We start from the raw sequence: 72,089 nt of genomic DNA on the forward strand, positions 1-72,089 counted from the left end.
TCAAAGGAAGCTTTTATCTGTGAATGTTAGATTTTTCCTCCATGCTCTTGAAATTGCATTACTTTTCTGTCTATTTTGATTTAGGTATTGCTTCAATACTACATTGAACGACAGTGCCTGCTGAAATGTACGAGGAGGATTCTCATGCATGCTTGTAAGTTTATAATGAATGATGAGTGATTTACTTATTTAGTTCTCAGTTGTAATCCCTTAGAGACTTATTTTCCTTTATTGGGCATCCTCAACTAGTGCTAGATATCTACAGCTGAACTTTAAATCCTACTTTCTAAAACTCATTATTTTTCTTTTTATACTGCTACTATTGATGCAGTATCTCTAGGAAATGTCGATATACGGAAGGAGGCACTAAACCTCATTTCTGATGGTTTAGAAGGAAAACTATTGTATGTTCTCCAAGAGCTTCTATCTTCTAGTCACCCTGACCAAATGGCATATTTACTAATTACTATGAAAAGATGTATTTCCTACATTCCTTATATTGTTTTGCAATATGATGATTAAAATGATACATAATGAAGCCTTGTAACATAAGCTTTAGGTGTTACTTTTTCAAACTTATATCTGTGTTTTGTGGATGCACTTTATTGATATTAGATGTACTTTAGTTATTGATATATTCCTTCAAATTAAAAACAGAACATAATAGCATTTTTGTGTCAATTATTCTAATGCACATGTTTGTGTGAAAAGCGACGTTTTGAAGATACTCTACAAATGATGACGTATAAAAGCCTATTAATTGTTCTAGTAGTGCAATATAACTATGTTGATCTGCTTGAAACTGTAGTTCTTGAATTTTAATTGAAAGGGGAACAAAAAGAAGCTCACATGTCTAATTTTGAAAGAGAAGTGTACAATTTTTTTTTTTTAAAAAAAACTGAGACAATATATACTGTTCCCCAGAAACAATTGATCATGTAGTTTTTGTCCATTAAAGAAGAGAAAGTTTGGAGGTTGATTTGATTATTATTTTTAGTATTATCATAATCAATCGGTATTAATATTGGCTTTTTCTAGGAGCTTTTATTTGGTTCAAATCATGGACCAAATTGAATTTTCTTTTCTTTTCTTTTTCCTTTCTTTTGTTTGGGAGAACAAGATTTCCCAACTTATTTTGTTTCTTTGTAATGTCTATTATAATGTTTATTATTCTGATATGGAATCAATAGGAACAAGGGCTGGTTAGTACTAACTTTTCAGTAACTCTCATTAAATAAATTGTCTCAATAGTTATATGTTATTTGATGAAACATGAGCATTGTTGCATTTGCAATTGCCAAGCTGCATGTGTTTTGGGTGTGTTTTGTTAGTACATTTTAATGGGCCACTTAGCAAATCTAGTTCTCATGCATGTTACAAGTAATAGAAAAGCTTGGTCTTCTAAACAATTCTAAGTTTGAATTGTTAAGGATTTACTAGTATAGTAGTCTTTCGTGATCATTTCCTTTTCAAGACTTAATCATTGGCTATAAATGACTCATAATTTTATAAGTGCTTGTATTTTTTTGTTTTCTTCTTTGTCTGACTCACGTACTCATAAATGCTCTATATGAATCTAATTATTGATAGTAAGGGTTTAGCTACAACAATGTATTCCTTGAGCACTTAAAATTTTTCCAAAATGGATTGATTATCACTTAAAATTCGAGGCTTGCTTAGATTTCATAATTACATGGTAATATTTTTTTAATATATATGTATCTTGACCATATTTTTTCTTCAATTCCTCTGAAATAAGGTAGCAGGTCAACTTGCATTTATTATGATTATGGAGCATTTATTCCCAATTTGGTCTCTCCTTGTGTAAGAGTTATAAATCTTTTTTATGTAATGAGATAAAAGGGTGCATTATTATATAAATTCATCATGCAAGTTAGTTGGGCAAAGCTTAAGTAAAGAAAAAAGAAAAAAGAGAATAAAGGTGGTAGCTAGGCATGTTTGCTTTGACAAGAAAATAAATTCAATTCCAGAAAGGGCATTCAACATATGATAGTTTGTTAAGTTGTTGGATAAAAATATTGATTTGTTACAAGCCACCATTTCTCTTTGAAATTTTGGTTTGCCCTGCATCGTACAAGATATTGTAACTTATAAATAATTTCTTTTATATAGCTTTTTTTTCCCTTTCAATTGTTGCATGTTAAAATGAATGGCCTGGGCTAAAAGAATGAAAAATAATTACATTTAAATTTATGTAATAATTGCATCCATGCTTTATTTGAGGAGTGTTGTCTCCTATCTTTATTTGAGGAGTCTTGTCTCCCTTTTCTTTAATTGAGGAGTCTTATCTCCATTATAATCTTTATTTAATATTTGTTATCTTTTATCTTGTAGTAGGTCCTTATGCATATATATAACTGTTGAAGCATATGTATGTTCTTTCCATTATCTTTTATTTTGTTTGATTGTGTTGTGCCATATGATTCTAGTTCAATAAAGTATCATGTTGCTACTATTTTGTTATTAGCATTCAGTAAGATTTTAGTTACAAATTTAGTGACTTAATTATCGTTCTTGATTATTTTTTTTGATGATTTTTTACTAGTTTATTAATGGTCTTGAAGTCTTGAAAACAATTGTTGGTGAAAAAAAAATAATGTTAGTGATAATAGTGATGACGATGTTATTGTTAATGGTCTAGGAGTTATGAAACAAAAGACTACAAAGTCCATGTCTTCTTTTTGTTAGCTTTTGGTATAAATACATGCTTCTACTTCTTATAACACTACACTAATAACCCCTTTTTATAATATAATACATGGGCATGATGGAATTGCGAGGATAAAATATAAGTGTTGTTTCTTCTTACTCGAATTTCTTATCTTTTTAACATTACAGTGATATTGAACCCAAGGCCCTCGAACTACTGTTGAAGCTGCACGCCGCCGCTAATCTGCCGTCGGTCTCCTCTGCTCTGGTTCCAGAGGTAGGTTTTCTTGCCTTATATCTCTTGTCTTTTGCTTCTTTGAAAAAGTTCTGGGTTAGATTTTGGAATGTTTGTTTGTATTGAGGTTCAAGGTAGTGTAAGGTAACTGTGGTCTATGTTACTCTTTAACTAATGGTCAATGCCCCATAAGTGTATGATAAAATGATGCAAAGAAACTGTATATACATTATGAGCTTGGACAGATAGAATATGCTCTATGAGCCCTTTTGTTTAATGAAGTATTCAAGATAGTTTTAGAGGGTGAGATATATATTTCTAGGCTAAGACAACAATTTCTTGTATGAGATGAGATATAATGAGCTTTGTAAGAAAGGAGAGGGGGAAAGTATATACCACTTATATACTTCCTCTATGTTTAATGACACAATAATTCCTACTATTTTTTCTCGGAGAGGCTTTCTTGTATAAATATATACATATATATATATATTTTGTGTATATATAGAGAAAGAGAGGTATACTTTTCTTCAATTGGAGAGAAGAGCTGTAGTTATTTTGTAATCAATTAAGGAATCTGTAGAAATTTTTGCGTTGGTAGTTCCTAAAAACTTACTTTCTATGCTATTTTAATTTGATATTCTAATGACTAGGATTAATATGGATAGTAAATTTGGCCTAGAAAATTGTAATGGGTCTATGACAGTGTTAGCAAGTTATGGCTTGTTTGAGGAGTAGTGCTTTTGTGGACCTGAAGCTTGTCTTTTTCAAACCCTTTTACTAAACATAGTCTTTGGGTGATCATGTACTCTCTGGGTTTTGAGTTTACTGGTAATGGTGATGTTTCTGTATAGCAATTTCATTTTCAACTTATGAGGTTCATGCATATCTATCTAATAATCTATTTGGTTTTAAGGGAAATTAAATTTAAAATTTGTACAACCAAAATAGCTTATAAATGAATGATTGTTTGTCTTTTAGTTTCAAAATCAAATCCCAGGCTGCATAAGAAATGTCTTCCAAGGTTCAGTAAAAGAAGAACATGATTATTGATCAAGTAGAGAGAAAAAGGGAGGAATTATAGATTTACTGGAGAGTTACTAAGTTGTAGCAAGAAGTTGAAAATTGGATCATATTGTTTGGAGTAGAAATACATGTGTTTTAGTGTTTTTTTTTTCATGTAAACAAAAAATCATGGATTCCCTGTACTTTTTAGCTTAAGAAATTTGCTTGTCATGTCTCATTTTCTGTTTCTTGTGAACCTTTGTTATTGACACCGAGTTAGATGCATTTTTTACTGACTCAGGTCAAAAGAACACTAGAATTAAGGCACAGTATTTAAGTTTAGACAATATTACAAAGAACTTGAGAAAGTTCTATGCACAAGCTTACTTGGGAAAATCACCAAAACAAGCTCCAAAGTATTGGCTTCATTTTCAAGTTTCTGTACTATCGCTTGGTTGGAATACTTACTTTGTCTCAAAGGCATATAGTACAGGTAATTGAGTTCAAACTTGCTAGTCAAATTATATTGAACATATAGTTGATTCTTATGAAGCTCACCATTAAGATACAATATCATACAGTATGCATAAAGAGTAATGCATTTTGGTGAATTGGATTGCTTACTTATTTATAGTAGTGTTTGAAACTAATTTGTTTGATGTGATCTGAACTAGTAAATGAAGTTGTTTCATGAGTTTCAAAAGCTTGATTCATGAATTGGATTGCTTACTTCTTCATGCAGAAAATGGGATCAATGGCAGATAAATTGGATCCATGTTGAACAATTGGATCCATGTTGAACAATCAGTAAGTTGCTTAAAATATCCGCTAAGTCGTTTATGTCAAGCATAAGTAGAGAAACGAGTATCAGGTTACTACTTGAGTATATTGTTAAATAAGTCCTTTAAATACAGTTTTTAAAAAGACGATGCTTCTTCCTGCCCTTCTTTATTATTAAAATTAATTCCCCTGCTCATGTATGTTGTTCGGTGTGATTATATACTGAATATCATTCCTTTTATTTTCTCCTATGTGAATTGATTTTGTTATTAATTTTTAAATTCTATACAAGTGTAACTTAAATAAGTATGTGAATATTTCAGCATGATCTAGAATATGATATTTTAGTCATAAATTTACGAATTTGATATTGTTGTTAGAAAGTTACTTAGTAGACTTTGTCTGTTTTCAGTTGGTGAACACAGGAAAGGAAAGGGAAAAAGTCAGCCTTCTTTTTACATGGGCGGTAAGCATCTCTTTTCCTAACATAATTGTGTATAATTACTCCTAGATGTTGAAATTCTTGATTTTAGGTATTCACTACAACAAAATAGTGGTTTTATGACTTTAATTGGGAGACATTGGAAGTCTACAATGTCTCCCAATTGGGGAGACGTTGCTGCTAGGGTCATTGTAGGTATATATCCCACGTCTCCCATTGGGAGAGGTGCCTCACTTCCCACGTCTCCCATTGGGAGAGGTGCCTCACTTCCCACGTCTCCCATTGGGAGAGGTGGAAAGTCAAACGTTGACTTTCCACCTCTCCCATTGGGAGACGTGGGAAGTGAGGCACCTCTCCCAATGGGAGACGTGGGATATATACCTACAATGACCCTAGCAGCAACGTCTCCCCAATTGGGAGACATTGTAGACTTCCAATGTCTACAATGTCTCCCAGTGGGAGACGTTGGATGTACTCCCCTGTACATCCAACGTCTTCCACTAGGAGACGTGCCACGTGTCCCATGTCTCCCAGTGGGAGACGTTGGATGTACCCATGAACACTTCCCCAGCCTATTTCCAACGTCTTCCACCATTTTTAATGTCTTCCAATTGTAGCCATTAATATAAACTTTCAATGTCTTACACCATTAGACATTTAAAACCCCTGATAAGTTTTAATGTCTTACACCATTGGTGTAAGACATTGTAGGGAGTCATTGTATATCAAATTTGTTGTAGTGATTGACTTACATGAAACTTATGTAAATTGTTCGTCATTTTGTTTGAGACAACTGTGACAAAGTTCAGAGTGGGGTTTTCCTGATTATCACATATATGGCTGTCATGAAACAGCTAATATCTAACAATATTTGAACTAAATGTATGCTCTGGTGTATTGAGCAAAACTCATATTGCAGTTCTGAGAGCAAAATATGGTTCTTTTGTTATTTCATTGTTGCTATTAGATGGCTGTCTTTACTTGTCCCTAACTGACAAAATAATATTTTTTCATCACTCTCTTTTTCAAAGGCAAAAAATGTCCAGTTAACAATAATTTCCGCAGCTAGTGTTATGGTGCTCTAAATTTGATTATTGTACCCTTCCTAAGACTATTTCATGGTTTGGAAAACTATCTATGGCTCTAAGGTTTTTTTTCTTAAAAAATTAGATGTTAAAGGAGATAGCTTCTGACTAGACAATCTCTAGAAAAAGGTTGAGATATGACTTTACTTGTCCATTCAGGCCATTTTTGCCAAGTACTTCTGATTTCTGTTTTCCATGGTTGGACTATGTGCTCTTTCTTCTGTATTGCTCATATTTTGATGCTTCTCTGAATTTTCATAATGCGTTTTCTAACCAGGAAGGCAATGTTGCCAACTAGAGGGAACATCTAATTCTTCTCCTTGCCAATATTCACATTCAGAAAGCTAATAAGCAGTCTATCTTGAAGGTATTCTGATTGTTAATTAAGGTTGTAAAGCTTTGCCTTGTGGTGTTTATTCGATATTGGCTGCTTCCTAGTTGTTTTTAGTTTTATGGTTTTGCCTTGTGGTGTTTATTCCATAAGCCTTGTGGCGTGATTGGTTTGAATAGATGCTTTGAAATATACACAAGTTATCTAATCTCTGCCTCTATTTTGGGCAGTGAATGCTTTTTCTTATGAGACTAAATTTTTTTTGTTGTATTTTAAGTTGTGGATAACAATTGGTTTTTATTTTTTAAGATAACAATTTGTTTTTGTGCTATGGATCATTAGATCTATTTTATTAACATAAGGATGTAATATTTGCTTCTACATTTACTATCATTCTAGTCATAGAAATTTAGTATAGTTTAGTTACAAGTAATTTAGTTGCTGCTATTGACAATTTGTGGTATCTAAAAGATGGAATACATACTGTAGTCTTGAAAAAAAATTCAGAAAATGGTAAGAGCTATGTGGGTTTTACAGTTTTATTTTTGTATGATACTTCAAGCACTGATCTGTAGACTTGTCTCAGTTTTTGATGGATCCTACTCCATTTTCTAGGATCTTGCAGGCAAAGGACACCAAGTGAATTAGATAGAGAGGTTAAGAACTTGAGGGTGGCATTTACTGACCTGTTTTTGAAGCATAACACTTTCAAAGAAACTGCAAAGCCATCGAGATATTGATGCAAAGAATGGAAGAATGTATTTCACTAATTTTTGTATACATTTCTTGTTTTGTATATAGTGATAAAGGAATTTGAATTGGGCATAAATTATGTTGTAATATGATTTCTTAAGCCTAGACTAGTAGACTAAATATTGTAATTATATTTGAGTAATTAATAAAAATTTATTTACGTTACCTTATTTGGCTTCAACTTTCATATTTGTTTTCCTAGTTTTGTGTAAGTAAAAAAAGATTATGTTTTTCTAAGCTAATATAACACATGTGTTATACTGAAGTGCAGTATAACACAAATAATGTGTTATACTAAAGTGTAGTATAACACAAAAAATGTGTTATACTAAAGTGTAGTATAACACAAAAAAAGTGTTATATAATCGACTATAAATAACATAATTCAACACCTATCTATATATTAAAATAACACAGAAATTGTGTTATCGTTGACAATACAATAACACATCTGTATAACACTGATAAAGTGTTATGTAAAGTACCCTGACCTACGATAACATAGTCGGTCTTAACACATCAGAAAGTGTTATCGTATGTTTTGATAACACATTTTCGGTGTTATTAAAAGCATTTTTTCTTGTAGTGCATGATTCCATCAAGATGGCTCCGTATGAGGCTTTGTACAGAATGAAATGCCGATCACCGATTCATTGGCAGGAGACCGTTGAAAGAAAGTTTCTCGGATCGGATGAGGCTGATAAGATTACCGAGTACATCCGACAGATAAGGCAACGCTTGCAAACTTCGGTTGATCGACAACGCAAATATGCCAACCGACGCAAGAGACCCCTGGTGTTTGAGGTTGGCTATAATTTGTTGTTGAAGGTAGCTCCGCTACGAGGGGCTATGCGATTCGGGAAGAAAGGAAAGCTTAGCCCAAGGTTCGTTGGACCTATCAAAATCATAGAGAGGATCGGGGAAGTAGCTTATCGTTTAGCTCTTCCGCCCGCCCTGTCTAAAGTGCATGACGTGTTTCATGTATCCTTATTGAGAAAATACATGCGTGACCCCTCGCATGTAATCAGCTATGAGAAGCTAAGCGTGGATCCTCAACTTGTCTATGAGGAAAAACCGGTTATGATACTCGACCGAAAGGAAAAACTGTTGAGGAACAAGACGGTGTCGTTCGTAAAGGTACATTGGTGTAACCATGGCATTGAAGAGGCAACCTGGGAAATCGAAGACAAGATGAGGGAGTTGTATCCTCATTTGTTTTAAGTTTCGAGGACGAAACCTTTATAAATTGTAGGTATTGTAACGTCCTGCGTTTTCGGGTACCTTTAAACGACTCGGGTCGGGATTTTTCCCCCGGGTTAAGAATATTATATTAAATAATATTATATTTGTTTGGAAATTATTCCATGAGTTATTGCTGGCCAAATTATGAATTTTGTGATTTAAAAGTCAAGATAAGACTTTCGGTCCTGGACCGACACAAAAACCCTGATCGGGTAAAAATCTCGGAAAATAAAATGAAAAACTATGGCAAATATATTTTGGGCATAAAATACATTCATAAAATTTAAAGTTTGGTCAAAAATAATAAACTTAAAAGAAAATGGAAATTTTAGGGCATTTTATATTAAATGCCTAATTTTACCGAAATGGGGAATTTTATTCCATCAATAGACCTTATGTTAAATTTTATTGTGTGATTAATTAAATTAAATGTGAGAGATATTTAATTTAATTATTTAGTGTTAAGTTTTGTGTTTAAAACTTAAAAAGAGTGAAAAGGGTATAAAAAGTCAATTTGGACTTTTCTTCTTAGGAAATAATTATTAACCTTTATAAAAAAAAATGAAATGATCACATATATAACAATGGGTGGCCGACCATATGATGTTTTGAAATCTCATTTATTAACTAATTGAGTTTAAATCTCATTTATTTAAAAGTTTGGGATAATGTCAAGTGGGCATGTGGGCGTAAAGCACTTAAGTGTTTTTAGGAATTTTAGAGTGTGATAAACTCTTCAAACCCTCCCCAACCGACCACACCACTCTCTCTCATTCACTCATCTGATTTTTGAAGACCTCTCAAAGTGTTCTCTCCATTTTCAACCCCAAGAACACCAAGGAAACTTGGAAGCTAAGTCTTGGTCTAGGAAGGGTTTTCCCTAAGGTAAAGTTTCATTTATCTAGACTTTTGTAAAGTTTTAAGCAGAGAGTTTCAGATAGCTAATTAACTATGTTGTTGGGGGAATTTGGTTAGGGATTTTGAAAGGTTTTGAAGGAGCCAAAGCTAATAGGAAGGTCCAAACCTTAAGCAAGAACACCAAAGTGGTAAAAAGTTTACTGTTGATGATTTTTGTTGTAGGGTTTTTAGTTTTAAGCATTATTTTGTATATTTTTGTTATGGTAGTTGTTTTATAATTTTTATGATACTTGTGTATTGATTTTTGAAAATAGGAACCAAAACCCCCAAGGGTTTTGTAGGAAACCCTAAAACAAAACATGTTTTGAGCTGTGACTTCCAAGGGGTCAAGCAGCCATTGTATATTTATTTTGTAAAATTAAATTGTACTGTGATGTTGTTGAGATTGAGTACATAAAATTTAGCTTTTGAAACACTAAAAAATGTTTAGAAATGAGTATGTTATGCTATTTCAAAGTATAGGTAAAAAACTGTTTTTTCGTATTCTTACTTTCGGAACCAAGTTTGGACAGCCACTGTATAGGGCAAATGAATCCAGTTTTTTCTAAACTTTTGTGGAAATATTGTTGGAATAACCTAGTATTCCACTGTAAAATTTGGTAAGAATATATTGAACGGTTTGAAAGTTATCTGTCAAATTTTGGAAAAAAAATAAGGTCATTTTTACCTCATTGTTGGAAAATGATCTTATTAATAAAAAATGCTCATTTTGACCTAAGATTTTACAAAGACCTAAATGGCATAACAAAACTAGAATTGGGAAATTTTGGTAACAATTGGGTAAGTAAATTTCAAGTTATGAACTAACGAAGTATATAGTTAAAAATGTGAAAAATAGGATATTCACACTTCATGTAAAAATGAGATTTTGGAAGATAAGGTAAAAAGTAAAATTTAGCTTATTTCAAGATATAAATTGGTAAGTCTTGAAATCATATTTTCACTCAAATTACCACTTTGAGTTTAATGTGAATTATTTTTATTCAAGAGTTTTTATTCTTTTTAAAAATAAAATATTTAATTTATTAATAGTTAATAAATTATAAGAGGGTTTAAAACCCTATATTTTGATAAAATAATTAAATGAATTATTTTTGTAGTAAGTACAATGGATTAATTGATTTTGGAAAATTAACTAGTCAAGATGGGAAATTTTTAACGGTTTTCCTAATTAAGACAAATTAGGAAAATTTTCTTAAAACGACTTTTAGAGATTAAAAGCTTAAGAAAAATAAAAGGGAAAAAATTAAGAGTTTAATTTCTTAAAAAATAATTAAGGAATTTATTAGTATTTTCTGGATATAATACCGGCTAAATCTTACATATTTTAACCTACTAGTCGAAAGGGCGGGTTAATAATAGCAATACCTTGAAAGAATAAGATTTTTAGCAGATTGTGGAAAAATATCATTGTGATACCCGAGCCTAGGTATCAAGACCTTATAATAGGTCTCCCCGAGACTTAGGGTTTAGTCTCAAATATTTTGTATGAATTTCCTTAATAGGTTTAAAACCAAATAAGGATCATAAATCCTTACAAATGATTTTTATTAAAATGACCAAACTGCCCAAAATAATAATAATGAATTATGAGTGCCATAATTAATCCGAGTATACAGTATGGATAACTACAGTATTGGCTAAGCGTAACTGGACTGAACGTTGGAGGGTGAAAACCTGCTGAGCGCTAAGGACTCCAAGTAAGTCAACTTATATTGTATGGATGCAACATGAAACGATTATTGTCTTGTATGTTAGTATAGGGATACATGCACATATATAGACTGTCATAGAAAGTTGCTTAGAGACATTAGTCTAGTGAGTGCTGATTTAGAAAATATGAACGGTAGATATCCTTCATATCCTAGACGGTTGATCCTCGTCACACTGCTTGATTTTATTATGTCCGGCTCATTACCTCGACGAGTGGCCAAGAGGTGAGGATTAGTTGGTTAAACCTAGGGTCGCCAAAATAAATGGGACCTAGGGGCCCTCATGCTTACTTAATCATTGAACGGTTAGAACCCGAGCAAGTGCTCTGATAAGTTATTCCTAGATAGCAGCCGTGAATATTGGCGATTCAGTGACAGTGCCTACAGATACTAGGGGTTGCCAAGATTGAGTGAGGCTGAACACCCTAGGGGCAACTGCTCACCAGCACCACTGATTAACATATAAGTCTCCGTAAAACTGTGTAAATTGGATTACACTCTTGGTAAGTAGCGATTCCCTAGGTAACATGATAGTTACCCTTGATGAGAATATTTATTAGCTAGATCTTAGTTTGGAGACTCGGTCCTCTTTTACAGATTAACAATTATGTTGGAGGACGCGTTACGCCTGAATTGTTGGAAATTGTCGAGCGTTGGTCTCGAATTATATTGTGATATAATATATCTGCTTGCTCTGAGATTTTCTGAGTGCGGGGATATATTTGTTGATAAGATATAGTTGTGATATAATATATCTGCTTGCTTTGGGATTTTTCTGAGTGCAGGGATATAATTGTTGATAAGATATAGTTGTGATATAATATATCTGCTTGTTCTGGGATTTTCTTAGTACAGGATTTTATCTAGTTATGAATATAATTTATCATTGGTTATCAGGTATGACCATAAGTTTGACAGGACGCTTTAGCGTTCTTGAAATTGATTGTGTAGGGTCTGGATGGGTCCGGAACCCTCATTCTCTAGATGCTTTTGTTTGAAAGTTGATCTTACTAAGCGTTTTCGCTTACCTAGTTGTTTCATGTTGTAGGTAAGAGCAAGGGCAAGGCAGAGCAGTGAGTGTTGGAGTCTTCCTTGCAAATGTACATGTGGACCGACCTTTTGGGAAGCCGCTTTATTTTTGGAAATGTTGTGTAATTTTCCTAAACTAGGCTCACTCTACTCTTTATAAAACATGTTTGAAACTAAATGTTAAGTATGGCCATACGACTTTTTAAAAAGTTTTTTTTATGGGTTTTTGAGACATTTTGTTAAATGAAAACATTTATATTTCCGCATTATCGAGTCTTGAAAATCTGGGTCGTTACAATATGAAAGGGGTCAATAAATTTCTTAAATTTAGTTTTGATTATGCCAAAGTTCTAAACTATATTTGTTGTCCTTGTATGAACTTTAAATTTTCTTTTTAATTAATGATATTTCTTGGTATGATTTTGTACCAGGAACTATTATTAGACGAAGAAAAGAGATGATCATTATTGTTTATGAATCCGAATAAGGTTTCAACTTCCATGACTCGTGCAGATAGTCGTGCTCAAGCTTTGTTTCAGATGATGTTATACTGCACGTCTAAAAAACACAATTGGATAGTTATGCCTTATAATGCCCCACATTACTATGGTTGCTTTTTAGAATGACGACTGACCCTACAAACCAATACGAGTCTTTCCAGCGTGTTTTGACCTCACTCGCACGCTTCCTGGGAAAAATTCCCAGGGGGTCACCCATCTTGAGATTACTCCAAGTCAAGCACGCTTAACTTTGGAGTTCCCTAGTGATGGGCTACCGAAAGGAAGATGCATCTTGTTGATATAGGCAGTACCCATCAATCCATTTAAGCTCTTTTCAACGATGTAGTCCCATACCTACACAGTCTTAGAATCATCATACTTGACCTTCCTCAGGCGGTGTGGGATTGCAAACCTTTACCCGGTCTTTCCCCTTACGAATCACGAGATTCTGACTGTCACAATCACCCCTCCTTACGGGCCTGACGTCCCCATCGGCCACACTTCCTGCTGGGTCAAGGCTCTGCTACCATTTGTAACGCCCCACGTCACTATGATTGTTTCCTAAAATGACGACTGGCCCTACAAACCAACACGTGTCTTTCCAGCGTGCTTTGTCCTCACTCGCACGCTTCTCCCAGGAGGTCACCCATCTTGAGATTACTCCAGGTCAAGCACACTTAACTTTGGAATTCTCAAGTGATGGGCTACCGAAAAGAAAATGCATCTTGTTAATATAGGTAGTACCCATCAATCCATTTAAGTCATCTTCAATTGTGTAGTCTCATACCTTCACAGTCTTAGAATTATGTGATGATGTGGCACACTCATATGGTAAATATTAATACACATGGGGACTATTTTGACATGTAATCGGCCACATCATCATTTATTCTCATAAAATATTTATAAAATTAAATAAAATTGGAGGAAAAAATAAGAACCAAGTGCTAAATTTATTCCCTCCAATAAATATCACTACAAAAAACCTTACTTTTTCCGGCGCAAAAATTTGCGCCGGCAAAAGTCATATAGTTTTTCCCGACACAGATTTGTGCCGGCAAAGGTCCACGACGTACCCCCGTCGCTAATTTCACTTTTGCTGACGCAAAATGTAATGCGCCGGCAAATTTTTTTGTCACATTGTTGTGGAAAACACTTTTAGCGGTGCAAAAATGCGCCGGCAAAATTTTACTCTTTTAGTGGTGCGTTTTTGCGCCAGGAAAGGTGTATATATGCAGTGAGGGTTGAGACTTTTGCCGACGTAATTTCGCGCTGGTAAAAGTAATTTTTAAATAATTTTTTTGATTATATTAATAATTTTATTTTCTATATATTAATATTAATTAATAAATTTCGATTTTAATCTATTAATAATTATTTAATTTTTAGTAATATTATTTAATTAGAAATAAAATTAAAATTAAAATTTTATAAATAAATAAAAAAAATTACAACTATTAATATTTATTGTCTCCACCAAACACGAAAATATAAAAGTAGTTTAGTAAAATAAATGTCTAATAAGATAAACTTTAAATAAATAAATAAAAAGTTCTACAAATGAGTATTGCCCGCCTCATCATCCCCGCCCCCGTCAGCATCATCATCCTCGTCCGAATCCTGTTCTGGTAAGTCAACAGTAAAACCAGGAGCCATTTCACCAACCTGCTTCAACAAAGCACTGAGCAGGAGATCTTGACGCCGTTGACGACTCTCAAGTTTAGTATTATGCTTTTTTTAGGTTCTGATTTTCTAGCATAATGTCCTCAGTTCGCTGCAAAATGCTGTCCACTTCAGGTGGCAATTGCCCGGACATTTGAGAAGTTGACGAAGAAGCTGCCCTCTTTGCGCCAATTGCCTTCAACCTAGGCAACCCCCCAAACCCTTTCTTATAACGTGAGCGGGGTCCAAGGACATCCGTGACAATATCCATATCAGGCGGCACTACAACAAAAAAGGCCATTTGCGTCAGTTTATAACTGCCACAATTGATTTTTTGCGTCAGTTTGATATGTGACGCAATTGCCCATGACACAAACCAGAGTGTCATTTGCGTCAGTGGGGCACTGCCACAAACTGGCATTTGTGGCAGTGCCCCACTGACGCAAATGCCACTCTGGTTTGCGTCAGTGGGGCACTGCCACAAATGTTAAAAATGAGTATTTTTTGCGTCAGTTGGGCACTGTCACATAAAGTATTAACCAGGGAAATTGCAAATGTTTATGCCAATTTCCCTGGCCTATTTTGATAAAAAATAATCAGCACCAGAAACAAAAAAACAGCAGCAGAAACAGAAAAACAACAGTATAATTTTTTTAAAACATTTATCTAGAGTTAACATTTGTGATCAAAACTATAAAAGTAATTCAGATATCAAAGTTAATATATATACTCTTGTGTGTTCTAAATTTCTAAGTATTAAACCTACTTAAACTAAAATTTCCTCACCAACTTGCTCAAATTACTAAATCTTACAAAAAATTGGGCAGCATTTCTCTTATTTCTATCATATTTCCCAAAATTTAAATAAACATATATTCATCACATAAATACAACAAATCAAGTAATCAATCAAACATGCACAATTACAACCTTATATCACTGCAGCACACAGTCTCAGATCCTATCTCCACTATTTTATAATTCGTATATTCTACTAAGTTCAATATCTTAATTATACATTAAGGTTTAAAATATTACCTCTAATATAAAATCCTCCAAAAGCGTGATCTCACCAACAAAGTTGTCAACAAAATACCTACTCAAATATAACAATAAACAAAAAAATAATAAAAAAGTTAACAAAATATAAAGAAAAATATATTAAAGCTATATTGTAACTAAATAAACAATAACGTGCTTAAAGAAAACAAATAATTAGTTATATGTACTCATTTATATACTTAAACCCGAAATAAATTTTTTTTTTTTAAAAAAAGTTAACAAATCACATAAAGAAAAATTGACTATAAATATCCTAACTAAATCAATAATAAAATATAACTTAAAAAAACAAACAATTTTAATATATACATATTTAACCAATTAAACCCAAAATTTAAAAATAAATTTAAAAAGTTAACAAAATATAAACAAAAATTTACTAATAATAATCAAACTAAACAATTAATAAAATGAAAGTTATACAAAATATATCCGTTAATATATATATACACTCATTTATATAAGTAAATTCGAAATTAAATTAAATTTTAAAAAAAAGTTAATAAAAATAAAATAAATTATAATAAAAAAATTCTAAAAAAATCAAATATTAAAATGCAAAGTTTAAACCTAAAACAATTACATAATCATTAATATAAAACTATCCAAAAATTAAAAAATCTGAAATTATGTCAATTTATAAAAAAAAAAATCAGAAAAATTAAATTTAAATCACAAAAATTAATAAAATTGCACTTACTTGTGGTAATTGAGCAATGTGGGTTCTTGATGTAGAAAACCCCAAAAAATCAAGAAAGTTTATGGGTTTTCAAACTACAATCTTCAAAAATACAAAATCTATACAAAAAATTCAAAAAAAACTATATATAAGTTACATAAACATATATAAATCACTATTTTTACATTAAAATTGAAAAAAAAAATGATAAAAACGTACCTAGGTGAGCAAATGTGGAAGGAGGCGCCGCTGGTTTCTCTAGTTTATCAAGCATTTTCGTTTATGAACATTAGGTAAATGGGTCTGTCCACGGGACGATGAGGGTTTATTTAGGTTATTCGGGCCGTTTGCGTCAGTGCCCCACTGACGGTAACAGTCGTTTGCGTCAGTGGGGCACTGACACAAACGCTCCATAGTGAAACACGCGTTTCACTTAGGCGTTTGCGTCAGTGCCCCACTGACGCAAACGAGACGTTACCGTCAGTGCCCCACTGACGCTGTTAACGACCTGTTTGCGTCAGTGGGGCACTGACGCAAACGGCCCCATTAAACAGCGTCAGTGTATGTTATGACGCAATTGCCCCATCATTTGTGGCAGTGCCTAACTGTCACAAATGCTAATTTTTGGTCAACAGCGTCAGTCAACTGCGTTGACTGACGCGTTTGACTGACACAATTGCCTTTTTTTGTAGTAGTGCGGGAACTGACCGTCGACATTATCGCCGACACAAGAAGCAGCAGATGATACAGGGGTCGTACTCTGCAATGCTCGACGCTCGGTCATCTCAGTCTGCACAATAAAAAGCACGTATCTCGAATTCCAATATAATATTATTTGAAAACCTAACTTATAAATTTGTAATATAACAACATATAAAATATAACTTTATTATCTATCTGCCAACATCCTATCATTAATGACTGCAGACCAGTGATTGAAAAAGAATGTAATTAATTTTGTTGCTGTATCAAGGAGCAAGTGGGCTAAAGTAAATTTGGTCATGAAAATCCATATCTGAATCAAAATCATAAAGATGTTGTTGATATATACGGTAAGTGCAGTTAATTTCATTAATGGGGAATTTACGTCTCCAAACATATACATCAACTATATTTGCATGTGTTTTTATTCAGATATGGATTTTCATGACCAAATTTACTTTAGTCAACAAGCTCCCTGATACGGGGACAACATTAGTTACATTCTTTTTTTTATCTTAGTCCACAATCATTAATCATAAAAATATTGGCACATAGATTGTAAAGATTTAATTGTTAAAAATTTAATTAATAATTAATAAATAATTACTAATTGACAACAACCAATTAATAATTAATATTTATTAATTATTTACTAAACTTTTTTAAAGTTAAATGATCATAAATTAGTTAAGGTTATGCAACTTACATGTTTTGTCGCCGCTACATCACTAATCCACTTATCCTTCTTCTTGTGGAGGTGCTCGAATGTGTCGATCATGTCGGGAGCTCACCAGTAGATGGGTCCATCTAAAAAAACAAATTATTTAAACATTCTGACATTTATAATATTTTCGTAAATGTAAGGATATAGGTTATTATAATTTACGTGATCATAAACATGGGCAACGATGGATTTGGAACCGTGTCCTCCTGGTATGGTCATTTTTGCTCGAGCTTCTTTATTTTTCTTCGATATACGCTTCAAACAGAAAATAGTACTAATTAATCTAGAGTGTAATTTTATAATTAAAAATTAATGTAAAATCTACGACATACCTGGTGAGAATGAGAAGCCCAAAAATCACATAGAATTGCCCAATCAGAAGAAGTAATCGACCCAAAAGGTTTTGACTTCGCTCTCTCATTGTCCACCTCTCCTCCAACCTCTACCCAATGTTTCTTCATCGTGTGGCGCCAATTAGTCAGATGTTTTTGCATTTGTCTTACCATGACATCATTGATTACTGGATTGTCTTGTGGATAAATGAATTTGTCTAAAATCACAATTAAATTTAGAATTTGTTAAAATATTATGAAGATGGACAAAATATTTAATAGTGAGTTATTAAAGGTTTAAAAATGCTTACAAATAGCCTATTTCGAATAACTTGAATATCAACTGGTTTTACTTGTTCCCAAGCTAGTGTAGTTGGGGGTACGGTGTTATGCAAATAACGAGCCATGGAATTGTTGAACCACTTGCCGTACGTTTGAATAACTTTTCCAGTTTGTGCATCAAACTCTACTTTCAAATGACTAACTTTTTTGGTGGCCAGCTCCTTCTCGATATTGGCACCGTAATAAGCTCCCATGCCCCTCTTGGAGCCACCACCTGTGTCATTACTTGGTTCGACCATTCTACATTAAAATATTCATTAATTAACTAATTCAAATTATGTATGTCTGTTGTTTTTTGTTATAAAATTAACATTTATTCATTATGGTATTTCCAATCCTACCCTATTCCAACCTTGTGGATCCCTTGGAGATAGTAAGCAGACATGTGCGAATACCCATTTTTTCAAGATGTTTCTCAAACATCTTGAAAAAATGAGTACCAGTACATGAATACATTGACTATCCCCAAGGCATCCAATAGGTGCATGTGTACCTATATCTGATACTATCATTAGTAATGATAATAAATAATGTTTTCATTGAATTAAATAAAAAGTTACATATATTTGTTCAAATTACATATCACTGTCCTCATCATCACTAACTACAACATCATTACGGACACCACTGTCACTATCACTATCGACTAGAACATTTTCGTCATCCTCATCGTCTTCATACTCGGCCAACATGTCGTCTTCAAATTTAACTTCATCATTGACAACAAATCATCTGAACCTTCGCCAACAAAATCATTGACGTTGTACACTTCAGTGGCATTGACATCAACCCGATCATACTGAAGATTATCAAAAATTGGAAGTTATACCCACAATTGAAATGAAGAAGAATTAACTTCTTGCAATATTGGTATATCATTTGTGGTCTCAGTATCATCAACCTTAGAATTTGAGAAATCCCTTACATTCCTCGGAATGTATTCATTAACGAGCCTCCAATCATCCCCATTTTTCACATCTCGAAGATAATACACCAACTTCGCTTGAGATGCGAGATCGAAAGGATCATCTTTATAACATTCTTCCTTCACATAAACGCTCGTAAAATTGGATTCCACTTTAATTCTACTTGTATTGAACCATCTACACTTGAATAGGACAACACTATAACCCATCAAGTAGGACAATTCAATTACTTCTTCCAAAACTCCATAGTAGTTCACTCCTTCCTCACTTTGGCACCATTACACCACAATTTTGTGTTTTAAGCTTCATATCACGACCACGAGTCACAAATTTTACACCATTCACTATTATCCCTAGATATGAGAACACTGAGGAAAATAATTGACTAATATACATACTCTTTCTTTGAACCACTGAGGAAAATTAGCTTCTTGTTGAACTTCAAGATTCGAGCCCCCCCGTCTTCTTAATTCATCCATATGCTCACTACAAACGGACAACAATGTTATGATTTTTGTCTTTACTCGGTATATTAACCAAAAAAATTTATTGAAAAAAGACTAGAAAACACACCTAAGGTACTCCTTAATTTCGGCACAATTGTTCAAGATATACCACTCAGCCTTTTGCTTTAACTGCGGATTGAGGAGCATACTTGATTTCTTACCAAATGGACGACCAACAGCCTTATAAATAGAATATTCCCGATTTGGTTGGGATTCAACGCGATCATCATTCCTCTCAGGTCGATTAAATCAAGTCTCAACCCCCCAGAGGTACATTGAGCAAAAGGTTAAGGCCTCGTTGACCACGTAAGCTTCTGCGATTGAACCTTCCAAACGTGCACGATTTCTTACATACTGTTTATAAACTGCCATCGAACGTTCAATGGGATACATCCACCTAAAGTGCACGAGACCGCCAATAATTGCCTCTTTCGGAAGATGCAAAACCAAATGCACCATAATGTCAAAAAATGTTGGAGGAAATATCATTTCCAACTTGCATAAAATGGTGATAATGTCTGTCTCCATCTTCTCAAGGTCTTTCACAGTCAAAGTCCATGAACAAAGTTTTTTGAAAAAACCGCACAACTCAATAATTGGCTTCCGAACTTCAGGAACCAAAAACGACCTAATTGCGGCGGGCAACAACTGCTGAAACAACACGTGGCAATCATGTGATTTCAGCCCAGTTATCTTGCCATCATTGACATTGACATTCTTCAAAAGGTTTGCAGCAAAACCGTCCGGGAATTCAACTGACTTCACAAATTCACAGAAAACTCGACGCTTTGGGACATTGAGGGTGTAACTGGCGTGCGATTTCTTCCACTTGTTTCCCTCTTTGCGGAGGTGGAGTTTTTCCCTAATTTTCATGTCTGCTAGATTAAGTCTTGCCTTGTCAGTGTCTTTAGATTTTCCCTCTAAGTTCAACAAAGTTCCCAAGACACTGTCGCAAACATTCTTCTCAATGTGCATTACATCCAAGTTATGCCTCAGCAATAATTCCTTCCAATAATCAAGCTCGAAAAATATGCTCTCCTTCGACCAATTAAGTTCAATCAGAGCCCTTTTTCGTTTCACACCACCAAATTCTTTGTGTTTCCCAGGATGTCTAATCTGCAAATTCTCTAATTGCTTCAACACATCATCACCGGAGTAATCTTTCGGTGGTGGCCTGAGTTCCTTGTTACCATCGAATAGTGCTCGTTTGCTCCTCCATTCATGATCCATATCAAGAAACCTCCTAAGGCCAATGTATTTAATTTTACTTCTAATCTCTACAGAGGGAGTTTCTTCATTGCATGTGGGGCACGCCTTGTACCCTTTTGTGCTCCACCCAGACATCATAGCATAAGCTGGGTAGACGTTAATGGTCCACAAGATTGCTGCACGCATATTGAACAAGGTACTATTGTATGCATCTCGTGTCTCGACACCATTCACCCATAACTCCTTCAACTTGTCAAGCAAAGGTCTCATATAGACATCGATATCTTTTCCAGGTGAAGAAGGATCTAGAATTAGAATAGACAACATTAATGACTGTGGTTTCATGCACTTCCACGGCGGCAAGTTGTATGGGACAAGTATCACAGGCCACATGCTGTAAGAGTTGCTCATGTTCCCAAAAGGATTGAAACCATCTGTAGCCAACCCAAGCCTAACATTTCGAGGTTCGGCTGCGAAAGATGGGTGCAACTCATCAAGGTGCTTCCACGCCTTACTGTCAGCGGGGTGCCTCATCACACCATCTTCCTTTGGCCTTTTAGAATAGTGCCATCTCATATCCTCTGCAGTATATCTAGAACTGTACAACCTTTTTAATCTCGACGTCAAAAGAAAGTACCGCATGACCTTATGGGCCACTTTCTTCCCGTTCCCACGATTATCTTGCCAGCGACACTCACCACAAACCGGACAGAATTCCAAATTTGCATTCTCCTTCCAAAACAGTGCACAGTCATGCTTGCAAGCATCGATGGACTCATATCCCAATCCAATACTTCACAACTTTGCCTTCGCCTCATAGTTAGACTTAGGTAAAATTGTTCCGTCAGGCATAGCGTCAACTAACAATTCCAGCAAACCATCAAAGTAATGATTGTTGCACTTGTTAATAACTTTAAGATGCATTAGCTTCACCAAGAAGTTCAATGCGGAATACTTTCGGCAACCCGGGTACAGTTCACTTGACATCTCCTTAAATAAATTGTCATACTTGTCGCGATGTTGAGGATCATCTTGGGGAGGATCATTATAGTTTCCAGCGGGAACGTCATCTTTAGCGTAAACATCCTCCAGGATATCCGCTATATCATCTCTATCATGATCTTGTACCACAGTTGGTGGCAACGGCAGCGCCTCTCCATGGTAATGCCACACTTTGTAGGACTGTATGATGCCATTGTTGAATAAATGCATCGAAATTGCATTTATAGGCTAGAACATAACATTCCCACATTTCTTGCACGGATAGCGAACCAAACCCCGATCGTTCAACTGATTTTTGGTGATATCGAAGAACTCCTTAACACCATTTATATACTCCAGAGACCAACGATTCCTCGCACTCATCTAGCTTCTGTCGCTCGCCATCTTTAAGCGAAATAATTAAGAAAATATTAATAATTGTCTTAAAATGAGGGAAATGATAGTCAAAGTATTTCATGACTGTTTGTCTCCCTAATTATCACTAACTGATAATAATATCCTATCTCTGGCAAAAATAATTATTTATAGGGATATTTGCGGCTAAAATACTCAAACTTACAACTTACTAACACTTAAATGACACGTGGCACCACATGATTGGTACACATTATTATTATTATAAATAATTTTTCATAAAAAATATCATTTTATATTTTTCATTTTTTAAAAAAAATCAAATTTATTGTTTTTCAATTTAAAAGTAACAAAAAATAATTTTTTCTCATTTTTTTTTAAAAAAAAATATCAAATTTGTTGCTTTTAATCAATTATTTAAGATCAAGTAAAAAAAAATATTTAATCTTAAATTCTTGCTTGGATTTTAAACAAAATTACTTAATCTTTAATTGAAAAAAAGTAGACAAAATGATAAATAGGAAGATTCTAATAATAATAATAATAATAATAATAATAATAATAATAATAATAATAATAATAATAATAATAATAAATTAAAAAATTTGAGGATATTAACAATAAAAATTTTAAATTTAAAAAAAATGTATTTTTCATACTTAATCTTAAATTGAAAAAACATTTGAATTTTTTTTTTTAAAAATGTAAATTTTATTTTTTGTTAAATTGAAAATTATTTTAAGAATAATAACAATGTGGACCAATCATGTAGTGACACATGTCCTTTGACCAGTCAACTTTAACATTTACTTATTTATTACTTTTATTTTAAAATTAATTTAATTATACATTAATTTCATTTTGTAATTTTTTATTAAATTCTTCAATTTGTATTGGATTATTCACTTAATCAATAATAATTTTATTATATTTATATTTTACTTAATTATATTTTATTAAATCATTTATATTTTTAACTTTTTCAATTACAATACATCTAATATTAATGTTAAAATTAATTATTAATTATTAATTATTATGATTGGTAATTTTATTTTATTTAAATTATAGTTAAAAATTATTTTTTTTGATGAATTTTTAATTATACTTAAATTTTTATTTAATTAATTATTAAACTTTTATTAATTTTACTAACCCTAAAAAAATTTGGGCAGCATAACGACTATATTTCAAACTATCCCAAAAATTGAAAAACCTACAAATTAAACACATATATAACCAGAATATTCCCAGATTATACAAAAAATATATATACATTAACAAATGTTTAACCACAAAAAAACATATACCCAAACTGATTTTTTTATTAATACAAAAAAATTATTAAATACATATTTACAAACATATCACATTTAATATAAAACAATTTAAAAATATAAACATACATTATTAATCTTAATTTTTTTAAGTTCATACTTTAACTAATATATATATATATATATCACAAAATACAATATAATAAATATTAACAAGCAAAAATAAACAAATACATATAAAGCATTCAAATAAAAAAAATACATATTCAAATCTGTTTTTTTTATTTTACAAAAATAAATGATAAATACAAAAAACATATATTATAAAAATATCTTTAAAATAGTTGTTATTAAGATAAACAAATAAATATAAATCATTAAAATAAAAATTAATGTTAATGGCTATAATTTTTGTAATTAATGTTAATTTTCCTAAGACTAACGAAATTTGGCCAGCATAACAGCTATATTTTAAACTATCCCAAAATTTTATAAAACATGCAAACTACACACAATATACAGAATATTCCTAGAGCAATATACAAAATATTCTTATAGCATGCACAACATAAACCAAGATTAATAACATATATCAAATCTTTTTATATCAGTAACATCAAAACAATTTATTTATTAAATATTTATAAACAAATAATATTTAATATAAAAAAATATAATATATATTTTTTTAATATACATAATCTAATATATTTTTTAATATACATATTAAGCATTAAAATTAAAAAATATACATACTCAAATCATTTTTTTTAATAAATACTAAAACCATATATTTTTTTCATTATTAATCTCATTTTTCTAAAACTACACAGATTTATTTGTTTTTTTTTAACAAAAAAATATAATTATAATACTAAATATCACACACATACATATATATTAATCAATTTTCTAAAAAAAATTAACATTAAATAAACATATGTATACACACATTTACATATATACATATAAACATATATACATAAACAAACATATATACGTATATAAAAAAATAGACATATAGATATAAATATATATATACACGGATATATAAATATATATACATATATATAAACTGATATATATAAACAGTATATAACCGATATAAATATATATATAAACCGAAATATGTATATATAAACATATATAAATATATACATAAACTAACATTTGGAGTTGTTCCACCGAGGGATTGGAGCTGTAACACCTATTTATAGAGAGAGAATAACAAAAAAAAATACAATTACAAAACGAAATATAGAGAAAAAAATCTAAAAATGTTAAAAAATTTCCCATTTGATTTACTAACCTTGAGAGAGAAGCTTCACTATATGAGCTGAGCCACGGTGGGATTATGGCTCACGGGGTGGTCGGTTCCATTAACACAGAGGAGAGAGAGAGAAGCTTTTTTCTGAAAAAAAAAACTGAAATGGGGAAGAAGGGCTCACGGCGGGTCTAATATCGTTATGACTTTTGTCGGTGCATTTCGTTGCGCCGGCAAAAGTATTTAATAAACCCTAGCACAAAACGGTGTCGTTTTACTTAGTCCAACTTTTGTCGGCGCAACGAAACGCACCGGCAAAGGTCTACCAACCTACTTTATCGAAAACGTGCAAAAATTAAAAATACACGTTTGACTTTTGCCGGCATGTTAGGTGAAATGCGTCGGCAAAAGTCTATGGTATTTTTTTTAAAAAACTGATGGTACTTTTGCTAGCGCAATTAGGGGTTGCGCCGGCAAAGGTAATCTTTACCGGCGCAACCCCGAATTGCGCCGGCAAAAATTATTTCTTTGAAAACTGATGGTACTTTTGCCGGCACAATTAGGGGTTGCACCGACAAAGGTAATCTTTACCGGCCCAACCCCGAATTGCGCCGGCAAAAGTTCTTGCTTTTGCCGGTGCAATTCACTAAATGCGCCGGTGAAAGTTGTGTTTTGCGCCAGCAAAAAGCTTGTTTCTTGTAGTGTATTTAGACAAAAGTCTATATCTACCAATTTTATTGGTCGTAAATAATATATCTAATTTATTATGATATTGACCTAATATATACCTCCCAATAATCTCTACCAAAATATATGAGTGGGTAAAAATGACTTTCACTAATATATGTAGGTAATAAATACATAGGTAAATGCCCAATTTATTGTAGTGTTTAGGTCGTTGGTTTGGGTTTGGAGGAAAAGTATCAAAGAGTTGATCCCGTCTCCTAATAAAAAATGTACTTTTATTACTATGTTTTGAAAAATACAATAAATTAGTTATATAATGTTTTTTAAAACTTTTATGTTGGTAAAGAAAACATATTTTATACTTAAATTAGATAAATAACTTTAATATATTAGAAAAATACAATATTTTGAATAATTTATTATAAATTTACCGTAGTTTGAAATTTTTATTAGAAAAATATCAACGTACTTCCGAACTAAACAAAGTAAGTAAGACATAATATATATTTTTTCATTTAACTTTAGTACCAGCTTTATATAAAAGTAGCTAGTAAAACTAGCATTATAAGCTATAAAACATAGTATACTATATTTGCATTAAAGACCAACAAATTTTGAGGGTGAAAGTTTGTGTCATAGCTCTACCAGGAAGAGTTAGACTATACAAAGTAAAATGACTTATTATTTGAGTTTTAAAATCTTCTATTTTATGCCTACACTCTTCATTAATAAACAAGAAGAGGAATTATACCATTATTGAATTTCTAATATATATAGTTTATGTGTCATATAATGAAAACAAAGAGTATTAATGAATCTTATAATAATATAGTTTTGTTCGGAACAATTTTTTAATGATATTATAATGTTATTTATTCGTAATATAAAGCATTTGTAATCTATATATAGATGAATGGTAGTGGTAGATGTTGGATTTAGAAGAAGGAAAAAAAAGGCATAATATAGTATAAAATATATAGTTCACGAGAAGCATGAGAAGAAGACCAAAGAATACATGCATTTTAGTGCCAACTGCATAGAGCCGTCGAGTTTTTAGTCCTTGGTCCCACAAAATAATGTTTTGTAATCATTAGTGGATGCCTAATAATAATGTATTGGAAGACAATGATCGAGAGATACTTCTTATATATTTATTATTCTTTGTGTTGCCCCCCATTACCATATTTCTAAGGCCAAAATTCATTCAAACCTTTATATTTAACATATTTCAAAGCTCACAATCATAATTGTTTGGAAATCAAAATAAATGCCACATTTTCAAAATCTCACATAAATGATTAATTAAACCAAACACAAGATGTCTATAAAAAGGACGCACTTGTTTTGTTTGTAAATATATTAGAGTAAGGTACTGCCAGATATAGTTGCTCAGAATCAAAGTGGGTTTGTCCAAGGTCGATACATTGCATACAACATTATGGTTTGTCAAGATTTGGTGAGGCATTATGGGAGAGGGAAAGGCAAACCGAAATGCATGATTAAATTAGATTTGAGGAAGGCTTATGATACTATAGAATGAGATTTTATTGAAGAAATGTTAAAAGCATTTGGCTTTCCGAGTGATTTTATTCAGTTGGTTATGATATGTGTGAGAACTCCAAGGTTCAGCCTAATGTTTAATGGTTCTTTATAGGACTTTTTTGAAGCTAAAAGAGGCTTGAGACAAGGAGACCCAATGTCACCCCTGTTATTTGTGCTTGGGATGGAATATTTATCCCGAATTCTAATGAAAATAGGTAAGAAGGAGGAGTTTAAGTTCCATGACAGATGTGAGAAACTCCAGCTAAATCACCTATGCTTTGCGGATGACGTTCTACTTTTTTGTCATGGTGATTTCAAATCCAGATACCGCCTGCTACAAGGTTTGAAGCTCTTTTCTCAATCTTCAGGCTTGCATCCTAGTGTGGAAAAAACATCAATCTATTGTGCTAATATGAATGAATATGAAGTACAGCGAGTGATCCAAGTTTCAGGCTTTCAGAGAAGTTCCCTTCCCTTTACTTACTTGGGTATTCCTGTCTGTGCAAAGAAAATACCAGCTGTGGAATGTGAGGTGATTCTTGAAAGGATGGTACAACGAATTCGAGTTTGGAGTTCAAGGAACCTTTCTTATGCTGGAAGGGCTACTTTGGTGAACTCGGTTTTTATGGCTATACATTCATATTGGGCGCAAATCATGATCATTCCTAAGAAGATCTTACATAGAGTTAATATAATATGTAGGAACTACTTATGGAAAGGTATGGTTGACTCAACTAGTTCAGGTCAGGTAGCATGGGATGATATGTGTCGTCCTAAGAGTGAAGGGGGCTTGGGATTCAGGCGGATTACCAAGTGGAATGAGGCAGCTATTAGCAAGTACGTTTGGGCAGTGGCTTCGAAACAAGATACACTATGGGTACAATGGGTACATGCGGTCTACATAGGTGATGGGGATTGATGGGACTATACGGCCCCCAAGTACTAGTAGTTGGTACTTGCGTCAGATTGTTCGGGTAAAAGAAGCATACAAGCAACTCAACTTGCTCCAATTGATCTCTTTGGGAAAATACAAAATTAAAGAAGGGTACACTCTCCTTTGCTCATCTCATTCGAAAGTCCATTGGAGAATGGAGGTGTGGAATAGACTTGCCATTCCGAAGCATAGATTTATTCTATGGCTCTCCGTCCTTGATCGATTACAGGTGAAAGAGAGGCTTCACAGGTTCAAGATAGCCCAAGATGACCAATGTGCAATGTGTGGAATGAGTAAGGAAACTAGAGATCATTTATTCTTTGATTGTCATTTAAGTAATCTCAGTTTTCTTAGCATAAAAGAATGGCTAGACTGGAAGGTGTCTACAACAACAATTCCAAAATTGTTAAGAAGGATTGCTCGGGCAAAGCTCTCCCCTTTTAGGAAACAGGTTCTGGCAGCGGCTCTTGCAGCTACAGTATACCAAATCTGGCATTGCCGGAATGTTGCAATATGGAATTAGAGGGTTTGTACGGTGTTGGTACTCACAAAAAGAATACAAAGTGATGTGAAAAATAGAATACAAGGTGTAATGCCAAAGAAAGTAAAATTGATAGATAGAGAATGGTTTGAAAACTTGTAATTGAACTTTTCAGGCCTAATTTTTTGAAGTTGTATAGGTTGTAATTTGTTTGATTGTTGGGCAATACACGGATTTGATTTACCCAAAAAAAAAAATATTAGAGTAATAATAAGGGTACACAAAAATTATACACACTAGACATCAATCTTAATAACATAATTCAAAACAATGTAATTGTTACTTAAAAATATTAAGGGATATTTGCGGCGAAAATAGTTAAGTATTGCACTTTATAACAATTAAATAAATAATTCTTTTATTTTATGGCTAAAATACATTCCGTTAACATTCTTGGCAACCGTAGGTATCAAGCCGTTAAGTGTCAAGTAATTACATATGTGACAGCCTCTAATTGGTCCAAGTAAATCATTTTTTTATTTAAAAATATTATTTAAACATTTAAAATATATTAAAAATTCAACTTTAAATAATTAAATGTTTTTTTTTTTAAAATCAGTTTGAAAATTGAAATAAAATATTAAAACAAAATCAAATAAAATAAAATTTTGATTTGAAACTTAAACTAAATAAAAGTTACACGGATTAAAAATAAAACAAAAAATTATTTAGAAATCAAAACCCCTAACAACTCTCTTTTTCTTCTGATCCTTCTTTCGTTGTTTTTCTTCTTCTTTTTCTTTTCACATAACGACATTACTAGGACATGCCTCTGTCCACCTTCTTCTTCTTCCTCTTCTTCTTCTTTCTCTCATCTCTTCTTGCTTTCTTTTTCGCAAGTGGAGTAAAGGATTTTGAGCTGATTTAGGCTGTGAACAAGTGAATCTAAGGCTGAGCTCAGACGACAACCTCTACACTCGACTGGCTTCCCAACGTGGATGTGAATTGGGCTTTGCCATAACTCGAACATTGAGGTTGCTGGCTTCGTTGAGATCTAGGGTTAGGTTTGGGGGAGGACGAAGAGAATGCAGACTGGGTTTTGGGGACGGAGGGGTAATGATGTCAACTAGTTTGCTTTGGAGCTAAGGCTTTCTTCATATCTAGGTAATGTTTGTTTGATTTTGTAATGTTATTTGTATAGATTTTGAGATTGGTTTTTATTATGAGATTTGTTTTGTTCATTTAAAAAGTCTGATATCTGTATGGATTTTGAGATTAGTTTTGATTATAAGATTGGAGTAAAATGTTAATTTTTTTTATTATTTGGGAATATAGATTTTGTAATTGTTTTAAAATTTGGGTTAGCTTGAATCTATAGGATTACTTGAATGAGTTTAAAATTTGCTTGAAATCTCCGAATTCGTTGAAAAGTGAGCTTAAAGATGAACTTAATGCAATCTTTATCTTTTTACTTTATTATTGTTTTGTTGTTTAATAAATAAACTATCTATTATGAATTTTAAATAATTTTTATTTAATTTTTTTCATACTTAAGTGAATTTTATTTATAAATAAAAATAAAAGATATGAACCAATCAGAGGCTATCACGTAGACGTCTACGTAGCACTTAACAAAAAACTTAATGACGAGTACCTAAGTTGCAACAAAATGAAAATTGTGACGGATTGTATATTAAGCAAAAAAAAAATGTATTTAAGTATTATAAAGTGTAAAAATTAAGTATTTTTGTTGAAAATTTCCCAAATATTAACGACAAATTAATTATACCTCATTAAATATACTTACTTAGTTTGTATAAGATGTTGGGAATAATCTAACTAATAATAAAATAATGATTAAAAAAATAAATACTTGAAATGAATGGTAGCTTGTTGGTGTAGTGTTATTTAGACTTTTGATGTTCGGTTCATTTGACTGAATTTTCAGTAATAGTAATAATACTTAACAACTTATGATACTCGGTTCGGTTTATGAAGTGGGAGTTTAAATTTTTAAAATTTACTTGACATCATAGAAAAGTATATAAAGGGGAAATTTTTGAGGTGAAGTTATTATTATTAAGGAACTGAAATTTCGTTTTTAGTAATTACCAAATTAATTAAATCATGAATTAATTAAAATACGGAATGGTAATTAACTGTTTACACAGAGAGCAGTTATGTCGGGACAGAATCCGAATTTGTCACGACAAAAACTGAACACAATAAATAGACAGTGCAAAAAATAAAGAACACACCGAATTTTTACAAGGTTCAAAAACTCTTTCGGATAACCTACTCCTTGGGGCCACGCCCAGAGAATAAACCAATTAGCAAAGAAACAATGTGTACAAAAGCATTGATTTAAACAATGTAAGACTCCCTCTTAAACTATTGCTGCAATCTTGTTGTACTCTTCTCTACGAATTTGATTTGATGAAACCCTGATTCTCTTGAACTCCCTTCAAAAAAAAGTGAGTGCACACTTCCTCCCGAAGTGAGACTTAGAATCCTCTCCCGAAGATCCTTATGAACACGTTCACAATAGACACTATCTGTTTACAATGGACTAGATAGATATCCACAAGTACACTCAGCACTCTCACAAAGATTAAGGTGAACAAACTTAATCTCTACAAATAAACGCACTCTTCAAAATAACGTAATGTTTACAAATATTCAAAATGGAAGAGGTGAAAATTCCAAAGGCCTTGGCAAGATATTTATAGGCAGGGAAATTGTCCAAGGCCATCATTTTCTGGTATCTTTGAAATCAATTTGTGAATTCCTTTGATTTAGGAAATCAGCCAGCCAAATGCATTCTATGTCGACAGAAAAGAAAATTGATGAGTCAGCAACGTAGTCAGTCTCATCTGGCAAAACGAACATGGTCATTTCTTTTGACCATGTTCATTTTCGACACCAACTTAATTCCTTAATAGACATAATCCCACATAATCCCTGAAAATAATCTCAAGATATTTGCACAATATATTTTTACCAAAAATTGATTATTTGTGATAAATAAGGCAACAAATATATTCACATTTAAAGATATTTTCACATTACAAAATCAGCTGAAAATATTGCTAATTAATCCGAAAATCAACATGGAGATATGCTACTAATATTCTTTAAACATTTTAAAATATTTTGTCTAAATTAAAGATTAGCTAAAAAAGGATTTTACAATCTCCCCATTTGGCAACTTGATAGACAAAAATATTTTAAGAGTTTATTTTGAAAGAACTTGCAAAGACAAAACAGGTTAGAGCAAATAGTAATGGAATTACTCCCCCTGCGAAAAACATCTCAAATGTAATAAGATAAACCGATCAAAATGAACCTTCTTACTCCCCCTTGTTGTCTAGCAATAAGCCAAAGGAGTAACAAAAATAAAAACAAAAGAAAAGACAATAAAACATCGTTCTTTTACAATTTATTGAAACCAAAAAGAAGCAAAACAAAATAAAACCAAATGGACTCATTTGGAAGGACTCGCTGCAAAGTGAGACATCATGGTCGAAAGACAACTCTTGAGACTAAACACTTTTGTTTGAACAGATTCCAGAGTGGCCTTGACACCAACGATTTCAGTAGTAACAGAATCGGCATCGCCAGCCTTAAGAGCAATCCCTTTAGTTGCCTTTACGGGTGATGGTTCCTTCTTGAGTTTGTAGTCTGCACCGGTAGTGGTAGGAGTCAATATTTCATATTCCAATCGAAGAGACTTTTGAGAATCAAGTAACTTGTAGATCAAATGAGGAAACACCAAATATTGGCCTTTCTTTTTGGCTTTTCCTAAGGCAGTGATGTGATCCAAAATGAGAGTGGCGAGATCAACTTGGAGACCACTCCCGACTTTGTACAGAAAGAAAGATGTGTCAAAAGTAATGGTGGAGGTATGAGTAGTGGGAATCCAGTTGGTGGTGGCAAATTTGTGAAGCACAGCATAGTAATGAGTAAGGTCCGTCACTTTGAGTACCGAGTGAGGTTCCCAAACCATATTCTGTCCCACCAATTCAGATAACACCATATCTTTGTTGAATTCCACAGCAACATTGTCAACAGTAGGGGGAAAATGGAGAACCTTGGCAATTTCAGCAGCACTAAACAAATACCAATGCCCCCGAACATAAACTTGACCAAACATAAAAGACTTGCTATCAAACAGATCATCATTGAGATTAGCATAGAATTCTTGAACAACACGAGGAACAAAACCATCCAACCCAATTAAAGAACCTAACCACCCCCGATCCTCAATATTCTTAATGACCCCAAACACTCTATGGGCAGAAAAAGAAAAAAATTTCTCACAGATAAGATCACGATGCACATAATGCTTCATATTTTTCTCATTGTCATTGAAACAGAATTTCAAAGAGAGAGCCTGAAGAACCTGGAGAGACTTTGGGACCCATAGGAGACGTGGTGCGAATCTCTGGAATTTTCACAGATTTCTTGCCCTTTGGAGAAACAGGAGGGTCCTCTGATGGGTCAAACTCTTCTTCTGAGGAAACATTTTCATCAAGAGAAGGATCTTCTTCAAGGGGATCTTCATCAGAGGGATCACAATCTGAAGAGGGGCCAGATTCAGAAGAGGAACAAGGAGGAGGAATTTTCTATACCTTCGATCGAAACTTGGAACGTGGAGTGGAACCCACGAGAGACGAGGCCTTTGGCATGGAATCGGAAGGATTAGACCCTTTGGAACGTGGAGATTTTCGAGAAGATGAGACCTGGAACCATCATTTGCTCTTTTCATGGGTGCAAGCACATCAGGGGACTGTGAGGAATCAAAATGGGTTTTGGTAGTATCACGGTCGTGATCAGAGACATCATCTGATGGGGAAGCTCGACCCCTTTTAGAGGACCTAGGGACAGAGGTGAGCAGAGCCGTTGATGAAGGAGGTCCAGACGGAACTTTGGGGGCTTCTAGGTCCGGAATGACCACGACTTTGCTCGTGGTGATGGAACCGTCAATGAGGCTGGGTTAAGACAAGGTACTCTTCAGAGCCTTTTTCTTGGTGAGGGATGGAGATGCAGTCAACGAGCCAGCCACTGCCTTGACAGACCTAGAGCCACTTCCTCTGGTTCTCACCATGGTTGCACGAGAATGAGAGAAAACTGTCAAGGAAAAAAGAAGGAACCAGAAAAAAGTGAAGGATGGAGACGGTTGAGATATTGGGCCCAAGGATATCCGAACATAAAGAAAAGGAAAGATAGGGATTTGATCTTTTATTCCTTTATTTGAGAATTAAATGGAATAAACACTTTTGAAAAGTACATACTAATATCCCAACAATAACTACCAACAATAGTGCACGACACAAAATTGGGAAACAAGCCAAAAAAAGGAAACTTTTGATCTTAATAAAATATCAGATAAAGACAAAAGCAAACATGATACAACATACCCTTTTTGACACACTCAAATTCAATTTCCCTCAAAATGAAGTACATATATTTTTTTTTTTATTAAGTAATATATATAACCAAATGTACCAAAGAAACAATATCTCATTTTTTATTAGTGCTCAAAGTCTTCGTGCCCTTGCATGTGGAGAAAGAAACAATCATTATTTCAAAACAAATGTTTACTATAAGGTTTAGAAAATATATTTAATATAAATCATGCTTTTATTTTTCAAAATAAAATATCACAAAACATTTACTCCTCTCACAAAAAAATATTTTACTCAAATCAATCAGTGTGTATGAGACTTACAAATTTTGTCCAACAGTATATCTTAAGCATTTGTGTGTGATTGTGAAAGCAGAGATCATTGACCTATATGGCAATTTTAGCCTTTTTTAGGAACATTGCCCTATGTGGCAAGTTTTAGCCTTTTTCTCAATGAGTACCCAAATTAGACGCTTTCACACTACACTGAAGGCTGTATTTAACAGTGGTAGAGTATCTTCTACATAATTGTTAGTTACATAGTTCCAACTTACTCAAAGTTAGCAATTTACACAACAGTGTAGGTAGCTCTATTCTAAGATGGAGCTTGAAATACTTTTCAAGGATCAAATGCTCATACACAAAAAAATACAGATTGATTTGAAAGAATATTAATTGGAGGGACTATTTGTTTTGAGTTTTATTTTACAAAAAATGAGCATGAAATATATTAACTATAATTTCTAACCCGAAGTAAAAATATATTTTGACATAATGATTGAGACTTTTTCAGTGAGCAAGGACAAGAAGACATCACACAACTTTTTCAAGCACAGGGATAAGGTACAACACAAAACAAATTAATTGGGACAAACTGTAATGACCCAACTACTCTAGACTTTGGACCATTAACGAAAACTATACATAGACCCTAATCTTTAATAGAACTTACAAGTGAAAAAGATCATACTTTATTGAAAACTTGTAAAAACCAATGTTAAAACTTACATAAACTCAAAGCAGGATATGGGATCCCATTGTTTTAAAAAGAAAACATATCTTAATTGAAATGAAAAGAGATTACATAAATAGGTGCGGAAAAATTACACATAAACCATAAATAAAAGACTACATCCTCGAAATCGAACTCTCGACTCCTTGAATCCAATCATCACCGATACAAATTCTCCCAAGCATCCATGAACCTTACCCGCCACTATAGCTATTTTCCTGCACATATAAACAAAAGGGAATGAGCCTAATGCCCAGCAAGGAAAATCTACCACATAGTTCATATACATAAATTTCATAAGAAACATAAAAACATAACATAACACTTATATCATACACATACTATAATGGCCATTATTACTTGGGGTCCCATAGACTAAACAAGCCATATGCCCATTAGATTAGTGGGGTCCTACTAGCTAAGCAGGTCATATGCCCATAATCTATTTGGGGTCTTGTTAGTCATATGGGTCATATGCCCAAGCCTACATACATACATATCATAACACATTTCATAACATAAAAACATAAGATAACACATATAAAACATATAACATATGAATTCTATCCTATTTTCCTTACCAAAATACCGGGATAAGAGGACAGAGGTGGGACTTTGGAACACTCCTAAGAACCATTTGAAAAAAAAGAGTGAGTATAGAGAATAAGAGAAATGAAAGGAATGGAAGGACTAAACCATTGAGAAAATACTTACCAAAAACTTATGTGTGAGTTCTTAGATTGCCTAACCAAAATAAGAATAAGGTTAGAATAAGTAGAAGACTATGAGAACTTTCAAAGAAAAAGTACAGAAACGAACTAGAGTTTGGGTTACCTTGAAGACTTGTAAGACCAATCTAAACCTCGAACCGAAATACTATAAATCCTTACTTTCCCAAGTGTTTGATAAGCTTATGATGATCAAGCTTATGATTTCCCCACCCAAGTGTTTACACTCTCACACTGACCTAGCAACTTGAAGCCTCTGAACTTAGAGCAAAAGATGAATAATGGATGGGTACTAGGTCCTATTTATAGAGTTTAGGAATGAAAGGATCTTAATTTTACTTGAATAAAAATAATGGCTTTTTAGGTGAAAATAATTTGAATTGTTATTTAGCAGAGGCTGAAGACTCGTTCAAAAAGGTGCTGGACTTATCAAGAGGTTGAAGGGCTGAATGGAAAACGATTTCAAAACTTTTCAAAATAAGCTGAAGGAGGCGATATATCGCCCCCTATAGGCGATATATCGCCTGGACCATTATGCCCGAGGCAAACGTGCATCGTTTCGTGTTTTCCGTATCTACGTGCTGCGATATATCGCCCCCTATAGCTGCGATATATCGGCATTCACTGATTATTTAAACACGAAATTACACATTTTTAGCTTAATTCAAATTGAGTAAACAACCTTGACTAAGCCCTCAAACGTATTCAAAGCTGCTGACTGACCTTAGAGCATTCAAACTTTACCCTTATTAAATTTAATCCTCAAAATACTTAATCCTTAATCACCCATACATTACATGTGCTTAAAATCCTATTGGTTCTTATCTAAACCTTATAGTATAATAAATATTATCCTTAATATCAGTCATATTAATCAAACCTTAGGTTAAAATTAATATTCTTAAACTATAGGTTAAACTTAGAAAATCTACAAGTACTACTATGAGTGTCCAAATAAATCCCGGTCTGAACCATAAATCCACAGTTATAAAGATAATACTATAAATACTATAATACTACTATCTAACTAGCTAAGTAAAGTTCTTGGACTCTACACAAACCCCCAAGGATTTCCTGAGGGAATCAAACCTGACTGTATCAAGGGCTTTTGTAAAAATATCTGCAATCTGTTTGTCAGTCTCAATATATTCTAAGATAAAAGTTTTATTTTCAACGAGTTCCCTAATAAAATGATGACGAATGTCAATGTGTTTAGTGCGAGAGTGTTGAACAGGATTTTTTGAGATATTAATAGCACTAGTGTTATCATAGAAAATAGTCAAGGTTTTAAGATCAAACCCATAATCTATCATCATTTGTTTCATCCACAATAATTGCGTACAACAGCTTCTTGCAGCTGTGTACTCGACCTCAGCAGTTGATAGGGAGATTGAATTTTGTTTCTTGCTATGCCAAGAAACCAGATTGTTTCCCAGATAAAAACATCCACCACTTGTACTTTTTCGGTCATCTGCATTGCCTGCCCAATCAGCATCACTAAAACAAACAAGGTTAGAGTTTGTTTCCTTTGAGTACCAAATTCCATATTCCTGAGTACTATTTACATAACGAATGATTTGCTTTACAGCTGTCACATGTGATTCCATAGGATCCCCTTGATATCAAGCACATACCCCTACACTGTAGCTTATATCAGGACGACTGGCTGTGAGATACAGAAGACTTCCAATCATGCTTCTGTACAGAGTTGGATCTACTTTAACACCATTTTCATCCTTGGTTAGTTTGACTGTGGTTCCCATTGGTGTTTTGGCGTGTTTAGCAGACTCCATCCAAAATTTCTTGACCAGATTTTTTGCATATGTACTTTGAGAAATGAAGGTTCCATCTTTTGACTGTTTGACTTGCAGACCTAGAAAATAGGTTAACTCACCTACCATGCTCATTTCAAACTCATCTGTCATTTGTTTGACAAATTCCTGCACTAAAGTGTTAGAAGTAGAGCCAAAAACAATATCATCAACATAGATTTGAGCAATAACAATATCAGAATCAACATTTTTAATGAAAAGAGTTTCATCGACTCCTCCTCTTTTGTACCCATTCAAAACAAGGAATTGAGTCAATCTTTCATACCAAGCTCTAGGAGCCTTTTTTAGACCATAGAGAGCTTTTTCAAGTTGAAAAACATGATTAGGATTATGTGGATCTTCAAATCCTTTTGGTTGTTCAACAAATGCTTCCTCATTCAAAATTCAATTCAAAAATGCACATTTAACATCCATTTGAAATAATTGAATCCAACAACACATGCAACAACCAATAGCAATCTTATTGACTCAAGTCTTGCGACAGGGGCAAAAGTTTCATCGAAATCAACTCCTTCAATTTGAGTATACCCCTGAGCAACTAGCCTAGCTTTATTTCTTATTATTGTACCAAATTCATCGGTTTTATTTTTGAAGATCCATTTGGTACCAATAACATTTGTATGATTTGGTCTAGGAACAAGAGTCCATACCTCATTTATTGTGAATTGTTCCAACTCTTCTTGATTGCTTTTATCCATGACTCATCATTCAAGGCTTCTTTCACATTTTTTGGTTCAAAGCTGGATGTAAAGCAAACGAATTGAACCAAATTCACATACCTTTTTCTTGTTACCATGCTTTCTTAAATATCACCAAGAATGAGATCTGAAGGATGATTCTTTTTAATTCTGGCAGAAGGTTCTCTCTGTATTGAATCTGTGATGATTTCTTTCCCTTCCTTTGTTGATCGATCAGATGATGTTGGAACAGATTCAGCTTTTGTTGCAACAGATTCGGTATGAGAGGGCACAACATCACCTGTTTTCACTACAGGAGATTCTGTCTGAGAGGTTTCGGCAATAAACCTATCAATTTCTTCTTCATTGGAATATTCAGAAAAATCTTTTAAATCATCAACAACAACATTGGATGATTCCATAACAGTTTGAATTCTCATGTTATCAACACGATAAGCTCTACTAGTCATAGAATATCCAAGAAACACTCCTATATCACTTTTTGAATCAAATTTTCCAATATTCTCACGATCTCTAAGAATATAGCATATGCATCCAAAAACATGAAAATAACTTACATTGGGCTTTTTACCTTTCCAAATTTCGTAGGGAGTTTTGAAAGTACCTGGCCTAAGAAATACTCGATTGATTGTGTAGCAAGCAGTGAATATTGCTTCTGCCCACAATCGTTTGGAGAGTTTCTTACTGTTTAGCATTACTCTGGCCATCTCCTGCAAGGTTCTATTTTTCCTCTCAACAACCCCATTTTGTTAAGGAGTCTTGGGAACTGAGAACTCATGGGAAATCCCTAGAGATTTACAGAAATCATCATAAATAGTATTCTCAAATTCTTTAACATGATCACTTCTAATTCTCACAATCTTACGTATATTGCAATCTTTTTCAACTCTTAATTTAATGCACAGATTTTTTAAGGCATCAAGCATGTCTGATTTTTCTTTTAAGAAGTCAACCTAAGTAAAACGAGAAAAATCATCAACACACACAAAGATATACCTTTTTCCATTAATACTTTCAACTTGAATGGGACCCATGAGATCCATGTGCAAAAGTTCAAGAACTTTTGAAGTATTGATTCCCGTGACACTTGTGTGGGAGTTTTTTAATTGTTTCCCTAACTGACAAGGTTCACATTTACCTGCAGATTCTCTACCCAATTTGGGTAACCCACGAACTAACCCTGCACTTGCAATCTTTTTAAATTTTTGAAATTTATATGACCTAGTTTCTCATGCCATAAGTCAGTGGTATTACCTATAGCCGAGTGACATGTGAGAGTTGGCGAAAGAGTATAGCAATTATCAATGGATCTATATCCTTTCAATACACTCACGCCATTTTGATCAATAACATTGCAATCATCACGAGAAAAATGTACTGTGAAGCCTTGATCACAAATTTGACTTATACTAATTAAATTAGCCTTAAGGCCTTCAACAAGTAAAACATTTCTCAATTTTGGTAATCCATCAAGACTTAGAGTGCCTTTTCCAACAATATTACCTGACATACCATCACCAAAGGTTACTGCACCACATTTCATAGATTTAAAATTGATGAGTGTATTTGCATCACCTGTCATATGTCTAGAACATCCACTATCAAAATACCAAGAATTAGAGGCACGAGATTTATGACAAGTAAAAGCAGCAAGACAATTTTTTCTTGCTTTTTCAACCCAAACACTTTTTGAAGGTTTTCTTACAACATGTTTTGTTTTACTATAATGATTTAAATAATTGTTTTTGAAATAATTCATCATAGTAAAACATCTGGGCCGGATGTGCCCTTTCACTCCAGAAAAATGACATATTGGAATGAACCGATCTATGTTGGTTCTTTTAAGAAAATTGGTCTGTTTAACGGATGTGGAAACATATTTGGTTTTTGTCGAATCAACTGTCTGAGATGTACCTGCAGAGACGTTAGCGGATGCAACAGAATGTATGCCATATTTCACAAAAATCGTTTTGCCTTTTGATTTAAAACCATCAGATCCTAATCCAGAAAAATGACCACCTTTTGTCCTGCACCAATAACATCATCCAAAATCTTGGAATTTGGATTAAGCATTTTAACACCTTTAACCATGTGGTTAATTTCATTTGATAATCTCTTAATTTCACAATCTTTTGCAATAATTTTTTCCTCAAGATTCTTCACAGTGTTTACAAGATCATCATTCTTTCACTGTAAGAATTTATTATTGCTTTCCATTAAGCGATTATTAGAACAAACCTTTAACCATTGATCATACATATCTTTATATGATTCTTTTAGGGAATCCTCGTCTAGATCAGACTCACTGGATTCACATTCAGAATTATCTTCCTAAATTGTGTTGTTCAGACAAACAACCCTTTTATTATCCTGCAAACTCAATGTTAATCCAGAAACAACAGAGGTTAAAGCAAGATTTAAGTTATCTTCCTCATCACTACTTTCAGAGTCCTGATCACTCCAAGTAGCTACCATTACCTTTTTATTTTTCTTCAGCGTGTTGGCACATTCAAATTGAATATGACCAAATCCTTCACATTCCCTGCATTGCACGCCTCTTTTATTGTTATTGTCAAAAGGTCTAGAAAATTGATTACCTTTGGAAAATTTGAACGAGGATTTTTTGTTACCAATCTTTTTCATGTATTTTTGAAAAAATTTGGTCAGCAGAGCCATTTCATCTTCACCATCATTTTCATCTGAATCTTTTATTTTTGATGATTTGAGAGCAACTGATTTTTCTTTGGGAGCACTTGGATTTTCCTTTTGGTGAATTTGTTGATTGAGTTCAAACGTTCGCAATGAACCCATCAATTCCTCTACTGTCATTGTGTCGAGATCTTTTGCTTCTTCAATTGATGTGAGCTTTGTTTGAAACCTGTCAGGAAGCACTCTAACAATTTTTCGAACTAACACGTTATTTTCCAATTTTTCTCCCAAGGCAAAATATTCATTAGCTATATCAGACAATCTTTCATAGAATTCTATGAGAGACTCAGTCTCTGTCATTCTAAGATTTTCAAATCTAGTAGTTAACATAACAAGCCTAGAACATTTTACATCAACAGTTCCTTCAAATTGAGTTTAAATGATTTCCCAAGATTCTTTGGCAGATTCACACGAAGATGTTAATTTTATGTATCCTTCGCCAACGCCATTAAAGATAGCATGCAAGGCTTTGTTGTTATAACTAGACAATTTATCTTCAACATCGGTCCAGTTAATTTTAGATTTTACCTTTGTGACATCATCGGATTCAGATGGAGGTGTCCAACCGGTTAAGATTGATCTCCATGCCTTTTCTTCTTGAGATTTAATAAAGGCTCTCATCCTAACCTTCCAATAAGGATAGTTGGAATCATTCAATAAAGGAGGACGAGTTATAGATCCACCTTCTGTAAAGAAAGACATTTCACAAGGCACAAAACAAACGGAAAGAAACAAGATCGCACTAAGAGTTTAGTGACCTACTCTGATACCAATCGAAATTCCATTTTTAGTAATTACCAAATTAATTAAACCATGAATTAATTAAAATGCGGAATGGTAATTAAATTTTTACACAGATAGCAGTTCTGTCGGGACAGAATTCGAACTCGTCACGACAGAAACTGAACACAATAAATAGACAGTGCAAAAAATAAAGAACACACCGAATTTTTACAAGGTTCAGAAACCCTTTCAAATAACTTACTCCTTGGGGCCACACCCAGGGAATAAACCAATTAGCAAAGAAACAATGTGTACAAAAGCATTGACTTAAACAATGTAAGACTCCCTCTTAAACTATTGCCGCAATCTTATTGTACTCTTCTCTACGAATCTGATTTGATGAAACGCTGATTCTCTTGAACTCCCTTCAAAGAATAGCAAGTGCACACTTCCTCCCGAAGTGAGACTTAGATAGAATCCTCTCCCGAAGATCCTTATGAACACGTTCACAATAGGCACTATCTGTTTATAATGGACTAGATAGATATCCACAAGTACACTCAGCACTCTCACAAAGATTAAGGTGAACAAACTTAATCTCTACAAATAAACACACTCTTCAAAATAACGTAATGTTTACAAATATTCAAAATGGAAAAGGTGAAAATTCCAAAGTCCTTGGCAAGATATTTATAGGCAGGGAAATTGTCCAAGGCCATCATTTTCTGGTATCTTTGAAATCAATTTGCGAATTCCTTTGATTTAGGAAATCAGCCAGCCAGATGCATTCTATGTCGACAGAAAAGGAAACTGATGAGTTAGCAACGTAGTCGGTCTCATCTGGCAGAACGAATATGGTCATTTCTTTTGACCATGTTCATTTTCGACACTAACTTAATTCCAGAATAGACATAATCCTACATAATCCCTTAAAATAATCTCAAGATATTTGCACAATATATTTTTACCAAAAATTGATTATTTGTGATAAATAAGGCAACAAATATATTCACATTTAAAGATATTTTCACATTACAAAATAAGCTGAAAATATTGCTAATTAATCCGAAAATCAACATGGAGATATGCTTATAATATTCTTTAAACATTTTAAAATATTTTGTCTAAATTAAAGATTAGCAAAAAAGGGATTTTACAGGAACAATTAGATATTCTACAATATTATAATTATTCAAGTTGTATTTTATTCACGTTGTTTTTTAAAGTTGTATTTTAATAGGTCAATAATCTTAGTTTGTTTCCTTATTATTAGCTTAACTATAGCCAGTAGTTAAGGTAAGTTGTTTTGTCAACTACAGTTGGTTTGTTTATTATTTAACAAGCTTTGATTCATCAATGATAAGCATCGAAGCTTTCATATTTCCCATATGGTATCAATTTTTAAAACCTAAAACTCTCCTTTTTTTTCTTTCTCTATCCTCATCCCAAATCGGAATGATACTACCATCCCAAACCAGACCGAACCCTCCAAGCCATTTACACTCATTCAGGTCCATAACTCCATCAAATTAACCTCAGTGAATTATGTTGCTTGGAAAACTCAACTTCAAGCAACTCTCCTAGGCTATGATTTGTGGAAGTTCATTGATGGTAGCTATCATAAGCCTCCCTCCATGATCACAAAAGATGGTGTGTCTGCAACCTACCCTGAAGCCATCACATGGTTTCAACAAGATTGTTTAATCTCTGGTGCTATTGTTGGTACCCTATCACAAGACCTCGTTCCTTTTGTGTCTCAAACCGACACTACTTGACAAGCGTGGATAGTCTTTGGTTCGACATATGCTAATTCCTCAATGGGTCATTTCAAGCAAATCAAGAGCAATCTTGGGCAGATCACACACTCAACTTAATCGATCACTGAGTATATTCAAGCTATTAAGCAATGCACCGATCGTCTAGCTTCCACGGGCAAGCCTATGGATCATGAAACATCATTGATAAGGTATTGCTTGGTCTTGATTATGAACAATATAAGTCGGTTATAGATGTTGTGAATGACCAAGACACTCCAATTCATTTTAAAGAACTTCATGAGAAGTTAATCACTAAGGAACTCACGGCTACCATCAAGGTTGCCCCATTGATGTTCTGTAACGCCCTACTTCCTTAGAGTCGTTACTAAGTGAGTATAAAACGTGCAATTAACTCGCTAATCGAGGTTTTAGGTTAAAAGTGTAGCTAAATTGCAATAAAATTCATATAATTTGAAAATGTAGTCATTCATTGAAATTACAAAGCGTTATTCATTTGGGATCCCAAAATACTGTTTAGAAATATTTACAACTCAAAAATATGATTAAATTCGAATAAACGAAAAAATTCAGATTAATACATAGCATCTCCCAAAAATACCCCTTGTCGTGACAGCCAGGAAGACCAAACATGTACACGCCGCTTCACACTCTCTGTACTCATGGTTGATCGACCTCTCCCTTGCCCTTACCTACACCATAGAGCACCTATGAGCCGAAGCCCAGCAAGAAAACTCCACACAAGCAATCAACATATGCACAATTTTCAATTAGCATAAAACAAAGCAGCCAACAACCTAAACACATAACGACCATGTTGTCCCAGGTGCTTTACCAGGCCCTGGGTTCGCGGTCTACACCGTGAGGATGTCCCAAGCATCCGAGAAGGGTCTCACCCTAGGGACTTGCACTTCGCGTGCTTAACGCCACTCCCGGCCCCTTGTCGTACTCGGCCTTCCCATTCTCGGGCTTCGCCGTTCCCGGCCCTCACTGTTCCCGGCCCTTGCCGTTCATTCACAAGTATGCAACACATAGCATAAATTTAACAAATACTTAAATAAATACAAACTTAATCAATAGGGCTACGCCCTGTAACACAATCACATAGGGTCGTGCCCTACACTACATACTATAGGGCCACGCCCTGCCCTACGGGTACAACAATTTTCTTTCCTGTGTCCCAATCTTCCCAAGCATTGATATCCTGAGCAAAGTCCCCTAGTCCGAGCCTCTCTGAAAACCTAGTCACAACGTATCAATTGTTGGGACATGATCTTTATTTATTTTTATGTAGATATAATATTAAACAAATTAATATGAGATAGCCTATAACATGTGTCTAAAATTGAATTCAAAGAGAAACAAAGATAAGAATACTTACAGTATACGCAGCAGAATGAAATAGTCATTCCTTCTGTTTCTCTAACTCTTGTATCCTTTCTGTAGCAGAGTATTATCAAGAAACTGAACTGTTCTTCTAATTTCTTCACAGTCTTCCAATGTATCCTTAGAATCACCTAGAGTAGTGTGGGCAATTCTCAACACATGAGATAGATACAGGGATAAGAAGAGAAAATAACAAAGAGGCTTAGAAAATGACTTGTGTTTAGAGAGAATCTAAAACTATCAGAAAACCAGTGATTAAACTTATCCGTCGCCTTCTCTCTACACACTCCTTTACTAGACTAAATTAGGCCATTTAATTTAATTAAAAAATCAATAAAATAATAGCCAATTTGAAGCCCTAGGTCGAAATTATCATGGGCTTTAGGCCCGTGAAATTTCCCATTTGATTATATGCACATTGGACTTAAAATCAATGCTTGTATTATTTTTTATTGATTTAATTAATTAAATAATCATTTAAATCATTTATAAAATTAATTATTTATAATTTGAACATTGATTTAAACTTATTTATTAATTTAGATACAAATTTATCTTAATTAATAAAATCTGCCATAATTTCTCTTTTCTTCTCTAAATTACATAACTCTGTGAAAATATCCAAAATTGATCTGGTCAACTTTGATAATTAAATCAATTAATTGAGACTATCTAGATGATTTTAGGGATATTTACACAATTCATTACAATATCTTTTATATTTACTATATTAATACCTTCCAACATATTTTCATATTTATATACATATCCTAACCGATTTTTTATTTTAATTACTATGATTGTATATTTTTTTTTCTTTTAATGATTTTGTATTAGTTATTACTTTCTGTGATATAAGCTTATATATTTATTACTTTCCTTTTAAAACTTGGTTGTCTTTTTGTTTTTATTCAATAAAATTTCTGAACAACTTTTAAAAAGCCTCTGCCATTTTGTTTCCCCAACAAAGCTTTTTTCCCATTTCAAAATCAAAACCCCAAAATTCCTTATCATTCTCTTCCTTATCGTGATCATTTACCCCCAAACCCAGTTTTCTTCTTCTGCCATTTCCTATACCCAGAAAATACTTATTTTCCCATTTAAAAAATAAAACCCCATATTTCCTTCTATTTCCTTTCCTTATCGTGAATCCTTACTCCCAAACCCATTTTTGATTTTTCATCATCCATTGCCATGGTCTCAACTCGAAGTGCCAGAGACAATCTATCCATTGAGTCGCCGGAGAATGATGGTCCGATCGATGATGACTTTGAAACCGACGAGTCCGATGATGACAGAGATTCCCCACCGAGTGTGAAGATGCATGCAACTATGAAGAAGATGAAAACTAGATCACCCCCTCTGTTAAACTGAGAACTAACAAGAAGTCGAAAATTGTTGATGAAGCTGTGCTTGTTCAAGACTTTGTTTCTGATTCCGACCCAATCCCCGAATCCCCATTGATAAAGGTTTGTTTTTTTTTTGTAGATTTTTTTTCTGCATTTTTTTTTGGGTTCTTGAACAAGTAAATATTTGTTTTCTTTTAGTTAAGATTTTATCATAATAGAAAGTTATAGTGTTTTAATGTAGGTATTATTTTGGTGTATTTCTAACAGATGGTTTTTATTTATTATTTTTTTGCAAATGTTTGTTGTTTCATTTGTTTTTGGAATTTTTATATTTTTGTTTATTTGTTTATTTGCTTGCACTTGTTTATTTTTCTCATTTGTTTGCACTTGTTTATTTTTTCATATTCTAAAATTTTTGTTTATTTTGTTTATTTTAGGTTTTTCATTTAGTTTTATTTTTTGTGTGTTAAATTTTTGTTCATATCAACCTGTTTTACATCATAATATATTTATTTTTATTTTTTTTGGTTGCTGAAATGTTGTTTTTTCCTTTATGTTAATTTGTATAATTTTTTACAGGATTGAGAATTTTTTTTCAGACCCGAGAATAGACCGGGTGGGAGGTTAGTCTACACATCTCATTATGATGTAATAAAGATTATTAATGAGACATTGACTAATGCGCAGAAGGAAAATTTTAGAAAGTCTTGTGTTGGGCATTTTATTGATATTCAGTCTTTTGAATATCAATCTCAAGTAGTTCACCAGGTTTTACTTAGAGAAATCAAACAGCCAAACAATGATGAGATGTGGTTTTTGATTGGTGGGAGGAGGGTTAGATTTGGGTTAGGTGAGTTTGCTTTGATTTCTGGCTTAAACGGTGTGGGTGATTGTGATATATATAGGTTTGCCAAGATGCCCAATGGGATGTGTGATAGGTATTTTCCTGATCAACAGATTAATTTTGATTCTATTAGGAAGAGGTTTGTTGTAGATAAGTTTAACAATGATCTTGTTGCTGTTAAATTTGCTAAGCTATATCTTATTACCAATTTTTTGCTTAGCAAAGAGAAGGACAAAAATATACCTGAGCAATTGATAAACCTAGTTGGATCTGATGAGTGTGAGACTTTCCCTTGGGGTAGATTGGCTTTCAATGCCACGTTGAGGTCTCTTCGTTCTGGGACTAAGGGAAAAAACTTAAAGAACACCAAAAAAAAAAAAACCAGAGTAGAAAGGATTCTAAGGTTTGGTGCCTTTATGTGTTGAAGGGTTGTCCTTTTGTATTCCAAGTTTGGGTGTATGAAACAATTAGGAACTTGAGAGATTTTTCCATGTGTATATACAACCCAACACCTACTTTTCGCATTTGTAGGTGGACTAACTCAAAGAGTCCCAAATCTGTTGCGTAGGAGAACAAGGTGTTTGGATCCTCAGCGGTAAGTTAGTTTTGATTAATATACACAAATGTTTATTTTCTTAATTGCAAATATTTATTTATTTTGATCTAATATAGTAATTACCAATTTTTTTGAGAGTTTGGGTTATTAATGCTTACTCATAACTGCCAGCTGCGAGTTGATTACTATGTGCCTACTGTTGAGGAGACAAAGATGTTGAAGCTTCAGTCTTTTGGGTTTGACATTTACAGTTCATCGTTTTTGGGTCATGATGAGTACGAGAAGAAGGATAAACGTGGAGCAAAAAAAGGCATTTCATCTACTTCTCATTTTGTCAAAGAAGCAGAGATTGATAAAAACATCGTGTTTGAGTTGCTTGATAAAGTTAATCTTGCTTTGGGAAAGTTTGATTCCATGTCAATGGCTTTCAATGACTTGAAGGATGAGGTTAACAAGCGCTTGGATTTAAATGAGGTTTCTTTGCAACATTTCATGACTCACAGACTTATGGATGGTTTTAGGAACACATTGAGCGACAACTCTACTGAACTTAAACAAATCATCACTGAAGTTGTTCAAGAAGCCATTTAGCAGTCCATGGTGTATGCTCAGATTAAGGTATATTTTTGTTCTTTTTTACATTTACTTCCTTGTTTTTTTAATTGTTCACATATACAGTTTGTTTCTTTTAAATATTGGTTATTATATTGATTTATTTCAGTGAATGCCATGGGTATTGATCAATTATATAGTTGTTGACAATTCTTGAAAAGTATTATGAACATCTTATATGACATTTGTAATTTTGTTGTATATTCTTTTGTGTTTTTTTATTTATTTCTCCGAGTTAATTATTCTTTATTTCTCTGTTTGGGTGATGTTCCTAAGGACCACGTTAAAGATGAAATCCCTAATTTCTCAAAGATAACTGAAGATATTATCACTCAGCCTCAGCCCAGTAATGAAGTTATTGGGGCATTATCTGTTAAGGGTGTTGTTGATGATTCTCAGAAGTCAGCTTCTGAGAAAGTATAGACAAACACTTATGTTTATTATATTATGACTCAGTTTATTTTGTGGACTTGGTCTGTTATGACTATTTTAAGCATGTTGTCCATATTTTGTCCAAGGCATTAACATTTATGTCGTGCTTTTGTGAATGGAGTCATGCTTTAGCGTACTTAAATTGTTTATTTTTCTTGGTGACTACTTCTGGATATGATACTGATAATGGCTTATTTTATTTTTTTGTTATATCTTTTTCTCAATTTTTTAGTGTTTAGTTTATATATGTTTCATATTATTTGTATTCACTAACTTGTTTTCTTTATATTTAAACTGTATTTGATTTATTTTTTTTCATTTATTTTTTTAAACTGACACTTTTTTTTAAAAAAAAAATTATGTTATAGTTGTTGTTTTGTTCCTTAAAGTCATTAACATCATATGAGATCTTCTTTTTATGCTTATTTTATCAAAAACCAAACATTTTTTTCTCAATTTTTTTTTTTTTTTACTTTTACATGTTATGAAATTTTTTTAATATGTTTATTTTTTTTGTTATCACCAAGTGGTTTTTTTTTCATAATATCGATCTTTAACCGAACTTATTTTTGTACACTAATTTATTTTATATGTCTTACATATTAACGTTTATTTTTTTCATCTTTATACAGTGGTTGTTTATTTTTAATTATGGTTATTGTTAAACACTACAATTAAAAAAGTTTATTTTTTTCGTCTTTATTCAGTTGTTGTTTATTCAATTTCTGTGTAGGATATATTGGTTGAATCTGTCATAACAATACCAAGTTCAGTCCAAAGTGAATCAGAACGTTCTCCCATAGTCAAGAAGATTTCAGTTGATGATCATGTAAATGATGATGTGGTCGATGATTTGTTTCTTAGTGCTGAGGATTTGAAGAAGTTGGACGAGCATGTTGAGATGTTCAAAAACCAAAGAAAGATGAACTTAAAGGTTTAACTCTATTACTTGATTTTCCACTATATTTAAATTGGTTTGTTTATTTCATTGTCAACGTGTATCTCAAAAGATATATACAAATTATATTTTTACCCTTATTGCCATAGGGAAAAGGTATTGTTGTGCAAGATGACAACCATGTTTTAATGACTAAAAGGCCAGTTAAACCAGGCATTCAAATGTCTCATCCGTTCAAAACTTCATTCGGTTCTGATGAGGGCAAGCAAAATAAACACGAAAATATTAAAGACGCTCCATTCTCCTCTAATATTTTGATTTATCCGGAAGATAATTTGCAGGCAACATTCGATATGTGGTATAAAGCTGGCCTTAAGATTAGTAAAAGGTCAGATTTTACTATTTTTTTTGCATTAAAATGTTTATTATCATTTATATTGTTTATTTTATTATTATTTTTGGTTGTTCATTTTGCAGGAGCAAACCTTTTAATGAGAATATGTCTAAACTGAAACCATCATTTGATTATAATATTGTTCACATAGACAACAAAATGTGGTTTTATGACTTACACACTCCAGGAAGGATGCTTGATAACAATGTAATTTTTATAGTTGTTTATACATTTATTTAAATTTATTTTCTTATTCAATCTGTGTATTAACTTTAATGTTGATTTTTTCTTATGTAGCACATGAATGTTGCTTTTTATTATTTGAGGAAACAAATAAAATGCAACGTAGACATCAAAATGAAAGCAACCTCTACGGACTCTTGGTTTGCAGAAGCCTTGATTGCATTGTACGGTAGGTATGTTCGAAATGGACGCGATGCATCTATTTTATTTGGCCCTAGTCTATGTGTTGACTACATTAGGGGTCAACAAATGAGATGCAACACTCCATGGTTGCTAGTCAATTTTGTATTGATTCCTGTGCATATGGATATAGTTGATCATTGGTATCTCTTGGTATTTGACATTCATCAACGGAGATTGAAATTGTTTAATTCGCTGGTGGGCAAAACTGATAGGAGATTGAAGAAATCTCTTGAGCCTTTTGTTATTTTGTTGCCATTATTGTTAGCCAATATGGGGTTTTACCAAAACAGGATTGATGTGAACAAAAACACATCATATTTCATTGGGAAGAAGGATGGTGATCAATTTGATACATTCATTGTTCCAAAACTTTCGAAGCAAGTAGAATGGTAATTTTGAATAAATTTTTTTATACTTTTGTATTTCACTTTACCCATGTCTAATCATTTTATTATTATTTTTTTTTCGTATGTTTATTTCAGTGATTGTGGCATTTTTGTTATCAAGTATGTTGAATTCTTTTTGCATGGGTGTATTAAAAAGTTGCCCAATCCATTACCCGTTCAAGCATTCCATAACAAGATCGTCGTGGAGTTGTATAATCAGGTGCTCGCAAAATTGAAAAAAATTGTGGTTTTGATTCGGAAAATGTCGGAAAAAATAATAGGATCGTTGTTGCTTAGAATTTTAAATTTGTACTTCATTTATAATGTTATGGTAGAGTTCTGTTTTGTCAGTTTCCTTTAGTATTTTATTTTGAGCACATTAATTTTGTTCAAGTTTCAATGGTATTAAATTTAGCATGTTTTGTTTAATTTTAATTCGTGTTTATTTTATTTGTCATTTATATGTTAATTTTTTTATTCATGTACAAATGAAAATAACTTATTTATTATCAAATGTTATTAAAATCGAATATCATTTATATTTTTTTTTTGTTTAGTTTATCCTTTATTCATTTACAAATATAAATCATTTTTATATTAACAAATGTTATTGTAATACTAGATAATATAAATAAATCGCATTTTTTTTAATCAATATTTCAAAATACTAATCGTTATTTCTTTGGGTTTACTTTAAACCTCTTTTTTTATTAATTTATTTGTGAGAGCAATTCACTCTTTTTTGTTTATTTCCACGTGTTTATAATTAAGTTTTTCTTTATTTTTATCATAGACACATAACAAATAAGTCTCTATTGTAACTAGTTGGATTCTATAAATTATTTTTTCAAAATAAACAAAATAATTTCCAAAAAATTTTGTGAATAATACATCAATATTTGTCTAACATAGTTCTTTAATCGGAATACAATAATTAAATTTCAAACAAAACATATTCAAACTTTCTTCCCCTTATTGCTAGTCTTTATTACAGGTTGATTTTTGCATGTCCTCCTATTGTGGCCCTTACCGCCGCAACGACCACATAAATTATGTATTTTATACTCACTGAAAGCTCTGTATCTAGTTTGTTTCGACCTTCCTGCTGGACGTTTAGTCAACGGTGGTAAAACTTCATGTTGTGTTAGTTCCGCAGGTATTTCCCATGAATGTTGATCTCCTAATGGCATTACAGAGTCTTCATAAGTTGCCATGTATGCTTCATTTGTGTAGTAGTATGAGACATAACCATAACAATTTAGATTTTTTTTTATGATGACTGTCATTGCATGGGAACAAGGCATTTCATCATACTCAAATCTCTTGCAGGTGCATGTTTTTTTCTCCATGTTTACAATGTAGGGTGTTTCCTCATCATAAACAGTGAACACAAATAGATTCGATGATTCAACCTATTTAAAAAGATATTTTAATTACAAAATACACAAACAAATATTTATTTTAATTGAAAGATTTTTTTTCGAAGGAATTTTAATGTAAACTAATTTTATTTTTTGTTATTTCATAATAATAAACATTTTCTTACCTTGTATTGTGCACAATCATCTCTCCTTTTTCGAATCATTAAGTCTGGTGTAGTAGGCAATCTTGTGAAAGTAAATGCTGCTATGTTCTTGTTCTTTAGATATCATTCTTGTACCAAACTCCTCAATGCTTCAACCAACGGTGTCACTGGTAATTCTATAACCTCTTTTATTGCCGAATTAATTGATTCAACAATGTTGGATGTCATGGTTGAGTATCTGTTGTTGTTACTATACAGTCTTGTGCATTTCTCCAAACTAACTTCATTTGTTAAGTAATTACGTATACGATTATCTATTCCATCAAGATCAAGCATGTATTTCTGAAATTCATTTTTGTTGTAAGCCCTGCATGCACCATTGAAAGCTGTTTTCAAATCATCCCCACCTTTCATGAAGTTTTTTTTTTATGTTTTTTAGTAGGTGGTAAGTGCACACTCCATGCGTTGTACCATCATACACATTGTCGATGGCATTTTTAATGCTTTCGTGTCTATCAGACATGATGCATTGCCCATTTCTTTCACCATAAGCTTCTTTTACTTTATTCATGAACCATTCCCATGATGTATCATTTTCTGAGTCTACGATTCCAAACGCTAAAGGATGTATCTTCCTATTAGCATTCTGAGCACTTGCTGTCAACAATGCCCACCATATGAAGCTTTCAAGAATGTTCCGTCGACCACAATTATAGGTGTGCAATGTGCCCATCCCTTTATAGATGCTCCAATAGCAAAGAATAAATATTTAAATCTATTGTTCTCGTCTACCACGAGATATGTTTTTGTACCTGAATTCAATAAAAAAACGTCTTTACTAATACAATTGTTTATTTTGAAAGTAATAATCTAAATATATTGATTAGTGGTAGTAAACGATTCGTTACACTAATAACGCAATATTTTTTTTATTCGTTACATATTAAAATAAACAAAAATTTTACCTGGGTTACTTTTTTGCAAATTAAAAAGGAATCCTGGTAGGAAGCGATATGAATTTTGTGGGCAACCTAATATGGTCTCCCTTGCTTTCTCTCTGGCCCTCCATGCTTTTTGATACGATATTGATACACTATATTCATCGATCATTGTGTTCATTATATCGCATGGGTTGTACTTTGTTTACGGATCTAACAATCGCCGCTTTATGCACTCACTCACCACCTTGCTTTTTTGCTTGAGGATAGTCTGCAACAAGCTTGTTTAATGAGCATGTATGTTGTTGGTCAAATTTATGAACCTTTTACAAACCTGTTTGGCGCAATTTTGATGAACGAAAGTGCCACTTGCACTCTTCATCCAAACACACGAGCACATAATCTCTATTTGATGCCCTTTTAACTCTGTGTTGGTAATTTGATTGTATGCACCACAAACTCATTGCTGTTATCATACTTTGTTTGTCTTGGAAGACATGCCCAGTTTTTATGTTCTTAATCTCTCGATCCCCATACAAGAATGGATCATCATCATTTTCATCTGCATCCACTATTTCTTCTTCATTGTTTATTATTGATATGGCTAGATCATGTGCTACCCCATTCCAGTGTGGTTCATGTATAAGATATCCCCTCATGCTAACCTGATTTATCAAAAGAAAAACATTTTTGTTAAATATTTGACAACATTCTCAATTTATATTGGAAAGTGTTGTAATGTTTATTTTTTGGATTTCTTTTGGGTAAAAAAAGATTTTACCTCATTGTCTTGTCTTGAACATTCCCCCATGCTTTGTGTGTTTTGTGCTTGGGTATTGTTGAAACTTACCAGCAAAGGGTATACTGTTTCATCATAATGTTTCTTACGTAGTTCCATGAAAAACTTTACCGTGTCATCATCATCTATTACCATCGGTGGTAATGATGGATTTGGTTGGAACTTAATTTCTACAGCTATGTTTTTACTTTGTACCTTCAATTTTTTAGTGATCATTGTACTCAATTGAAGAAAAGTACAGTCACTAGGAAGTAAGATCCCAGTCACCTCAAAATCTTTATAAGTACACCGATTTTCCCAAATATCATTGTAGTAAATGTACACAGTTGTCATATTGGTGTGATCTATTTTCATAAATTAAACAGTAAGTCAAATTTTAGATAATAAACATTTTATTTCTTTACTTATTTCATTTTTTTTTCACACGATTTTAAAAAAATCAACCAATCTATTTAACGTTCAAATATGTGTTATAATCTTACATATTCATATTTATAAAAATTTTGCTTAATAAATAAATAAATTGGAATACATAACAATATCAATTTATAAATGTATATATTTAATTTTTTTTCTAACTTTCCCTTCATATAAATTTTTTTTTTTTTCATTTACAATAGCATTGTTTTTTTTTCTTTATATGACTTATATATTCTGTTCTCATAATGATGTATAATGTTTTCAAAAAATAAACAGTAACATACATGTTAGATAATAACCCTTGAATTTCTGACTGTTATCATTTTTTTTCACCATGTCATAGAAAATAAACAAAAGGTTCTGAGTTACACAGATGTGTTTTAATTTCACACAATATTTAAAAAAAAAACATATCTAAATTAATAATTAAAAAAAACATAACACTATTAGGTTATAGTTCTATAAAAGTAAATGTGAGTGTTAATTATTTATTCAAAGAGTCTTTTAAGTGTTATAATTTTATGTTTAGATTTTCAATAGCATTGTTTTTTTCCTTCCTCATCATAGTTTTTTTTTTTTGTGTTTTGTTTATATCCTTTTTTAAGTTATTCGTATTATTCCTAACAATGGATCATAACATAATTATTTGTTCATGTCCACTCCTTACAAAATAAACGTATTAATTTATTTTTTGAACAGGTGAAATTGATAATTATATCTATATGCGGACTGTTCCTATTATTACTGAAACTTTTCATTCTTAACCTTATTTGATTATAATATAAAAGTACTTAAACATATGTTATGCAAATCACAATGTTAAATCAAACATATATATATATATATACTTTAAAACAATATTGACATATAAATCATTCCAAAAGCTTACCTTACCGGAAAAAATGGTGTCTCAAAATAGCAGCTTCAAAAGTGGATATTGCATCTTTTGTATAAGAAGTGTGCTTTAGATCAATACCCCTAATTCCTATATGAAATTATAAACATATTTATTTTTCTTTCAACCAACATTTTTTCTTTTGTTTTCTCTTGAAATTGTGAACAAATGCAGATTTGTGAAGATATATGTCTAAATTTTTTTAAAATGGCGCCTGATAATAGTGATTATGTTTTTCCAATTGTTTGTTGTGTAAATCCGTCATTATTTGTATGATATTAAATTTGTATATTTATTCATATCATATATTAATTAATAAATATCTTCATTTATATCTGATTTTACAGATTTGTTTTGTGTTTTTTGATGTCTACGTTGCATTTATTTTGTTTCCTCATATAATAAAGAGATTACTTTGAAGATATATGTCCAAATTTTTTGAAAATGGCACCTCATAATAGTGATTACATATTTCCTTTTTTGTTAGTGTAAATCAGATATTAATTGTATGATATTATTTGTGTATATTTATTCATATCATATCATTTATATTTAATATTACAGTTTTATTGTATGTATTTTATTTATGGGAAGTTATAAATTTTGAAATTAATACATATAAGGAAAGTGTCTGAATTTTAGGGATTGCATTTTTATAATTATTTATATTAAAATGGTATAGATTGTATATATTTTTGTAATTAGTTTTATTGGTGTTATTACAGTAATTTCTTTACTTTTGTTGTATATAAGTGAAAATTGCCCATGATTTTATCCAAGGTACAATGGGGGCCATGGGCCTATGAAATCAAGATCCAATAAGTTATCATAAATCTAACAAATAAATTTACAAACTTATTAATTCCTCGTGACTCCACTATAGACTCGGAATTGCACTCTTGAATTCATAGAACACTCTATAAAAAATATAGATACGCTATTAATTATCCGTTGTTACAACCATAATTGTCACTCAATCCTCTATAGACGATCTACAATAAGATAGGACTAAAATATCGTTTTACCCATCATTGTATTTTATCCTTAAAATACTTAGTTCCTTGTAATTGATATTTCAGTAAACTAATTTAATTACTGAAATGAGATCTCTATCATTTAACACCTTGAACCAAACTAAAAGGAAATCATCATTTCACTTCTTCATCAGCAGCTATAGATGTTCATATCTATGATTAACACTCTCACTCAATTATACTACCAAGTTCCCAAGATGTAAGTGTGGGCTAGTCCGTAGGGTAAGCTGATAACGAACAAGTCAAAGAACTCAAATAATACAATCTGTTAGAATACTAACAAGTCAGAATTGAGATTGAATTGACCTATGGTCAACTATATGATATGACTAGAATAGATAATAACGGTATGTTTACTTATCTTATCAACTATCAATATCGGTCATGTCTGATGTAACAAATACATCCAATCTTATCTACTTTACAAATGTTCTGGAAAGAACATAACACTACAATGTGTAAGTAGATCATATCGTAGATTGGCAAGTCAGTGTAAATCCTGTGCACTGACTAATCTTAAAACTAACTTATTTTGAACATATAATCATATTTATATTCCACTGTGATTACGTCACTATAAATACGATTAGCTATATGCTTGAGATTTAATAGAAGTTTATATCAAAAAAAAAATCATGAAAATAAAACATGTGAGCAAAGTGATTGACCAAGCCAAAAAATGATTTCTATTCTTTTATTGATAATAAAATGAGATTACAAAGAATTTGTGTTTTAATTAGGGCATAAAACCCCAACACCTCAATGGCGAGTTGACATGATTGATGAGCACAATGCTTTCACTTTTAATCGAACTTGGGATCTCGTGCCACGACATCTCTCTCAAAATTTGGTTGGATGTATGTGGGTTTATCGTATCAAGTATACATCTACAGGTGCAATTAAGCGTTACAAGGCTTAGCTAGTGGCTAAAGGGTTCCATCAAAGGGTGGGTGTTGACTTCTACGAGACGTTTAGTCTGATAATAAAGCCTACAACAGTTCGTTTGATGCTTTCTCTAGTTGTTACTCGTGGGTGGTCTATTCGACAATTGGAAATCAATAATGCTTTCCTTCAAGGTTCTCTCAAGGAAAATGTTTACATGTCTCAACCTCCTGGCTTTCTGGATAAAGATCAGCCTACACATGTTTGCAAGCTTCGTAAGGCTATTTACGGTCTTAAACAAGCCCCCCAGGCGTGGTACAATGAACTGCGAACATTGATTTTGTCTTTTGGGTTTAAGAACTCAATTGTCGACTCCTCTTTGTTCATATATCATCAACATGGACTAATTTTTTATTTACTTGTTTAAGTTGATGATATCATTATTATGGGTCCTTCACCTAATGCTCTGCATGAATTTGTTACCTTTCTAACTTCACATTTTCTTTGAAGGACTTAGGGACTTTGTCTTAATCTCTTGGAGTTGAAGTTCTACCTCACACACAAGGCTTATTCCTAACTCAAAAGAAATATATTGGTGATCTATTGGCTCATGCAAGCATGTCCAATGCTAAGGCAGTCTTAACGCCGATGGTCTCTCATCTGCCACTCACCCTAGATGTTGGCTCTCCTATTCCAAACCTCACTGAATATCGAGCTTTGGTAGGTGGTTTACAGTATCTTGCCTTCCCTCGTATGGACATTGCCTTTGTTGTCAATCGGTTGTCTCAGTTCATGCACAAGCCAACTAATTTACATTGGGTAGCCCTACGACGCCTCCTTCGATACTTGAATGGAACTATTGATCATGGCTTGATTCTTCATCATGACTCTCATCTTCGACTCCACATATACACTGATGTGGATTAGGCAGGTGATCGTGATAATTTTGTCTCGACATCAGGTTATATTGTTTTCTTAGGCCGTAATCCTTTGTCATGGAATTTAAAGAAGCAACAAGGCATTTCTCACTCTTCCACTGAAGCAAAATTTAGAGCTGTTGCTTCCATTACTACTGAGTTGTTGTTGTTGCAATCTCTTCTCTCTGAGCTCAACATTCAACTGCCCAGCACACCGAGCATCTACTGTGACAACTTGAGTGCCACCAACTACTCAAAAAATTTGGTGTTTCACTCTTGTATGAAGCATCTAGCTCTTGCTTTCCACTTCATTCGTGAACAAGTGGAACTTGGAAAGCTTCATGTTCAGCACATTTTGGGAGATGATCAACTTGTGGATGCATTGACTAAACCTCTTGATGTGGTGCGGTTCACTAACTTGTTCTCCAAGATTGGCCTAGTCCAGAGACCGTCCATCTTGCGAGGGCGTATTAAGGAATAATTAGAAATTCTACAATATTCTAATTATTCAAGTTGTATTTTATTCACGTTGCTTTTTAAAGTTATATTTTAATAGGTCAATTGTAATGCCCTGGTTACCCCAGAACAGTTACGGTGAACCAAAAATTTGACCCGCTACCCGAGTCCTTTGCTTAAAAATGTGCTCTAAGTGTTATTAACAGGCTAAGGTAGAAAAAACAATAAAAAGGAACTGATACATTTTATTAAATACATAAAACTGTTCACGGGCCCATAAAATCTTTTACAAGTTATTTCCAACTCAAAAAGGCCATTACTGTCTCAAAATTATAAACCCGCTGACCTAAGCGACAAAAATAGGGTAAACCCCTAGTTCCTCTGAGAACTCCTTGGCCGTGGTGGTCAAGCGGCCGCATATGTACACATCACAACCTAAGCTCTCCACTCAAGGCTGGGTGAGCTTTTCTTTCCCTTTACCTGCACCACATAGCACCCATGAGCCAAGGCCCAGCAAGAAAACACAAAATAGCATGACATAATATCAACAATGATCATAATAATCATTCAGGACTTCCAGTCCAAAACAGATAAGTGACAGTCGCAAAAGTCATTAAGATGGGTACTGCTCCCTTAAGCCATGTGACGATAGGGTCATCGGAGCTTAACAGATAAATGAACCTTTCACTAGCTTAAACAGGATAGGTGCATGGTGACTAGTCACCAACATAACCTTCCTCATGACCATAGAGTCATAACCCTGGAACATTGTTCCCTAGCCATGTGACAAACGGTCACCTAGGCCTCACGCCCTGGCTCTGAGTAACTAGCTTAGACTAGTCAAGCGCTTATAAGATTCATCGACTTTAGGTTCGGTCCATCATTAATGCCTTAGAGTCATTCAACGCTGATATCAATTAGATCTAATCTTCATTCGGCCCTGCGCTCAAGACGCTTATGCCGTTTCTGACTCTTAGGCCAGTGTCCCTGACTAGTCAATGCCATATACAAGTAAGCAATATTAGTCAGCATTTAATATGCAATCAATGTCCACATTTATCAACCAACATGCCTCAATAACAATCATGCATGTCACATACACAGGATGCAGTTTTCTTACCTGAGGTTCGAGCGAGACATATAATAAGAACGACTCATGAGAACGATCAACCTTTTGGTTCCTTAGCGGTTACCTAATCACAACCAATTATAACCTCCATTAATGAAAATCAACATTGAACGGGTCTTAACCTAAGCACCACTCTCGGGACCTCGAAACATGCCCACACAGTGAGTAGATTCGATCCCGGGCCTTAAGGATTGGAACCCCGAGCCAAAAACCCTTAAAAACACTCAAAACGGGACTTTGAAGGAACAGAGTAGCGCTACAGCGCTGCTCCCTAGTGCCCCAGCGCTATTCTCAGAACCCCAAAAATGCCCAAATACCCCCTGAGTAGCGTTGTAGCGCCCTAAGGTGGGCGCTATAGCGCTACCTCCAGACCAGGTACCCCCCTCAAACCTCCTTCTTCAACTCCTTCTATTCTAACTCGATTCTAATGCTTCCAAATCCCATTTTTGTTGCCAAATGAACCCAAAAACCATCCTAACGTACCCCAAACATCACAACCATAAGAACCCTAGCCAAAACTCCCAACAAAACCAAGATCTCAACCTAGAAATCTCAACTGAAAACTAGAACCAAAACAGGGCAAACCAGAGAATTCAATGGCTAGAAACTTACCCAAAGCTCAGCTTGTGATGCTCTTCAATGGTGGAACACTCTCCTAAACTCCCAAGGCTTACTTCCCAAGCTTGAATCCTCAAAAATAGCTCAAAAATCCCAAAGGAAACTGAAGGAAAAGAAGGTATGGGAAAGCTCTCCAAGTTACTCTGTTTTCTCTCTTCTTTCACAGCCAAAAATGGCTTATATCTATCTTAGGGGTGAAAAGACCAAAATACCCCAAGGTCAATTAAAAGTTTCTAAAGGCTCCCAAGGGAAAAATTGGTATTTCCCACCTATCTCGTTAATCATAATTAACGCTCTTAAATTCCCGTTATTCTCGATAATCTCAAACACCAATAATTCACATCTCATTACCCTTTAATTCCCAGCAACGCTCTAATCATTAAAATCACCCCGAGACTCATCTCGAGCCCCGAACTTAAACCTGTTATGACTAGACTGCTAATTAATACTCCATGATCATCTCATGCCGAATAGATCGAACAAACCCACATTATAATGTGGTCTCAACAATATATCACCGACATGCATACAAATATACAATTATGCCCTCAACCGGCCAAATTACCATCACACCCCTGTAATTAGAATGTGGACCCACATGCATGCATTTAACATCATATTATAATACAATTCTCATAAACATGCATATTATCATTTAATGGCATAATTAAATAAGTATGGCCCTAAAACTAATCAGAATATAGGAGGGCATGTGGAGCTTCCTTCTCTCTCTCTATGGGTCGGAGGAAAAAGGAGGCGCTGAAGCCGGCGGCAGTGGCCGTTTCTACGGATTGTATTCAGACAAATCCAGATCTCCCTTCAATTCAAGACCACATCGTGTTGGAGAACAGCTTTAAGGAATACCATGACCCGGGTGAAGTGTTGGAAGCTGAATCGTATGCTGAACAATTTTTGCCAGTGGATATAGAGGGCACAGCAGGTCCGTCCAAAGTAGCCAGTTGGGCCGAGGAGATGGAGAAAACAGATTATCAGAATTCAGCTAAAGACGTGTGGAGCAAATTCAAAGCCAACCAGGTGAAAACTCCGTCTACTAGCTTGGATTTCATTGAACCTCTGAAGGTTGGGGATCGAATAATTGCTAAACTGGACATTGATGAAATTGAGGTAGAGGCTTCCTTTTGGCGCACTTCGATTGTATGTGTAGTCTTGGGTGCTAATCCCCCCTTTCGAGTATTCGAAGGTTTTGTGAAGAGAGTCTGGGGTAACCTTGGTATTGACAGGATAGTCCGCATGAACTCTGGGTTCACCTTGGTTAGCTTTCGTGATGTTGCTACTAGGGATCTCGTCCTGGAAACTGGTGTGATTCACTTCGACAAAAAGCCAGTTGTACTTCGACCCTGGACACCTGATATGGACACAATGCAGATGGTGAAATCAGTTCCGGTTTGGGTACGACTAAATGGCTTGGGGCTTCAATATTGGGGTTGTAAGAGTCTAAGTGCTCTAGTAAGCACTATAGGCAAACCCATTATGATTGATCAAGTTACTCGTGATAGATCGATGGTCAAATTTGCAAGAGTTCTTGTTGACATGGAAATCTCTGAGATCCCTCCTAAGTCTATCTCGTTTGTTAATGACAGAGATCAGCTAGTTGAACAATTGGTGGAATACGAATGGCTTCCATCAAAATGCAAAGCTTGTGACTGTTTGGGACACACTATAGTGAACTGTTCGAAGGACAAGGGGTACATTTGGGTTAAAAAATCCAATCCGGATTCTAAGAAATCTGAGGTGACTACTAGAAAAACCATTGCTGAACCTTGCATTGATAATAAGCAGGCTACTACTTCTCAGGAAAGTGAAGCTGCTGCTGTTATTATAAACTCTGCTACTGCCCAGGATACCTTAATTTCGTGCGAAACTGCTGCTGTTATTGTTAACAAGTCAGCCATTTCTAATGTCGGTATAGCAGCAAAGTAAGTTCCTGTAAGTAAAGCAGGGGTGTCAAAGGATACTGGAACGGGGGGCAAGTGAATAACGCAAAGAAGGAGAGGTACCAAGGCCAATACTGTCCAGCCTTCTAAAGCATTAAATCGAAATGGATATGCAGTGCTCCAAGAGCCAGGGGATGGGAATTTGGCTACCAACTCTAATTCTAGTCAATATGGAGAAGTGCAACATCCTTAGTTGGAATGTTTGGGGTATGAATAAAGGTAATAAGCAGTGAGATATTCGCGATTTGTGTCGATTGAATAATATTGGGTTTGGGGCGCTCTTTGAGACCAAAGTCTGCCATGAGAAAACAGCAGGAATAATTAGTAATAGTTTCCCCAACTGGGATTATTACTCGAGTAATGTGATATCGTTCAGAATTTTGCTTATTTGGCAATCGAAATTTGTGCAAGTTCAAATTCTTGGTGAAGATACTCAGTTTGTGCACTGTAAAATCAGAGTTTCTGGGCATAACACAGAGTTCTTTTTAACTGCTGTGTATGGCTCAAACTCCATGTTGGACAGGAAAATTTTATGGGATAAACTTGCTGGGTTAGGGCATTTGAATCTTCCTTGGATTGTTTTAGGAGATTTCAATGCTATGTTCAGCTATCAAGACAGGAATGGAGGTAGACCCATAACTTCTAAGGAGGTTTTTGATGCTCAAAATTGGCTGTCTTTAGGCCAATTAGATGAATTTCGATGTGCTGGTTCCTCTTACACTTGGTCTAATAAGCATGAAATTGGTGATAGAATATACTCTAATTTGGATAGGGTCTTTACTAATGAGAAATGGCTGGAACTCTTTCCTAACACAGAAGGAATTTGCAAATGGGATAGTAATTCAGATCATAGTTACTGTGTAATCAAGAACCATGTTATAGGGAATATTGGTATCAAGCCTTTTAGGTTCTTTGACTGTTGGATGTTCCCTAGTATGTTTAAAACTGTTGTTCTTGATAGTTGGAACAAAGCTACCTCTAAAGCAGGCCTTGCTAGTATTATCCTAAAGCTCTTTAGGGTAAAGCACGTGTTAAAGAAATTCAATAAAAAGGAATTGGGAGACATTCCTCATAGCTATCAGGTAGCTAAGGAAAGCTTCAATCTGGCTCAGGGTGCCTTAGCTAATGACCCTCGCAACACAATGCTCCAGTTAACTGAACAGATCAAGCTTCAAGAGTTGATTCAAGCCAGGAAGAGGTATGTTAGTTTCCTCCAACAAACCAGTAAAATAACTTGGCTGCAATTTAATGATGAAAACTCACATTACTTCCATGCCATCATGAAAAAGAGGAGGGCTGAGAATAGAATTACTTCATTTGTGGTGAATGAGGAGGTGATTAATGATTATGATAAGGTGGTAGAGCATTATTGTCATCACTTCAGGAACTTCATGGGGAAGAAGAGTTCGGCCAATAGGCAGATTGATACCAACAGCCTGAGTTTTGGTGAAAAACTTACTGTTCAGCAGCAGCTCAAATTGATCAGGACTTTTAATAAGGAAGATGTGAAAGAGGCTTTGTTTGGCATTCACTCAATCAAGAGCCCCGGTCTGGATGGGTTTGGAGCTGGGTTTTTGAAAGGCCTTTGGAATGAAATAGGTAATGACATTAGTATGGCAGTGTTACAATTTTTTCATGATGGTGTTCTTCCCAACGCTCTTAATGAGACTGTCATCTCCCTCATTCCGAAGACTGATTCTCCAAAAACAGCAGCAGATTATAGACCTATTGCTTGCTGCAATATGCTGTATAAATGAATTTCTAAAATGCTTTGTTCTCGTTTGTCTGAAGTTCTCCCTATTTTGATTCATGGTAATCAAGGGGCTTTCATCAAGAATCGTCTCCTGGCTCATAATATTCTTATTTTTCAAGACTTGCTCAAGGGTTATACGAGGAAGAACATTTCAGCTAGATGTATCATGAAGATCGACCTTAGTAAAGCTTACGATATAGTAGATTGGCAGTTTGTAGCTGACCTGCTCAAGGGTCTTTGTTTCCCTTCTAGGTTCATTCATTGGGTGCTGGTTTGCTTAAAGGGAACCACTTATTTTTTGATGCTCAATGGTCGGCTTCATGGCACCTTTAGAGGGGAAAAGGGTCTGAGACAAGGAGATCCGATATCTCCTCTTTTGTTTGTTTTGATTATGGAGTATCTGACTCGGCTCTTACTTCAGACTTCTAAACAAAAAGGTTTTGGTTTCCATCCCTTATGCAAGCATGTAAATCTTGTCAATCTCTGTTTTAGCAGATGATCTAGTTATTTTTTGCAAGGGTAATGTGAAATCTATGAGACTCACACAGTCTGCTATTGAAAGCTTTTGTGCTACAACAGGTCTCTCAATCAATAACACAAAGTCCCATATCTACTTTGGAGGCATAAAAGACAATTGTAAATCTCAATTTTTGGAGATTACTCAAATGGAAGAAGGATCTTTTCCGCTTAAGTATCTTGGAATTCATCTAAGACCAACTAAATGGAGAGCAGCAGACTGTGGGGAAATTATTGAAAAAATCCAACTGAACCTCCATTCCTGGGCCAGTAGGAATCTATCCTTTGCAGGCCGAGCTCAACTCATTCATTCAGTCCTTCTTGGAATTAGGAATTTCTCGATGAATATCTTCATCCTTCCTCAGAAAGTTATTGCTGTCATAGATAAATGCTGCAGAGATTTTCTTTGGGGGATGAAAGGGAATCGTAGCAAACTTCACCTTACGTCTTGGGAGCAAGTCTGTCTTCCCAAAAAGTATGGAGGAGTTGGCTTCTTTGAGGGCAGGAAGTGGAATATTGCTATGATGGCCAAGTACATTTGGGCTATTTCGAGTAAGAAGGATTGCTTATGGGTCAAATGGATAGATTCGATCTATCTTACAGGCCATAGCTTCTAGATTGTTCCTTTAATAAGTGACACTAGCTGGTACTTTCGGAAATTATTGAAGCTGAGGAATGTTATAGAGTGTACTGCTGTTACTACTTCGGTTTTAAGAGGTAAGTTTAAAGCGAATTTTTTTTATCTTTCTCTTACAACAGCTAGAGAGGTTCAATATGCTTCTGCTATATGGCATCGTTTATGTGTCCCGAAACATAGATTTATTTCCTGGCAAGTGATAAATGAACATCTTCTTACTCGAGATAATCTTGGGAAAATTATGGAGCTGGCTACCTATCTCTGCCCGGTTTGTGATAGTGTCAATGAGTCCCATCAACACCTCTTTTTTGACTGCTCCTTCACTAAGAAACTTCAGCAAGAAGTTAGTTCCTGGTCCGGTTACAAGGGCTGGCCTCTTACCATGGAAGCCTGGAAGATTTGGAGCACTAATGTCGATTCAGACCTGCTGACTCTGGTTTGGAATGCTATTCTTTCAGCAGTCTTTTACTCAGTTTGGTGTAATAGAAATAGGTGTGTGTTTGATTTGTGTTGTAGCTCAGTGTTGGTAGTTAGTTCTACTATAAAATTACCTATCAAAGCTAGAGTTAAGGGAATTAATTGTACCAAGGCTAAGAAAAGAGACAGAGATGTAATTGGCCTTATAAATTCCCTTTAATTCTTTCTTCTTGCTGTTTGATGTAGCTGTTAGCTACTGCTAGCCTTGTATCTATATTGTGATAGTTGAATATATAGTTCTTCTTTTCCTCAAAAAAAAAATAAGTATGGCCCTCTCGGCCTACTAATCCCGCCATTAAACCACATCGGAGAATTCGGGGCATTACATCAATATTGTTAGTTTGTTTCCTTATTATTAGCTTAACTTTAGCAAGTAGATCACCTAAGTTGTTTTGCCAACTACGCCTGGTCTGTGTATTATTTAACAAGCTTTGATTAAATAATAATTATCATCAAAGCTTTCATATTTCCAATAATTATTAGTTAAAAAAAGGTAAGTAGAAAATATACCCTTTATAATGTCATTTTACAAAATAATTTTTTTTGTAAAATGGTCTTTGTCCGAAATCCAAACATCCGATTGGCTGTGTGGAATTCTCGATAGGGGTGTGGAATGCTATTTTGCAAAATATATATATATATATATATATATATCAAAACAAGATTATTATGCAAAGTGACTATAAAAATTTCATTTTACTAAATCATGCTAATATATATTTTTATTTTATGATTTATATCATTTTGGGCCCTTTATATTTTTTCTAACACTAATTTGGATCCTATGTTTCAAAATATTACAAAAGGGGCCCCTCTTTTGTAAATTGATTAAAAAAATGGTATCATAAATTAAATTTGGTCAACAATAAATTAAAAAATTATATGAATCCATTAAAAAAAAATTATATGAATTTAGCTGTTAATATCTTGTGGTAGACAGAGTTCGTAGTAGAGAATAACAAAAAATTGAGAAAGAATAGTTTAAAATGGTGAGCTAAGTATACTATGTCTTACCAATTTACAAATCAAAGGGTCTTGTGTTTCTAATTGTTTAAAGGGTAGTTTACATAAATATGAGAAATATATATATAGTTTCTAAATTTATGGGGAAAAAAATAATTATACAAAATATTGTAAGTTTTGGAAAAAAAGAAGTTTAAAATATGGTAATTACATAAAATATAAAAAATAAATTACCATAAACTTAATTATACAACTCTTTCTTTCTCCTCCCCCACCATATCTCTCTCTTTCTCTCTCTTATTTTCTCTTCTCTCCCTTACGATTTCTCTCTCTCTCTTCTCATTTCTTTCTTTCTCCTCCCCCATTTAGTGTCCATCTCAGATATTTGCTGGTGATGCCACCTCCATCGCTACCCCCAACGACGACGACCTGGTTCTTCTTCTTATTTCTTTCTTCTTTTGCTTCTTCCTCTTTCTTTCTTTCTTCTTCTTCTTCTTCTTCTTCTTCTTCTTCTATCTTCCTTATTCTTCTTTTTCTTTCTTCAAATATTGTTTTCTTCTTCTTCTTCTTCTTCACATCTGATTTTGTACTTCATATTTGATTTTTCTGGATTTTTTTTTTCCAAATCTATTTAAGTAACCAGGTACCATAACGCCTGATTCATTTTATTCATATCTGAATTTTTTATACCTAGCTGTAACCAGTTACAGTAACCAGGTACCATAACGTCTGATTCTTCACACCTCACAAATCAGTATCACTATCAAATATGGGAGAAGTTCATCTTTCCAGGTGAATTTGAGAACTTCATGCGTATGCTGGTGCTTGTGATTGATTGTTCGTAAACGATGTTACCATACTTAATGTCTTTTTTTTTTCTCTTCAAATGTTTAGTGAATTTGATATTGATGCGTTTGTCATCTTTTTCGGGGAGGTTTACAAAGGTGGGCAGCAGATGAAACAATGGGTGTTTGTGACAGATAATTCCATCTCCGAGTTACGGGTTGGAAGAATATTCTAATTGTTTGCTTGCCATCTTTTTCTGCTCACCAAACATTGATGATGATTCTTCTGTACCTTTTAACCGTAACCTTGTAGGATCAACAGTTAGTTACGTTAATACCTGAATTCTTCTTACTATCAATCAAAGTGACTATCTTTTAATTTTCAAAATAATTTGGTTGAAACTAGAGAGATTGTCATTTGAGGGTCTCATAAAAAGTTCCAACGTTAATATTGGTTTCATTCTGTCTGTTTAGATTTGATTTTGTTTTCACACCTGACAAAGTAACCAGGTACCATGGCAATTGATTCTTTTTTTTAGATTTGATTTTTTTTTCAAACATTGTTGTAACCAGTTGCGATTATAATTAGTTTAGATTTTTTGTTTGAATCTTATGTTTTCCCAAGTCTGGCTAAGTAACCAGTTACCATCGCAACTGTTTCTGTTTTTTTTTTTCATTTTTTTTTTCAAACTTAGTTTTAACCAGTTACCTTCACGATCAGTTTAGTTTATTTTTTCATTTTTTCTTCCAAATCTCACTAAGTAACGAGTTACAATTTAATTGATATTTTGATAATAGCACATTAGTTAAAAAATAAAAATTATTTTTATAGTTGTAACTAGTTACTATACAACACCACTTAAATAATAAAACTTATTTGTATAGTTGTAATCAGTTACCACACATCATTAAAAAAAATGGACAGTGGCATTCGATTATTATCACAAAAAAAAAATCAAAATTGTTTTGATAGTGTTAACCAGTTACTGTGGATAAAATGTTGATTGAAAAAGATAAAAAAATAGAAGAAAAGAAAAAGAAATGAGAATAAAAAGTATGGTGATGAATATGTCTCAGTTTTTTCTTTCAAAGAATTATGTAAAAAAATATTTTACCAAATATAAATGATAAAAGTTAACAAAAATAGATTAAAATAATCTCAAAATATATCAAAAATAGGTACTAAAAAAGTACAAAAGATAAAATATAGTATACAAATAAAGTTTTACAAATATATGGAAAAAAAACTCCCATAAAAATGTAAACAAAAAAAAAATATACCATAAAAAACTTGAAAAGAAAATTGCCATATTTTTCAAAGTTTATAAAAAAATCTCATATTTGGTGTAATTTTCTCTTGTTTAAAACCAAAAGTCCAAATTGATATTAGAATAGAGGAGCCATAGTATAAATTCTTTACTTTACATAATGCGAAAATAATATTATATTGAAAAAAACGAAATCATATACTATGTCTTATTTTAATTGATTAGACATCAATTAAGACACATTTATTTGAAAGTATAGTTTATAATTTTTGTACGATGTGTTTTGTCTCATTATCTGTTTGGACTCTGTGTTTTGACAAATTTCTTTTTAGACTTGTGTTTTGTAAAATGGTTCAAATAGACTCCAAAACCCAATTTTGATGTAGGATAAATTATATATAACAACACAGTTATTAGGCAAAATGATTTTGTTTTTATTTTAAGTTGTTAGTTTGGTGATCTATTTGTAATTTTAGCTCAGAAAAATTTGACCAAAATCGAGTTTAGGGTTCTATTTGAACAATTTTACAAAATACAGGGTCCAAAAAATCAGTTGTCAAAACACAGGATCTAAACAGATAATTAGACAAAACACAAAGCACAAAAAAAAATATAAAGCCTGCAAAATAAATTCAAATCTTATTTACATACCAATATATATACATATCTATACACACCACACTCATTGATTTCCTCTATAATAATGTACATTTAACATGTTTGATTAAAGTCTCATACATTGGAATAAAAATCACCTCTTAAAAGTGCAATATACTACTAATTTTGTAGTATAATACACGGACCATTTGTTAGAGAATATAATATAATTCAATGGAAATTCTGAGATCAAATTCTAAGCAAAAATATAATAGACAAGGTACTAGATTAATTAAATATTACAACTCAATTGTAAAAAATACAAGTAAAATAAAAAGATGTAGAAGAAATTTGGCTGATAAAACTGTTCAAATTGGAAAGAAATAAAAAACAAAATGAAATTTGGCTGCCAACACTCCAGGACATAGCCTGGGATGCTTGTGGCCGTGATCTGAAGGCTATTACAGCCTCCTAATTTTGCACATTTTTTCCAAAACGTCTTAATACATTTCCTACATGATTTTGTAACCTTCATACAACTAATAAGCGTTAAAACAAACTTTCAACAACTATATCACATTATGGCTTCATGAAATTCAATAAAAAACATGTAACTCTGAATCTATACATTATTGGGTAATATTTAGATGTTACAAATTTGTAACTAATACTCTAAAATATATTACACTTAGACACATACACATATATCTAATTTTGTAAATATCAATATTATATTACAAAATGTAACATTTCATATTTATCACATTATTTAATATAATATTATATTATATAAACTAATATTACACCATTACCACATACGATCAAATGTTATAAGTATAATTGAAGCATATATATCCTTACTATATACTAAGAGCCTATAAGTCCTCAGAAGGAAATTGGTCTAACCTTTCGATATAATTCCAACTCAAGTCCTTTTTTTTTATTATGAATGACTTGACCAACTAATAGATCTACTTCAAAGATTTTTTTTATGCTTATTTTGTCATTTTTCTTATTCCTTTATTCAATTTTGGGTTTATACATTTTTGGACCTGTGTTTTTTCCCATTATCTGTTTGGATCCTGTATTTTGACAAATTACTTTTTAGACCCTATGTGTTTGTAAAATTGTTAAAATAGAACCCTAAACCCGATTTTGGTCAATGTTTTCTCAACTAAAATCACAAATAATTTACCAAACTAACAATTCAGAACAAAAATAAAATTATTCTGCTTAAAATCTGTGTTGTTATATTAAATTTTTTCTCCATCAAAATTAAGTTTAGGGTTCTATTTTAACCATTTTACAAAATATAGAGTCCAAAAAGTAATTTGTCAAAACACAGGATCCAAACAGACAATGGGAAAAAACAAGATTCAAAAATGTATAAAGCCTTTAATTTTTATTGGTTAATAGTCCATGTACTTATATACTCAATTAATGGTTACTTTTCATAATTGATATTGGGTTTCTAGCCCAATTTTAATTTTTAACATAACCCTTTTCTTGTTTTGGTTTTTTCTTTTTCAATCACTAGAGTCTCAACATAGTGATTTTTATCTAATCTATTTTTTTTTTTTTAAATCATTTTATTTGATTTATCATAAACAAACATTCTTATTCTACTTTAATCTGTGTTGTCTACACCATATTTAATTTTTTTTTTTAACATTACACAATATTTACTTGACAAAACTATAATTGAAATTATTTGTTTTTGTTTGATCTATTTAAATATTTTTTATTTATCTATTTTATTTAAAAGAAATATTGATATGAATAAATAACATTTTTGTCTCCTGAACAATAACCACTATACGATCGTGCCCCTTGAATGATTCACGATGTTAAAAATTACCCTCAAACTATACATGTTACTTAAATATAGGACAATTGTTAAATTTCGTTCTATGTGGCTAACAGATTGATAATGTGGCATTTTTTCTGTTAATGTAGCATTGCCATGTGTTGAATAAATAACAATTTTGCCTCCCAAACTTTGACCACTACCAAAATGTACTATTTTTATTAAAACTAATTTAAAATTTTTAAAGAAAATCTATTTCTTTTCTTAAAAATAATAATTACATCCTTAAAAATTAAGAAAATAAACAATACTAAAAGTTTCAAATTAATTAAATAAATTTTCAAATATTCAAAAATTAAAAATTTAATTAATAACAAATAATTTTTTTTTACTTTTTCTTTTCTTTTACATTATAAAATAAATATATCTTAAATTAAAAATTAGAAATAAATCCTAAAACAAAATTTTTTCCCTCCATAATCTTCCTTTTAAATTAAAAGTTTTTTTTTATTTGTTTAAGTCATTCGTCGTCCTCCTCTTTAATTAAATTTTTTTCTTTGTTTTAGTACTTATGTTAAATTTTCATTATAAAATAGACTTATTTTATATTGTAACAAAAAAGTAAATGAAAAATTAAAAAATAATTATTTGTGATTAATTCTATTTTTAATTTTTTTAAAGATTTAAGTAATATTTTTAAGAAAAAAAGTAGATTTTTTTATTAAAATTGACACAATTTGGGAGTGGTCAAAGTTAAGGGAGCAAAATTATTAATTATTCTACACATGACACTGCCACATCATTAATCTATTAGCCACCTATGATGAAATCTAATAGAAGTCTCATGTTTCAGTAAAGTGTATAGTTCGGGAGGAATTTTAAACATCACGAATTATTTGGGAGTACAATCATATAGTGGTCATAGTTTAGGGAGCAAAAATATTATTTATTCTATTGATATTTATTTTCCTGTTTTATTTATAAGAATTCATATTTATCTTCTATTTTGTTTTCCTTTTTTTTATTATTTGTTTATATTCTTGGTCTTCTATTTGTTAAATGTATACTTTTCGGGGTGTTTATATCTCCAATTTTTCTGAAAAGAATCATTTAAGTCCCTAAACTTAATTTTGTATTACTTAATTCCTTAAATTTTATAAAGTG

The 72,089-nt window shown here is 33.0% G+C and overlaps 3 protein-coding genes across 3 annotated transcripts; 2 read left to right on the forward strand and 1 right to left on the reverse strand.

The window, feature by feature from the left end:
• Nucleotides 1–28,060: 28,060 nt before the first annotated feature.
• On the forward strand, nt 28,061–28,429 carry LOC133832858 (uncharacterized). Its single transcript, XM_062263140.1, has one exon. The coding sequence runs from the start codon at nt 28,061–28,063 to the stop codon at nt 28,427–28,429; it is 369 nt and encodes a 122-aa protein (XP_062119124.1).
• A 3,442-nt stretch (nt 28,430–31,871) lies between these two features.
• LOC133832859 (uncharacterized) lies at nt 31,872–38,771 on the reverse strand. The gene is made up of 5 exons (XM_062263141.1): nt 38,669–38,771; nt 38,180–38,404; nt 33,398–33,517; nt 32,762–32,966; nt 31,872–32,676 (listed from the first exon to the last, which is right to left on the reverse strand). Exons 1-5 carry the CDS (start codon nt 38,769–38,771, stop codon nt 31,872–31,874), a joined length of 1,458 nt encoding a protein of 485 aa, XP_062119125.1.
• Nucleotides 38,772–63,888: 25,117 nt separating this feature from the next.
• LOC133832860 (uncharacterized) lies at nt 63,889–65,665 on the forward strand. Its single transcript, XM_062263142.1, has 4 exons — nt 63,889–64,312; nt 64,371–64,963; nt 65,060–65,108; nt 65,151–65,665. The coding sequence occupies exons 1-4, from the start codon at nt 63,889–63,891 to the stop codon at nt 65,663–65,665; spliced, it is 1,581 nt and encodes a 526-aa protein (XP_062119126.1).
• Nucleotides 65,666–72,089: the final 6,424 nt, after the last annotated feature.

This window comes from Humulus lupulus, chromosome 4 (genome assembly GCF_963169125.1).
Source record: "Humulus lupulus chromosome 4, drHumLupu1.1, whole genome shotgun sequence".
NCBI lineage: Eukaryota > Viridiplantae > Streptophyta > Magnoliopsida > Rosales > Cannabaceae > Humulus > Humulus lupulus.

Bases quoted from the DNA above. Each gene is read 5' to 3' on its own strand.
- LOC133832858 (XM_062263140.1), top strand. From the start codon at position 28,061: ATGGAGGTGTGGAATAGACTTGCCATTCCGAAGCATAGATTTATTCTA.
- LOC133832859 (XM_062263141.1), bottom strand. From the start codon at position 38,771: ATGGCCAGAGTAATGCTAAACAGTAAGAAACTCTCCAAACGATTGTGG. The intron at 33,518-38,179 runs GTGATATTTAAG...TTTCCTTGACAG, and splicing joins TCCTTCAGATCTCATTCTTG to TTTTCTCTCATTCTCGTGCA. The intron at 32,677-32,761 runs GTTTCAATGACA...TTCTGCCCATAG, and splicing joins GGCTCTCTCTTTGAAATTCT to AGTGTTTGGGGTCATTAAGA.
- LOC133832860 (XM_062263142.1), top strand. From the start codon at position 63,889: ATGCTTTGTTCTCGTTTGTCTGAAGTTCTCCCTATTTTGATTCATGGT. The intron at 64,964-65,059 runs GTCAAATGGATA...AAATTATTGAAG, and splicing joins GTAAGAAGGATTGCTTATGG to CTGAGGAATGTTATAGAGTG. The intron at 65,109-65,150 runs GTAAGTTTAAAG...CTCTTACAACAG, and splicing joins TACTACTTCGGTTTTAAGAG to CTAGAGAGGTTCAATATGCT.